The 72,089-nt window shown below is 37.1% G+C and overlaps 5 protein-coding genes and 1 long non-coding RNA gene across 6 annotated transcripts; 2 read left to right on the forward strand and 4 right to left on the reverse strand.

Annotated features, from left to right (window-relative positions):
• Window positions 1–25,056: 25,056 nt before the first annotated feature.
• On the reverse strand, window positions 25,057–26,047 carry LOC110882977 (leucine-rich repeat extensin-like protein 3). Its single transcript, XM_022130848.1, has 2 exons — window positions 25,732–26,047; window positions 25,057–25,562 (listed from the first exon to the last, which is right to left on the reverse strand). The coding sequence occupies exons 1-2, from the start codon at window positions 26,045–26,047 to the stop codon at window positions 25,057–25,059; spliced, it is 822 nt and encodes a 273-aa protein (XP_021986540.1).
• Window positions 26,048–27,072: 1,025 nt separating this feature from the next.
• On the reverse strand, window positions 27,073–41,895 carry LOC110886134 (rac-like GTP-binding protein ARAC3). Its single transcript, XM_035986392.1, is given in 7 exon segments — window positions 27,073–27,411; window positions 27,957–28,022; window positions 28,130–28,194; window positions 28,369–28,432; window positions 28,862–28,902; window positions 28,905–28,970; window positions 41,643–41,895. Coding segments are annotated over 7 exon segments (660 nt in total). The 3' UTR covers window positions 27,073–27,306.
• Window positions 41,896–42,567: 672 nt separating this feature from the next.
• LOC110883057 lies at window positions 42,568–44,123 on the forward strand. The gene is made up of 3 exons (XR_002560339.1): window positions 42,568–42,695; window positions 43,207–43,272; window positions 43,896–44,123. It is a non-coding gene; the product is annotated as an uncharacterized LOC110883057 (long non-coding RNA).
• Window positions 44,124–64,067: 19,944 nt separating this feature from the next.
• Window positions 64,068–64,645, reverse strand: LOC110886133 (ribosomal protein S14, mitochondrial). The gene has a single exon (XM_022133892.2). The coding sequence runs from the start codon at window positions 64,559–64,561 to the stop codon at window positions 64,259–64,261; it is 303 nt and encodes a 100-aa protein (XP_021989584.1). The 5' UTR covers window positions 64,562–64,645; the 3' UTR covers window positions 64,068–64,258.
• Window positions 64,646–66,190: 1,545 nt separating this feature from the next.
• Window positions 66,191–68,424, forward strand: LOC110883056 (remorin-like). The gene is made up of 6 exons (XM_022130918.2): window positions 66,191–66,286; window positions 66,454–66,554; window positions 66,711–66,905; window positions 67,457–67,718; window positions 67,921–68,002; window positions 68,084–68,424. Exons 1-6 carry the CDS (start codon window positions 66,261–66,263, stop codon window positions 68,276–68,278), a joined length of 861 nt encoding a protein of 286 aa, XP_021986610.1. The 5' UTR covers window positions 66,191–66,260; the 3' UTR covers window positions 68,279–68,424.
• An 899-nt stretch (window positions 68,425–69,323) lies between these two features.
• On the reverse strand, window positions 69,324–70,048 carry LOC110886132 (nodulin-related protein 1). Its single transcript, XM_022133891.2, has one exon. It carries the CDS (start codon window positions 69,968–69,970, stop codon window positions 69,509–69,511), a length of 462 nt encoding a protein of 153 aa, XP_021989583.1. The 5' UTR covers window positions 69,971–70,048; the 3' UTR covers window positions 69,324–69,508.
• Window positions 70,049–72,089: the final 2,041 nt, after the last annotated feature.

Here is a 72,089-nt window from a genome sequence, read left to right on the forward strand (position 1 = left end):
AAAATCACACCAAGCCAAAAGCAAAATCACCGGCTCAAACTCAAAAGAAGCCGAATCGGAAGAAAAACAAGAATGTAAACTTTGTGAAATCGACGGGAACGGACAAAATTGAAACGTTTGAAAATAAATCTAACTTAGATTTTGTCAAGAAAGTTACTGTTCTGAAAAGAAATGAACAAACCAGTTCAAAGCCTAGTACCTCGGGTTCACAAAGTTCATCATCATCGGCTAGACAATCACATGATACTTCGGGGTTTGTTGAACGAAGATCATGTTTTGAGTGTGGAACAATTGGACATATAATTCGAAATTGTCCATATCTTCATAAACAAAAAGGAAAAGTTGATGTTCCCCATGACCAAACTGACCGTAAGCGATCTGTTTCTGCAAAACAAGATCCCCGACTTGTAAAAGAAAGGGAAATGAAACAGAGACGCCAACAGGTCAAGAAAATTGAAAAGGTAATTAAAACCGATGTGGTTAACAAAACAGCTGTTTCTGTAAAACCAGACAATTCAAAAACTTCAGACAACAATGAAGTTAAAATTTTAAAGAATGACACTGGTAAAACAAAACAGACTTGGAAACCAAAAACGGTTACTGAATCAGGGGGAACATCACAATTTACCAATCATCAAAGACAAGAAGTTATTGTTATTGATGAAAATGGAAGACCCAAGACCACAATGGCTTGGGTCCCCATCTCCAACTAATCATTTGAGTTCATGTGCAGGGTGTTCCAGGAGGAACTGTCAGTAGTCATTGGATTGTTGATAGTGGGGCATCCAGGCACATGACAGGCGACATGAAGCTTCTCTACGACGTCAAAACTATTAGAAGAGGTTATGTTGCTTTTGCTGGAGATAAGGGTGGTTATATTACGGGTGAAGGAATGATATCCAACGGGATTGTCAGCTTTGACAAGATCAACTTTGTGCAACAACTTGATCACAATCTTCTTAGTGTTTCTAAAATTTGTGACAAGCAATTCTCAGTACACTTTGATGCTAATGGATGTTATGTGCTGAAACCCGGCTTCAAAATTCCAAAGGAATGGATTCTCTTGTCAGCTCCAAGGATAAACGATTTGTACGTCCTTGATATGAGCCAAGCTATTACTACGTCTGCACAAGCAACTTGTTTCGTTTCCAAAGCCACAGAAAAAGACTCTATCTCTTGGCACAGACGGATGGGCCACATTCACTTACGCAAAATGAATCATTTGGTTTCAAATGAATTGGTGAATGGTGTTCCTCTCAAAAATTTCCATCTTCAAGACGTCTGTGTTTCGTGCCAGAAGGGAAAACAAACGAAGAAGAAGCACCCTACAAAGAAGATCAACACGGTGGCAGTTCCTCTTGAGCGTTTGCACATGGATTTGTTCGGTCCTGTCAAGCACAAAAGTATTCGGAATGATCAATATTGCCTCGTGATTACTGATGATTATTCAAGATTTTCTTGGGTGGCGTTCATGGCACACAAGAGTGAAACCTTTGGTATTATCAAAAACTTGATCATTCAGATTGAGAATTTGTATAAGTTGAAGGTTAGGCAGATACGTAGCGACAATGGTACTGAATTTAAAAATCATGCCATGGCGGAGTTTTGCACTTCAAAGGGTATTCTTCATGAGTTTAGTGCAGCTTATACTCCTCAACAGAATGGCTTCGCTGAACGTAAGAACCGCACATTGATCGAGACTGCTAGGACAATGTTGGTAGAGTCGCAGTTGCCCATTCCATTCTGGACTGAAGCTGTAGCCTCTGCATGTTACACATTGAACCGAGTCCTTACAGTCAAAAGGCACAATAAGACCTGCTTTGAGCTTCTTCAAAAACGGAAACCAGATTTGTCTTATCTTGAACCGTTTGGAGCTCCATGTACAATCATCGATCCTAATGGAAAGTTTGGGGCAAAAGCAATTGATGGATACTTTCTTGGGTATGCCACCCCTAACTTACGTGTCTGGAATCTAGAGACTAAAAGGGTCGAGGAATGGTCTGAGGTCAGAGTACAAAGGCACACCTTGCCAGTCAAATGTCCTGGTCAACCTTGGATGTTTGAGTACGATGACTTTTTCAATTCGATCAATGTTGAAGCCGTTGAAGAAAGTGCTGCGGCAAGGATGTTTTTCGAGAGTGACAATGCAACAGTTTCACCGGTGGTTCGTCCAATTCTTGTCAATCAAGAACCATCTTCGGTGAACAATAATACTCTCGACAATGAGGATTTTCACGATGCTGCTGAATTGAACGAATCTTCAGAGGATGATGAATTTCTAGATGCAGATCAAGAAGCTCCAAAAGCAGTTCATGGTACTTCAGAGGGTACTCCTCCAGTGGATGATATTATTTTTGGTTCTACTAATGATGTCTTGTGTAGGAATTTCGAGCGCATTATGCAGGATAAATTCGAGATGAGTGCTATGGGGGAAATGACCTTCTTTTTGGGCCTACAAGTACAACAAACTGAGTCTGGGATATTCATCCATCAGACTAAATATGTTGGTGACATCTTGAGCCGGTTCCAGATGTCTGATGCAATGCCCATTGGTACCCCATTGCCAAAAAATCACGGAATTACTCCAGACTTGAAGGGTGAAGCTGTTAGCCCCTCATATTACCGCGCAATGATCGGATCTCTTATGTACCTCACAGCATCAAGGCCAGACATAATGTACCCAACGTGCCTGCTTGCCAGATATCAAGTCAACCCGAAGGCCTCACATCTTGCAGCTGTAAAAAGGATTTTTCGTTATTTGAAGGGTTACCCTGACACCGGTCTATGGTACCCTAGGGATAATAACTTTGAATTGGTTGCTTTCAGTGATTCTGATTTTGGTGGATGCAAAATCGACGGCAAATCCACAACGGCTGGATGTCAGTTTTTAGGAAATCGCCTAGTCACATGGCAGTGCAAGAAGCAGACTTGTGTCGCTACATCAACATGCGAAGCTGAATACATTGCTGCCTCAAGTTGTTGCTCCCAAGTTCTGTGGATCCAACAACAATTGCGGGACTACGGTTTTGAATTCCTAACTACTCCTATTTACGTTGATAATTCTGCTGCCTTACAGATCACTAGAAATCCTGTGCAGCACTCAAAGACCAAACACATCGAAATCAAATATCACTTCATACGTGATTGCTTTGAGAAAAGGCTAATCGATGTTGTTAAGGTCCACACCGATGACCAACGTGCCGACCTTTTTACCAAAGCATTTGACAAATTAAGATTTGACTTTTTATTATTGGTAAACGGCATTAAGGTCAAGCAAGAGTAAACCAACATCAGAAAATCATTTTTGTAAATATCTTGTGTGTTTTAAATTTATCTTAGTTTATTGATTTTAGGGGGAGTAAATCCAAAAATCTGAAAACAAAAATCTGAAAATCCAAAAACATCAAAAAAATTTCAAAAACACAAAAACAATAGAAAAAACAAAAATGAGTTTCCTGGCGAGCAAAAGAGAAAATGATAGTACATCAGTGGTCTATCCAAACCTCTTTAAACCTTAAATGAAAAACGATAAGCAGCTCTATATAAGATGTATCGGTAGGCTCACAATCATTTTAAAGTGTGCAGGGTGATATAAACTTAAATCGACTGAAGATCAGGTGGGAACCATTCATTGGCATATGGTCTTAGTACCGAAATTTCGTTTGATAGATTGCCGAGGTTCTGAGATATTCGGTCTTTATGCTGCTTATCATCTGAGTATCATGGTTGTATCTTTTACCGAAAAATAACGGGGACGCAAGTCTAGATCTTCCATGATACTATACATACGTGTACATATCTCATACTGCATACGACCTCAATAAGTGATAAACAATCACATGTCCAAACAAATAAGTGATACAATATCACATTTATCCGGGAGTCAAGTTCGTCTCTCTGCTGTACGAAAGTACTGACCTGTTCACGGACTTGCTCCTGTGCCCTCATGCATATGAAAATCAAGTTCCTCATCAATAAGTGATTCTATCACATAGGGCTTGTTTTCAAATCAAAATAAGTGAGAATCTCACATCATATACGGTCAAACAGATGATAATCGGTATACTCACCGGTAAGATGAACCCTCGTGCATACCTTGATACGGGAATGTGTCGTGATGTGGATGAACACCGGTCGGTAAGTATAAATCATACCTTAACGTATCCCCTCGCCATGATTACATCTGATAAGTTGAGCTTAAGTGGACAACAATACCGATAATTGTTATAGGATGCTTATCTTAATGTTAACTAATTGAACAACAAGAGCGTTTTGGCATGACCGTACACTGATATGATTCTCTTACCCTCGAAACTCGCAAAAAGAATGTCTGTATATATTTATTTACTGCTTTCAGTCTTTACATTTGAAATATTCAAAAATACCAAAAAGATTTTAGGTGTGTTTTAATATAAACTTTATAAAAGCCAAAAAGATTTTATTTCTTCTTTATTTTCGATCGTACGATGTTGGATCTCGAGTCTTCGTTACCTGAAACCTGTCTGAAAACCGAATTGACTAAATCTTCATAAACGGTCGAAATTTGCAAGTTTTGAAAGTTAGAAACTAAAATTGACAAATTTATTAAACTTTCAAACTGTCGGACGGTGTTTGATTGCAACATGGTCATACGTGTGTCATTTGTTTATGTTAACTATATTCCAAGCAGTTGTTCTCATTACGCGTTTAGATTTCTTGCATGTGCAGATTCTAAAGGCAAGGAGAACATAGTCGATGACAAGCTTCGGAATGAAGACACGACGTGAAGGCACTCAAAAGATAAAGATGATCGAGTTGCCGCTGACCATCATCAACACCACAAGGATCTCAAGCTGTAAAGATCAAGTCATTCACGAGCATAACTCAAGGGGGAGCTTATGTTAAGGGGGAGTTTGTCAACACACTTCCTACATGATACGGGTAGTTTGTTGATACACTTTCTACTTTCAAGACGTGAAGACTTTGAAGATCCTCCGACATTGAAGACTTGAAAGGACATGAGAGTCTTGAAGACACGAAGATCAAAGATGATCAAGATCGAGACAAAGCTACAGCCAAGGGGGAGTTTGTTGGTGCACTTGTGTCTGTAGTTTGTCTGTATTCGGTCATGATGTAAAACGATGTCCTTGTTAGTCCTGTAAGTTTGACCAAGTCAACCATCCTCCTGGTTTGACTTGGACAAACAGTTTGAATATGGTTGTAATTGTCTGTCTCGAAGGATGAGACATCGAAGGATGATTTAGATCCTTCGATATGCTCGAAAGTTATTCTTCGATAGATGCAGATGGACCTCGAAGGATATGCCATCCTTCGAGGTATATGTGTATCCTTCGATAGCTGGATGCTCGATAGATCATCTATCGAGCAGTCAACATGATCCTTCGGACAGACATTCTGTGCTGGGTATATATACCCATGCAGTGTGTTCTTTTCATTCAGATGAGCAGAGACAGAAAGATAGACTCGAGAGATAGAGAGACACTTCTGTCAAGAACACACACACTTAGAGAGTTTGCAAAACTGATTTGTAAACATTGAGCTTGTAACCGAACCTTTCATACGTATTAATACAAGTGGTGTTAATCGGTGAACATTGTGTGTCTTGTGTTTATGCTTGTTTCAACTCGGTTTGCACTCTAGCTTGGATTCCGCACTTGCTAGTGTGTTTCACATAACAAGGTTAAGGTTTGACCTCATCCTCCGAGGGACCTACAGATATCCCACATTTTGTATCGTTAGTTAGTAAGAAAACATTATAAATAAAAGAAGCAAATTTAAAATTAGTAAGAAAACATTTTAAAAAGGAAACCATATGTAACCTTATTCGTATTCTAAATTTGGATATCCGAGGAAAGTGTATCTAAAAAATGAAATAGGTTTATTGTATAGTTATAGAAAAATAAACAAAAATATAATAATGAATAAATAACAAAAACAAAAAAGTAAGAACACTTGGAGAACAACGGAGGTGGGTTTTTGATTTTTTTTTCATCAACTAAAAAGTTAAAAAAAAAACAAAAATAATATATATATATATATATATATATATATATATATATATATATATAACAAAATCATTGTTTGTGTTTTTTGTTCATTGCGTTTTACGCATCTGGATTTTCGAATTTTTTTTTCTTCAAAAGTATTATAATAGTATAGTCATTTTAAAGATAAAAAAAACGCTCCTTTTTACAGTGCAATTTTTATTAAAAAATAATGTCGTATGAAAGTGTTATTAACGTTTTAAAAACAAGGAGAATTGGATGAGTGAGAAACTATTTGCTTGGATGGACTAGAATACCATTAAACAAACCCACGCATCTCCTTATTTTGTTCAATTTCACCCATTTAATCTAGCCATTTATTTTAAATCTAATAGATAGGATTGCTTCCTAACCTTCCTACTAAAAACTATCTTCCTAGTATATTCTAACCATAAAAATGAATTAACATACCAACTGTAGTATATTGAATTTAATAAATATTTGGTTTAATATTGTAAAGTTACATAAAATAAAACAAATATATAATATGTATATAACCAAAAATGAAAAGCTTGGAAAACAAGGAAAGAGTAAGTACTACACTCATATATACTCACCTAGTATGTGTATACATTCAATATCTCCTCTGCCGTTGGATCACTCACACATCCATTCAACAAACATCATTACTCTGCCATTAGATCATTCAAACAACATTTATGAGAGCCCCCTATTCAGTCACCAATCGTCTATACGTTAAACGGTTTCGATTTACCAATCGCCAAACTACGAGTCGGACCTAACACATGCAGTTACTAGTAGGGTTGTAATCGAACCAAACGTACGGTGAACAGTTTGTGAACCAGTCGGCGGTAAGTTCGTTTGTATTCGTTCGTTTTATTAAACAAACGAACACAAATAAGAAATTTTGTTATGAACGAACATGAACAGAGGTCGCGTTCATTCATTTATGTTCATGAGCAATCAATAATGTGATCGTTTGTGTTCAATGATCGTTTGTGTTCGACAATTCATTAGTGTTTTTCGTTTTTATATTTTATTTAAATACTTCAAAATTTCGACAAATAAAGTATTAAAAAGTGGTAGTGTATTATGTTCATAAATACTTGTTTGTATTCGTTTGTTTCGTGCTCGTTTGTGTTCATCAACGTCCGTTTTCGTGCGTTGCCTAAAATTAAAAACGAACACGCACAAGTTCAATTCCTTACCAAACAAACACGAACATAAAATCTCGTTCGGTAAGTGTGGTAAGTGTTCATGAACAGTTCGTGAACACGTATATTTCTTAACAAACGAACACGAACAAGAGCTTATTTGTGTTCGTTCGGTTCATTTGCATCCCTTAGTTGCTAGTGTGGTTAAAGTGACACTTCTTCAATCCCTTTTTTTATATTTATGGTCAAAATACCCAAAAGGAAATAACGCAGAAAAATATATGCGCTAAAATATAGTCCTAATATAGTTACTAATAACAGAAAATTGGTGGAAAGGTTTAATAGAACATATAACACCTTGTAATAATATTGTATAGAATTAGGCATCGATTCAGCAGATATCTTGTACATATTTATTCGCATGAAATATAAAATTCACTTCTCACCAATCGTCTACACGTTCGCTTCTCCAAAGGTTTCGTCATAGTTCATACGCAGGTAAACTGTTGTTATACATATTATAACAAAACTTAATTCTTTAGAAATACTATACATATTGTTTGGTTATTTAGATTCTCTTCATTAGTTATTATGCTTCAAAAAGTTTTATGTTATAGTTTATATCTGATTTATGTATATCTAGACATGTATTATGAGTGTATAAACTGGTAAATTGGTTAGTTCAACTATAGCTAGTATTTTTTACCTCAATCGACGATGAGAATTTGGCTGGTATATGTTCGCTTCATTATGGTACCGGCATTCGGTATAGCAACCAAAAGAGATAAAATAGATGTTGGTACCAATATGAAACCTTGACATAAACCCAAGCGATGCAATAGAGACGTTTATTATAATAGCTCATGATACAAAAAAATATCATTGGTGTATTAATTTTGAATAACGAGTGCCGATAGGTGTTATTGTAAATCCAAGCGATGCCGGTTACAATAACACATATCGGCAAGTGGCGAATCTAGAAGAAAAGCTCTAGGGTCTCCTTTTTTTTACCTATGGGTATCCTAATATTTGTTCAGAGGTATCCTAAGATATGGATTCCTATGATTTAATCATAATTATTAGATCCCAAAACCCTGTTTTGCTTACTACCTAAGGTTATAGGGATAGTGTTTCATCTGTTTTTACTCTTTGGTATTTATGAAGATTTTTGTTTTACCATCTTCTACTGCATAATATGCAAGTTGGCTTACAAACATTGAGTACATAACCTTAATATCTTCAGCATTTTGCAGAGTAATGAAGAATACCAAACATAAGTATTCATTAATGAGATCAAGTCTTTGTGGCAGTGTTTCCACAGCAAAGTCATCTGAAAAGTTTTCGGTTGGGCGGAAACATGCACATGATAAAAGTCCAGCAATGAAGCGCATAACTCATCTTGCGGAAACAACACCACCTGTCACAGAAAACTCATCTCGAAACACTCTGGTTGATAAAATTCCAGTAATTCATGATCCGGATATATGGATTTCTATAATTTGCAATGGAACACCTTAAATGAAGAAGACTTTCTGGATTTTGTGAATTTACAAAGCATGCAAATGAAGAGGTCAGCTGCTGAGTTGAAGTTGAAGCTGAAAGGAAAGCTAAGTAAGGTTGATGAAAGTCCAGCAGTTATAATAATTTAGATTTCTATAATTTGCAATTTAGCACCTTAACGGAAGAATAAGACTTTCTGGATTTACAAAGCATGCAAATGAAGAGGTCGTTGAAGCTGAAAGGAAATATGAAGATACAGTTTCCTATTTTCAAATGGATATAAAGACTCTATTATCCCTACAATTTTCAAATCATCCAAAATAATAAAACACAATTTATAATTTGGTCCTATTGATATAAAAAAAAACCACCTTTTTTTACAATAATATTACCCCATTAACGATATTAATGAACATAACTAATTGTAAGGGGTTAATGTCTAATCAACACTGCTATCAATTGATTAAAAATTTATATGTTCCAGATTTGTTTTCATCATTTGTAAAGAAAAAAACTATCATGACGTGATGTGTTTTTTTACTATATATTTGCTATTTTCGGCAATAAGAGCTAAAACAAAGTTCTTGTGGTTAAACTTGCACCTAGACTTTACTCAGTTTATTGTAAATAGGCTATGGTTTCATTTGTTTTAATTAATACACTTAGATCTATTCTAAATATTAAAACGTTTAGGGTTTTAAAAGTTTCATATGTATTTTTTGTATTCATAACGTGCTAGATATAAGTGTTGTGTGGTATGGTGATGCAGAAATCACTACGAACAAGTAAAAAAAGAGTTGTATTGCGGCCCAAGTGGGTATGACTTTTACTATCATGCTGTGATGTTTTTTTACTAACTTTGTAAGGAACGACCTAACACGGGAGTGTGGTTAAAGTGACACCCCCTTCCCTTCTTTTTATATAGAAAATATAGTGTAATTAGAACATTGAGAAGCTAAGCTTTCTAAGACAATCAATAATAATAGATCCACTAAGGTTGAAGATGATAGTGAAATGGTGTTTATGCCAAAAAGAAAAGAAAAGGTTTCGACACTAGATGTATAAAAACACACGATTTTTTTTTATATTTTTTTTGGTTAGTATGTACAAAGAAAGAAAGAAAGAAAGAAAGAAAGAAAGAAAGAAAGTAAGAAGGGGGGTTGAGATTGATGAAGGTTAAGGTTAAGGGGTCGAAATAAAAAACTTACTAGGGTTGAGATATCTTGTTGTTTGTTGATGTATGTTACTAGGGTTGACAATGCTAGATAGAAAACCCTAAAAATTTGAGAAAATCCTAGAAAATTCAACCTCGACCTTTTTTTTTTGAAAAAAATAACACATGTAATATACACGTTTTTAAGAATTTTGAGCCAAAAAAATCAAAAAAGCGCCGAGTGGATGTTTTTAAAAAAAATAAACAAGTTTCAGCAACTTTCATCACTAACATGTGTTAGACAAAAAAAGTGCTGAAACTTGTTTATTTTCTTAAAAAAGAACCACTCGGCGCTTTTTTGATTTTTTTGGCTCAAAACTCTTAAAAACATGTATATTACATGTGTTATTTTTTTCAAAAAAAAAAAAAAGTCGGGAGGTTAGGTTTTCTAGGTTCTCTCAAATTTTTAGGGTTTTCTACCTAGCCCTACCCGATGTATATATATTATATATATTTTCGACCCACCCCAAAACCACGAAGGCCCCGCCCCCATCATCACGGTCTGGATTCATACGCAGGTACTCGATGATGTTTGATTGCTTTTATTATTTATTTTCTTGTACGAATTACTCACATACACACACACACCGATTGGATCTGTAATCTGGATTACAATCTTAGAACGAACTAACCCTAGGTGTGGTGTAGAAAATTTATACTACATTCAGATTGTCGTCTTAATATAAGTTTGGGTTGCGATTTGTGTATTGGGAAGCACTATAATTTACAAACAAACAAACAAACATGCGTGTAAGTAAAAGAAAAATTAGGGTTTCAATCCCCCCCAAAACCCGGCCTGAAAGGGACAGTGTCTTTTTTACTCTTCAGTGTATTATGATTTATGAAACTGCAGAACCTTATTTTCTTCAGGAGCGATTAAGAATACCAAATGCTTCCATTCGTTACTGATGAATTTCCACCAGTTAATAATCTGGATGAGTATATGGCGTTCCATAATTTGGAATTTAGCACCTTAACGAAAAAAGAGTTTCGGCATTTTGTGAATCTACAAAGAATGCAACTGATGATGATGAGTATGGAAGGGTTGGAGCAGCAGCAGCATATAGTTAAGTTTGATGAATGTCCACCAGTTAATAATCTGGATGAGTATATGGCTTTCTATCATTTGGAATTTAGCACCTTAAAGAAACAAGAGTTTCAGGATTTTGTGAAATTACAAGCCATGCAACTGAGGATGAGGAGGAGGTCAGCTGAGCGGAAAGGATTAATGCTAGGTGGTGGTAAGGTTGTTGATGAAGAAGATAGGTTGGATCGTTTCAAGCGCCCCCCAAAGTCCAAGAAGAAGGTTTCTTTCAGGAGCCCTGAGGTGGCTGATGTTTTCATCTTTGGTTCTTCACAAGAGTGCAGCACCTTGTGAGCGAGCGAGCGAGCCTCGTTTACTTATATTTAAATATATATATATATATGGGATTATTATGCTAACTTAACTTTGTTCTACAACTTGGTGAAATCGTATTTGTCGTTGGTTTTTTTCATTGCATTGTTCTTGATTATTAGCTTATATGAGTAATTAATTACACAAAGGTCATTCATTGCTAACATCTTTTGTTTGTACCCCCCCCCCCCCCACTATTTATAAGAGTTCAATTTATATATATATGGTTAGTGGTGTGAAAAATATGATCCCAAAAGTGAAATTTCTTCAACTATAATCCCTGGTGTTTTCTTTAAAAAGATGAGGTTCCATTACAATTTACAGATGCACTTTAGGGAACATTCAAACCCCACCTTTGACTTCTTTTTTTAACCTAAACTAACACATCATGGAAGTGGTCGAACACAACATGATAAATGCCCATAATGACCCAAAGTATGATATTTTGGTCTAGTTTGCCAGCCCAAACATAAAATAGTTCCGATGATACATGAACAATCTTGTTAAAGAAAATTTCTTTGAATATATAGGTTAACGTGGAAATGGTAGCTATTTACAATTTTTATGACCTACGAAACTTGTATTTGATCTTTTCGATAGCCGGTTTTATTAGGCCTTAAGCACTTTCTAACGAGTAACGACTCTGAATGCCAAAGCTTGAGCTTTAAGTTGATCGGTCAATGAGCCTTCATGATACATTTGCAAGAGCAACTCAGAGAAAACACACACATATATATAGTGTTATTTAATAATCGATCGCGGAATTGCCGTGATTTTTAATCATTATAATTGTTATTGTATGTTTATTTTTCCCTAGTATGTTTTTTTAACTATCTTACGATAGTATTCGGATCGTTAAACGGAAACAATTTGCGGGCGGATCTTCCTACACGACGCAACGCCATATAGGAGTCAGGAAGCGAAACGAGCTGGACGCGCTGCACTTTGATACGTGATACGAGGCTTGGGCCCATTCCGAAATCCTAGCTATAAATACAACTTCTACACTTCCACTAAATTCTAACTCCACTTTCTCTCTCTACCTTCCTACTTTCTCTCTCTCTCACCTCTCTCCCTTCTCTCTAGAAACCGATGGCCGACCAGGGTGGTGTAGGTGGCGGCGGCGGTGGCCGTTCGGTGTGTGCACGACCCTACCGCCCTAATTTTAGCATTCTAAATCTCGTGGTGGTGTTGGTTTTTGCAAATTCGAAACGATGAAGACGCCAAAACAAACTCCGGCGAAGTTCAAGCCAAATTCTGGCGAGCTACTTTTCATTTTTTTTGCTTCCATGTGTAGGTCCCTCTCGGAGGATCGAGAACAAACCTATACCTTGTTATACCAACCCACTAGCGAGTGCGGAATCCAAGTTAGTAGGCAAACCGGGATGATACAAGTATAAACACAATCACACAAAGATTCACCGATTAACACTAGTCGTATTAATGCAAATGAAGGTTTCGGTTACAAGCACAATGTTTACAAATCTAACATGTAAACTCTCAAGTGTGTGTGTGTGAGTTCCGACAGAATGCTCTCAAAGAAACTCTCTATCTCTCGGTGCAAATGGCAGAACTAACTCACACTCAACACATGCATGGGTATATATACCCAGCTCAGCAGGTCTGCTCGAAGGATTCGACAGATGGTCCGAAGGATCATCTGTCGACCACATGTTACACGAAAGATCAGCATGGACCTCGAAGGATCATCCTTCGAGGTCTAATGGTCGAACCATATCTTTCGAGCATCTCGAAGGATCAGTTGTATCCTTCGAGGCTATCCTTCGATCCAGACAAACATCTTTCTAACTGTTGACTAAGTCAAACCGGAGGATGGTTGACTTTGTCAACTTACAGGACTGACATGGACATCGTTTACATACAGACCGAATACAGACAAAGTACAGACACAAGTGCACCAACAAACTCCCCCTTGGCTGTAGCTTTGTCTTTGATCTCTAAGCTTTGTCTTGTTCTTCTAAAAGTGTAGACTCGTCTTGAACTTCGACGGTCTTTGGTCTTCGAGTTACCAAAACTCTGATGTCCTTTCAAGTCTTCAATGTCGGTGGATCTTCAAAGTCTTCACGTCTTGAAAGCAGAGAGTGTATCAACAAACTACCCGTATCATGTAGGAAGTGTGTTGACAAACTCCCCCTTAACATAAGCTCCCCCTTGAGTTATGCTCGTGAAAAGACTTTATCTTTATGAAGTGAGATCCTTGTGGTGTTGATGATGGCCAACGGCAACTCGATCATTTTCATCACTTGACCGCCTTCTCGTCGTGTCTTCATTCCAAAGCTTGTCATCGACCATGTTCTCCTAGCCTTTAGAATCTGCACATGCAAGAAATCTAAACGCGTAATGAGAACAACTGCTTGGAACATAGTATAAGCAAATGACACACGAATGACCATGTCACAATCAAACACCGTCCGACAGTTTGAAAGTTTAATAAATTTATCAATTTTAAATTCTAACTTTCAAAATCTGCAAATTCTTGACCGTTTATGAAGATTTAGTCAATTCGGTTTTCGTTCAGGTTTCAGGTAACGAAGACTTGAGCTCCAACATCGTACGATCGAAAATAAAGCAGAAATAAAATCTTTTTGGCTTTTATAAAGTTTATGTTAAAACAAGCCTAAAATCTTTTTGGTATTTTTGAAATTAAAAGACGACAATTTAAAATCCTTTGAGTGTTATCAAACGACATCACCGCTAATGTCGTGCTGATATGCACCAAACGACGTAACTGTTTAAAAGAAAAACAATAAAAGTTAAGCAGTAAATAAATATATATACAGACATTCTTTTTGCGAGTTTCGAGGGTAAGAGAATCATATCAGTGTACGGTCATGCCAAAACACTCTTGTTGTTCAGTTAGTTAACATTAAGATAAGCATCCTATAACAATTATCGGTATTGTTGTCCACTTAAACTCAACTTATCAGATGTAATCATGTTTAGAGGATACGTTAATGTATGAATTATACTTACCGACCGGTGTTCATCCACATCATGACACATTCCCGTATCAAGGTATGCACGAGAGTTCATCTTACCGGTGAGTATACCGATTATCATCTGTTTGACCGTATAAATTGTGAGATACTCACTTATTTTGTTTGAAAACAAGCCCTTTGTGATATAATCACTTATTGATGAGGAACTTGATTTTCGTATGCATGAGGGCACAGGTGCAAGTCCGTGAACAGGTCAGTACTTCCGTACAGCAGAGAGACGAACTTGACACCCGGATAAATGTGATATTTTATCACTTATTTGAATTGGACATGTGATTGTTTATCACTTATTGAGGTCGAATGCAGTATGCAGTATGTAATATGTACACGTATGTATAGTATCATGGAAGATCTAGACTTGCGTCCCCGTTATTTTTCGGTAAAAGATACAACCATGATACCCAGATGATAAGCAGCATAAAGACCGAATATCTCAGAACCTCGGCAATCTATCAAACGAAATTTCGGTACTAAGACCATATGCCAATGAATGGTTCCCACCTGGTCTTCAGTCGATTAAGATTTATATCACCCTGCACACTTTAAAATGATTGTGAGCCTACCGATACATCTTATATAGAGCTGCTTATCGTTTTGCATTTAAAGTTTAAAGAGGTTAGGATAGACCACTGATGTACTATCATTTTCTCTTTTGCTCGCCAGGAAACTCATTTTTGTTTTTCTATTGTTTTTGTGTTTTTGAAATTTTTCGATGTTTTTGGATTTTCAGATTTTGGATTTACTCCCCCTAAAATCAATAAACTTAGACAAATTGAAAAACACAAAGATATTTACAAAAATGATTTTCCGATGTTGGTTTTACTCTTGCTTGACCTTAATGCCGTTTACCAATAATAAAAAGTCAAATCTTGATTTGTCAAATGCTTTGGTAAATAAGTCGGCACGTTGGTCATCGGTGTGGACCTTAACAACATCGATTAGCCTTTTCTCAAAGCAATCACGTATGAAGTGATATTTGATTTCGATGTGTTTGGTCTTTGAATGCTGCACAGGATTTCTAGTGATATCTAAAGCAGCAGAATTATCAACGTAAATAGGAGTAGTTAGGAATTCAAAACCGTAGTCCCGCATCTGTTGTTGGATCCAAAGAACTTGGGAGCAACAACTTGAGGCAGCAATGTATTCAGCTTCGCATGTTGATGTAGCTACACACGTCTGCTTCTTGCACTGCCATGTGACTAGGCGATTTCCTAAGAACTGACATCCAGCCGTTGTCGACTTGCTGTCGATTTTGCATCCGCCAAAATCAGAATCACTGAAAGCTACCAATTCAAAGTTATTATCCCTAGGGTACCACAGACCGGTGTCAGGGTACGCCTTCAAATAACGAAAAATCCTTTTAACAGCAGCAAGATGTGAGGCCTTCGGGTTAACTTGATATCTGGCAAGCAGGCACGTTGGGTACATTATGTCTGGCCTTGATGCTGTGAGGTACATAAGAGATCCGATCATAGCGCGATAGATTGAAGGGCTAACAGCTTCTCCCTTCAAGTCTGGAGTAATTCCGTGATTAGTTGGCAATGGGGTACCAATGGGCGTTGCATCAGACATCTGGAACCGGCTCAAGATGTCACCAACATATTTAGTCTGATGGATGAATATCCCAGACTCCGTTTGTTGTACTTGTAGGCCCAAGAAGAAAGTCATTTCCCCCATAGCACTCATCTCGAATTTATCCTGCATAATGCGCTCGAATTCCCTACACAAGACATCATTAGTAGAACCAAAAATAATATCATCAACGTATACCTGTACCAGAAGAAGATCTCCATCTTGTTCCTTGATGAAAAGAGTACAGTCGATAAGACCTCTACGAAAACCGTTCTCCAGCAGATAGTGTGATAAGGTTGCATACCAAGCTCGTGGTGCTTGATGAAGACCATAAAGAGCTTTGTTGAGCAACCAAACCCGATCGGGATGGAGAGGATCTTCAAAACCTGGAGGCTGTTCGACGTACACCTCTTCTTCAACCACACCATGTAAAAATGCACTTTTCACGTCCATCTGATAAACCTTGAATCCTTTGAAGGACGCATAGGCTAGAAAGATTCGAATTGCTTCGAGACGTGCAACAGGTGCATATACTTCGTTGTAGTCGATCCCTTCAATCTGACGAAAACCTTGAACGACTAAACGAGCTTTGTTTCGGATAACAACTCCGCGGTCATCCTTTTTGCATTTGAAAACCCAACGGGTACCAATCTTCTTGTATCCAGCAGGTTTCTCTACTAGTTTCCAGACACCCAGCTTCTGGAATTGTTGCAGTTCTTCCTGCATTGCGTCAACCCAAGCATTATCTTTCAAGGCTTCTTTCCACGTTCTTGGTTCTTCTTGTGAGACATAACACGCGAAGGACCAGTCGTTTTGTTGCCCGGATTCTCGAATGGCTGCATACAAGCCTGCATTGTTGTTGTTTCGCAACATGTTTCTTGTTTGTACGCCACTTTGCACATTTCCAATGATGTTTTGTTGAGGATGGGTATTATGAATCCTTGTTTCTGGATTATCTGGAACTGGAACATTTATACCCAGATTGTTGAGGTTAAGATCAACAACCAATTCAAGACCCGGAATTGACGAAGAAGATGATGCAGTAGTCTCAGCTGTTCTATGTGTATCCACTGGAGGAGTACCCTCTGAAGTACCATGAACTGCTGTTGTAGGAGCTTCTTGATCTGCATCTAGAAATTCATCATCCTCTGAAGATTCGTTCAATTCGTTTGCATCATGAAAATCCTCATTGTTGAGAGTATTGTTGTTCACCGAAGAAGATAGTTCTTGATTCACAAGAATCGGACGAACCACCGGTGAAACTGTTGCATTGTCACTCTCGAAAAACATCCTAGCCGCAGCATTTTCTTCAACGGCTTCAACATTGATCGAATTGAAAAAGTCATCGTACTCAAACATCCAAGGTTGACCCGGATTTTTGACTGGCAAAGTGTGTCTTTGTACTCTGACCTCAGACCATTCCTCGACCCTTTTAGTCTCTAGATTCCAGACTCGTAAGTTAGGGGTGGCATACCCAAGAAAGTATCCATCAATTGCTCTTGCCCCAAACTTTCCATTAGGATCGATGATTGTGCAAGGAGCTCCAAACGGTTCGAGATAAGACAAATCTGGTTTCCGTTTTTGAAGAAGCTCGAAGCAGGTCTTGTTGTGCCTTTTGACTGTAAGAACTCTGTTCAATGTGTAGCATGCAGAGGCCACAGCTTCAGTCCAGAATGGAATGGGTAGCTGCGACTCTACCAACATTGTCCTAGCAGTCTCGATCAATGTGCGGTTCTTACGTTCAGCGACACCATTTTGTTGAGGAGTATAAGCTGCACTAAACTCATGAAGAATGCCCTTTGAAGTGCAGAACTCCGTCATGGAATGATTCTTAAATTCAGTACCATTGTCGCTGCGTATCCGCCTAACCTTCAACTTATACAAATTCTCAATCTGAATGATCAAGTTTTTGATAATGCCAAAGGTTTCACTCTTGTGTGCCATGAACGCAACCCAAGAAAATCTTGAATAATCATCAGTAACCACGAGGCAGTATTGATCACCCCGAATACTCTTGTGCTTGACAGGACCGAACAAATCCATGTGCAAACGTTCAAGAGGAACTGCCACTGTGTTGATCTTCTTTGTAGGGTGCTTCTTCTTTGTTTGCTTTCCTTTCTGGCACGAAACACAGATGTCTTGAAGATGGAAATTTTTGAGAGGTACACCATTCACCAATTCATTTGAAACCAAATGATTCATTTTGCGTAAGTGAATGTGACCCATTCGTCTGTGCCAAGAGATAGTGTCTTTTTCTGTGGCTTTGGAAACGAAACAAGTTGCTTGTGCAGACGTAGTAATAGCCTGGCTCATGTCAAGGACGTACAAGTCATTTATCCTTGGAGCCGACAAGAGAATCCATTCTTTTGGAATTTTGAAGCCGGGTTTCAGCACATAACATCCATTAGCATCAAAGTGTACTGAAAATTTCTTGTCACAAATTTGAGAAACACTAAGAAGATTGTGATCAAGTTGTTGCACAAAATTGATCTTGTCAAAGCTGACAATCCCGTTAGATATCATTCCTTCACCCGTTATATATCCACCTTTATCTCCAGCAAAAGCAACATAACCTCCTCTAATAGATTTAACGTCATAGAGAAGCTTCATGTCGCCCGTCATGTGCCTGGATGCCCCACTATCAACAATCCAATGACTACTGATAGTTCCTCCTGAAGCACCCTGCACATGAACTCAAATGAATTAGTTGGAGATGGGGACCCAAGCCATTGTGGTCTTGGGTCTTCCATTTTCATCAATGACAATAACTTCTTGTCTTTGATGGTTGGTGAATTGTGATGGTCCCCCTGATTCAGTAACCGATTTAGGTTTCCAAGTCTGTTTGGTTTCACCAGTGTTCTTCTTTAAAATTTTAACTTCTTGATGATTTGAAGTTTTAGAATTGTCTGGTTTTACAACAACAGATTGTTTTTGAACCGCATCGGTTTTAATCGCTTTTTCTATCTTTTTGACCTGTTGACGTTTCTGTTTCTTTTCCCTTTCTTTTACAAGGCGGGGATCTTGTTTTGTGGAAACAGTTTGCTTACGGTCAGTTTTGCCACGGGGATCATCAACCTTTCCTTTCTGCTTATGAAGATATGGGCAGTTTCTAATAATGTGCCCAATAGTTCCACACTCAAAACATGATCTTCGTTCCACAAACCCCGAAGTATCATGTGATCGTCTAGCCGATGATGTTGAACTTTGTGAACCCGAGGTACTAGGTTTTGAACTGCTTGGTTCATTTCTTTTCTCGACAATAGCTTTCTTGACAAAATCTAAGTTAGATTGATTTTCAAACTTTTCAATTTTGTCTGTTCCCGTCGATTTCACAAAGTTAACATTCTTCTTCTTCTTTTGGTTCGGCTTCTTGTTAGCTTGAGCCGGTGCTTTACCTTTGGGTTTGGTGTGATTTTGCTGTGTTGGCACTGTTGGTAATTTCTTGTTGCCAAATTGTTTTCGAATTTCAGCCTTTGGAATAGGAGGACACTGTGTAACTGTAACTTTAGGTCCTGCCTTTCCCAAGAACTTACTCGTCGAATTCTCAAAGACTTTGCAGATTAAGGATTGATTAACGTTCTTAATGGGAAAATCTTTGTCTGAGTAAATTTTATCATCACCAACTAGAGTGTACAGCAAATTCACACTCTCCGGCTCTCCTACAGATGAGGACTCAGTTGCAACAGTCTTAGCGGATTTGACAGGGGGATCACATAGAATGTGATTCTCAAGAGGTATGTCCTCATTTTTGACTACCGCATCAGACTTTGCTGGGACAGTATCATCAGATTCATCATCAGACGAATCAGCATCCTCAATCACAACTGGAGGATCTTGATTCTGTTCAGCACTCACAAATGTATCTGCTGACACATCTGAATCTGAGGATACTTCCTTTTGGTATCCGAGTCCTGCAGCAAACTCCTTAACATCTAGAGGCACAGAAGGTTCAAAGAAAACCCTGTCCTCTTCATCAGGCATGGCGTCATAATTATGTCTCACTGGTGGTGGACACTTCTTGTACCCTATGCATGTGACATCTCTCTTTTCCTTCTGAACGTCAATGATGTGATCTAACACATAGCTAGAACTCAAATAACTGTCTAGCTTGAGTCGGATCGCATCACTTTCGGTTTTCACACAAGCCATCTCTTTTTGCATTGTTTCAAGACGAGAGATATACAAATTAATGTCCGTCTGTTTTCTTGAAACCATTTTTGTCAATTCAGTTTTATCTTTCTTTAATGTTTCAATCATTGACTTAAATTCTTTTTCATGGTTTTCATGAAACATGTTGGCTTCTGTGCATTTTGAGAGATCCACAGTCAATTTCTGATTGTGGATGAATGTCACATCATATTTCTCTTGCAAAGCCTCATGCTTGCTTTGCAAGTCACACCAATCAGCACTCAAGGAACTATGTTTGTCTTGCAAGTCAAACAAACTAGCTTGTAAAGCATCATGTTTGGCTTGCAACTCAGACATGTTTCCTTCCAAATCAGCACACCTAGCATGCAATCTATCACATTCATCACAGTTAATAGCAGTGGGTTCATCGACACATACCTGACTTGATGAACCGTCGACATTAGCCATAAAGGCTGAATGGAGAGAAGAAGAAGAGTAAGCAGCCTGATCCACCAGAATAGATCTTCTTTGAGTTTCTGCTACAGCTTCCTCCAAAAGTTCATCAATATCTGCATCGATTGCTGCATTCGATGTCTCACCCACATAATCATCACCAGAATTGGATGATTCTTCATCAGCACTCCTGCTATAACCAGAAGAGTCTTCATCTTCAGACGATTCACCACCACTGGCAGAAGATTCTCTACCCCTGGTGTGAACCAACTCTTTCACAATTTGAGCAAAACATGCTGTTTCATCAGGAGCATCACCACCCAACTGGATTGACCAGTCACAACCTTCATCCACCTGAACTGCAAGTGCTCGGTTGGTTTGGTTATTTGCAGGCACCAATGAACGCTCAGTGTTTCTGTTCTGATTCTGCTGGTTGCCTCGGTTTCTGAAGGGATTTTGATTCCCGTGCTGTGCTGGCTTTGTACATTCCCTTTTAAAGTGGCCCCGTTCACCACAGTTGAAGCACTTAACAGCTTGTTTATCGAATCCATACTTGGTGTCTCGCTTACTTTCCAAGCTGGTTCTGCCAGTACTTTCCATCCAATCCTTTGCTCTTCTCACTGCACTCGCAAAGGCCCACTTGATATCCATCAAGTCCATCTCTTCCTTATCAATCTGCCTGTAATCTTCTTGTGTCAGATTAATGTTGCCAATCTGACCTTCTATTAACCCACAGTACGCGCTCACTATAGTGTTAAGCAGCTCCATGTGTTCCTTAGCTACTTCTACACTGATTTTAGAAAAACTTGACGTGTCGAGCTGAACGGTACTGGACTTTGATTGTTGACCTGCAGATGATGTTCCTCCATAACACGCATATTGTGGTTGTTGAGCAGGAGGAGGAGGAGGAGGTGGTTGTATTGGATTTCCATACAGATCTGTGGTTGGAGGCGGCTTCACAGCAACTTGCACTGGATTGCCATACATATCCGTGCTTGTGACAAACGCCGTTTGAAGTGGAGCATGTGAACCGGCTTTTGCAGATGAAGAAGTGGAGGTGCCATAATACATCTCTGGATTCTGTGGCACTGCAACTCTCTTTGCCTTCAACGTTTCTTCCTGATCCTTGTTCTCCAGAAGCTGCACGAAATCGTTGATATTTGTAGTTCTCAACGTTCCGTTGTACTTCAAGATTTCCAGGAAGTTATTCCATTGAGGAGGCAATGCATCGGCAAACTTCTTTACCACCTCTGTTGGAGTCGTTGTGACTTCAAAGTTGGTCAGCTCAGTAAGTAGATGATAGAAACGGCTTGTCATATCTCCCAAGGACTCCTTATCCATACATGTGAAGCCATCGAATTCTTTCTTCAGTAGATCTCGTCGTAGTTGACGTGTGGCTTCATTACCTACTCCTCTCGTCTTCAATGCATCCCACAGCTTCTTCGTAGTCTTGAAACTGACGAACTGATGATAAATATCCTTGCTCAGTGCTTGAGTGAGAATAGCGTATGCTTTCTTTTCTAAGTCATACGTCTTCTTTTGATCATCAGGAAGATCGGCAAATGTAGCTGTCGAAGAAGCAGCAACCTCGATAGTTTGATCGAATTCCGTAATGAACCGCAACCACAACTCTGTATTTTGACCAAGAATGTATGTATGAAAACGATCAACCCATCCTGGATATTCATGAAGATGCATCAACTTTGGAGGCCTGTTCAAACTTCCGGTTTCACTTTCGCTTAGTAGAAGACTTTGAATACTCGGAGTTTGATTTGAAACAAACGCCCATTGACCAGCTGGAGTGGCATTTGTTTGTGAGGATGTAGAAACTGGAGATTCGGCCCATGATGGAGATTGACTGGTATTCATGTATTTTCCACTGTCTGGAGCCGGACTTCCCCACCAACTCGGATTCATGATAGATGAGCAAAATAAATGCTAGGTAAGAATGATCCGAAAGATACACAGCCGAAGGATCCTGGTCGAAGGATCTGAAATCACAGAAACTTGTTAACAATAAACAGATCACAATCGAAAGATATAATCTTGTTCGAAGGATCAACAGTACTCGAAGGATTACTGTTGACTCTCGAACAATGATCTCGAAAGACTCAAGAACACGAAGGATTCCCTTTTGAAAGATCCTTATCTTTCGTGTTAAATCCTTATCTTTCGATCAACAGATCTCGAAAGATTCACCAATACGAAGGATCCTAATCTTTCGGACACTAGTCTTTCGAAAAGATTCCTCTGTCGAAGGATATGTTTCAGACTTCGAAGGATGGGTCGAAGGATATAAATCTTTCGAGCCCTCCTTGATCGAAAGATATCGAAGGATGATCTTTCGATGTCGAAAGATATCTTTCGAGAGGCTCTGACACAACTGACTTTGATGTGATAGGTTGGTGAAAAGGTGATGGGTTGGTGTACCAACTTTCGGCAGAATGGATGGTTCTGCAACAACTTTTCACTAAACTTTTTGACTTTCAAAAATTTTACCAAAATAGGCAAACCATATCCTCAAGTCCAGTTCACCGGAATGATAACCGGAATATGGCCGGAAAAATCAAAGTTTCACAAACACGATTTTTATGTTACCCAAACCGACCCCGAACACTCCCGATAGGTTTAGAACACGTTTTTCAGTATAAACAAGCAAGAAAACCACCAAAAACGGGTGCTAAACCAAGTGTTCAAACACACCAAACACTTGAACAAACCCGGTTTTAAACAAGGTAAAGAGCCAAGCTCTGATACCACTTGTAGGTCCCTCTCGGAGGATCGAGAACAAACCTATACCTTGTTATACCAACCCACTAGCGAGTGCGGAATCCAAGTTAGTAGGCAAACCGGGATGATACAAGTATAAACACAATCACACAAAGATTCACCGATTAACACTAGTCGTATTAATGCAAATGAAGGTTTCGGTTACAAGCACAATGTTTACAAATCTAACATGTAAACTCTCAAGTGTGTGTGTGTGAGTTCCGACAGAATGCTCTCAAAGAAACTCTCTATCTCTCGGTGCAAATGGCAGAACTAACTCACACTCAACACATGCATGGGTATATATACCCAGCTCAGCAGGTCTGCTCGAAGGATTCGACAGATGGTCCGAAGGATCATCTGTCGACCACATGTTACACGAAAGATCAGCATGGACCTCGAAGGATCATCCTTCGAGGTCTAATGGTCGAACCATATCTTTCGAGCATCTCGAAGGATCAGTTGTATCCTTCGAGGCTATCCTTCGATCCAGACAAACATCTTTCTAACTGTTGACTAAGTCAAACCGGAGGATGGTTGACTTTGTCAACTTACAGGACTGACATGGACATCGTTTACATACAGACCGAATACAGACAAAGTACAGACACAAGTGCACCAACACCATGTACCTTTAGATCAGAGCTTTTGGGACTCCCACATGCATTTTCATGAAGATCCATACTCCGGCATAGGGATGGGATCGGTACACTACACATACCCATACCTGTACCGGTACTGAAAATACCGGTATCGAATTTGAACAAATATGGGTGCTGAAAAAGTACCAAATATTTTGGTACGGTCTGGTACAGGTATCGATACCGCTATTTTGGTATGGTACACGTTTTGGTATCACTTTACTTTTATTTATTTTTTTAGCACTCAAACAAGTACCAAATAGGTAAAATTGTTGGAAATACCAATACCAACGGGTACCAAATAGATAAAATTGGTACGATTACCATAAAAACCGTAATACGAACAAAATCATAACATAAAAAAACTCTGGAATTTTATATAAAATTAGTACCAATCCCATTTTTACCTTTGAATAACGATATCAATAAATTGTGTACCGATACATGTACTAAATACCCAAAATTGGTACTGGTATGGGTACGGGTATTGGAAAAAATTTCTCATCCCTACTCCGGCAAAGTTTCGACGACTTCATTTTTATTCAAACTTAGATCAGCCATTGTAGGTGAGTTTTATGTATAGAATGTATTTTGATAAACTCCGGCAAAACTCCGACCACTTTGTTTTATATTGTGTGTTGTTTCTTTGCGCGAGATTGGCTCTCGTGATGGTATTTGGGACGATTTGGTAACTTGGACTATTCCGGAAACTTGGTCAAAGTTCGGGTCAACACGATCAACGACAGTCAACGGGTCATACCGGATCAACACGCTTGACGAGAGAGTGTGTCTGTCAACATATGGATTGAAACCCTAGAAGCCAAAGACCCTGTTAGATCAAGATAGGGTTTTAGATTGGGCATACATTGGAGGCACATAGATGTACATGCGTTCTACACTTTATGTTTATGTTTTATGTTTTATGTCTTAGAAATTATCTACTGAGATATGAAGCTTGAAAACGTCTTGCTCGACCACAACTATATGCCCATGGTGGCTAATTTCGGGTTATCAAGGCGGAGAAACATCGGTGCCAATCAGTCCCGATGTGTTGTTTCTTTGCGCGCATAATGTATCGGTTGCCATGATTCAGTACTACTTTCATACGGAAGACTCCATGATGAAGCTGCAGATTCATAAACAGTCGGAGATGGAGGCGGATTTCCAAACGGAGGCGGAGGCGGACTTCCCAGACCACCACTAGGCTAACTACTAACAGGCTGCGAACCTACCGATGCCTGTGGACTACCAACAAGCACCGGACCTCCCTGACCACCACCAGGTGGCTGTTCACTACCAACAAGCACCGGAGGCGGCGGTTGACTACCAACAAGCAATAGAGGCGGCGGTTGACTACCAACAAGCACCAGAGGCGGCGGTTGACTACCAGCAAGCACCGAAGGCGGCGGTTGACTACCGACAAGCACCGGAGGCGGCGGTTGACTACCAGCAAGCAACAGAGGCGGCGGTTGACTACCGACAAGCACCGGAGGCAGCGGTTGACTACCAACAAGCACCGGAGGCAGCGGTTGACTACCAACAAGCACCGGAGGCGGCGGTTGACTACCAACAAGCAACGGAGGCGGCCGTTCACTACCAACAAGCAACGGAGGCGGCCGTTCACTACCAACAAGCACCGAAGGCTGCCGTTCACTACCAGCAGGCGGCGCACCTCCTCCATTACCTTGTCTCAACCTCATAATCAAATACCCTATGACAAATATAAGGAAAACAACACATACGAGAATAGCCCCCAATATTCCGACGGTCAGAATAGAAAGTAGTGACTGATGAGGTGGTGTGTTGTTGAAGATGGCCGGTGGCGAGTGGTTGAAGATGGGTGATGGTGTGTGTTTAAAGTTGGGTGGAGCTGGTGGTACTGTTTGATTGAAGTGGGGTGGTGACGGCGGCGTTTGGTTGAAGATGGGTGGAGGTGGTGGGGGCGGCGTGTGGTTGAAGTGGGGTGGTGACGGCGGCGTTTGGTTGAAGATGGGTGGAGGTGGTGGGTGGTTGAAGTGGGGTGGTGATGGTGGTGGGTGATTGAAGTGGGGTGGTGACGGCGGCGTGTGGTTGAGGATGGTTAATTACATTAGTTTGGTTAGCTAATTTACCAAGAAAAGAATATTGTGGAACCATTGGCAAAGATTTATTGTGGTCAGGAGGAGATGCCACGGCTCCCACCGATTTTTCGCACATATTGTTTATTTCACTGAATTTTTTTAATTATTTTAATGAAAAATATTTTATTTTTAAGAGTCTGACCCCACTGATTTGAATTATGAGAGTCTAGCCTCCGCTGATTTTTTTTCGTTCAAGCTCCGCCACTGTATGGAACACCGCACCGGCATACGCGATATCCCGATGAACTCTTGTACGTCCTAGAATTACGCTTGACATCTAACACAAGTTCTATCAAGTAAGTTTTCAGTTTTGTTTTATCGTATGCGTTTTATGATTGTACGACAGTTTATCGCATTCAGTAATCAAACCTTTTTGCCATTGTATAATTTTCAAATTAACGGCTTCGATTTCGAAGAGGATGAAGACCCGTTCTGTGTTTTTCTACGTTTAGAGTCAAATTAATCATTTTATTTACTACCCACTTTATAGATATGAATGTGTTATTATTAATATAACTAGTGGGAAACCCGTGCGTTGCCGCGGAGTCGACGACAACAAGGGGCGTGAACATACCACCAACTTACCATCAACACTTACCATGTACAATACCCTTAACATAGATTACCATATTGGTCTATTTCTACAAAAAGGTTGCAAAAAATGAAATTTAATAGTAACCAATTTTGGCCCAACAACGAGGTATGTTCCACTATACCTTGTAAATCATTCATGCCCTAAAAACCTAACACAAACATAAAAAACGAACTGGCCCATCAAAAAACCCAGTATGTAATACCCGTTATGCCCCTCATAAAATTTGAAAACAAGCCCAGTTTTGTACATTTTAAGAAACACAAACTCAAAACTCCTTTCACATTTCAATTTCATATCTAATTATTTTCCTACAGGGTCCACTGAAAGCAGTCTCTCTATTCCTACAGGATAGAGGTAAGGTTGTCTACACCTTACCCTCCTCAGACTCTATCTTAGCTTTGTTATTGGTGGGATTCACTGAGTATGATGATGAAAATTAAACAATAACTATGAAAAAAAAGGTTGTAATAGAACAAGGTAACTGCCATTAAACAAATAAGAATTAGGGTTACAAAAACCACACCAAATTAATTTCAACCCAAACAGAGCAAACTACAAATACCAAAAATACCCTCAACAATATACATATGAGCTTACAAACACCTCCAGTCTATTTCATATTCAGCACAACACAACTTGTTTTCATGAGACAGAAAAAAGCAAAAGTGAGCAATTTATCAAATACTTTAGAAAGGTAATTAGCACCTCATGCTAGATTTTTCACTTTTTTGAGGCCAAAATCACAATATGTAGCACCCCTTTTGACCCTTTCGCTTCTTTTTCTTCTTTTGCTTTGGTGGCTGCAGAACCACACTAATGGCTGCATCAAAAACAGCCTTCACATTCTGCAGAAACAATCGTAAAGTTTCAGTAAAAAATGAAGTTTCTTTTTTAGTCGAAACACTTGATCTTTTCTAAGGATGTAAACAAGCTAAGCTACTCGTGAGCTACTCAAGATCGGCTCGCTAAAAGCTCGAGTAAGCTCGCAAGCCTAAACGAGCCTTAGCTTCACTTATCGGGATCGAGTAGGCTCGCAAGCCTAAATAAGCTTACTATTACATTATTATCTTTTAATATATTAAATACATCTATCTATATAGTGATAATTAGTACATATAAAATTATGATAAGATAACTAAATAATATATATATATATATAATATTTAAAAACATAAATGTATATAAAAAATAATAAAAGAGCTAAGGTCAAGCTTGAAAAACTATGCATGAGCCAGGCTAGAGCTCAAGCTCTTGTAAGTTAAATGAGTCGATCTCAAGCTTAGGTTGGCTCAGCTCCTTTACCCCTTAATCTTCACTTAAAATATGATGACCATATTACAATCAATTGTACAAATATTTGTCTTTTCAAAACCAGCACTTGAAATGTCACCTGCTGTGTTTTTGAGCTACACTCAATGTAAGCAGGAGCACCGATTAGCTTCCTCAACTCCTCTCCCTGTCGAAATTAAAGAAAAGATATCCATTTTATAAAAAGAATGAAACTTTATGTATAAAAAACAAACTTGGTGAAAAAGGATATAGAAAACAAGCAATAGGGGCAACCTGAGCCGTTGTAATTGGAACTGCACCGGGATGGTCCGTTAAAAACTGCTTATCATCATGAAGATCTACAAGAAACAATTTTTAATCGCCATTTCCATATTTATACTCAAATAGTGACCACAAAAAAAAATTATTATAAATTTATTAAAAGCATTTGATAAGTGTAAAGACGGGTCAATAATAGTATCAGATGATTTAGTTGCAAGTAATTGCGTCTACATATGAATATAAAAACTAACCTAGCTTTGTTCCAACAAGGATTATTGGAACTCCGGGTGCGTAATGGCTCAATTCAGGAATCCACTGCACAATGCAACAAACACCAAGTAAATGAGACAAACAGGGACACATGCACATTCACATCTTAGCTATCCTCTCGATACAAACGGGCCCCACAAATGATGATGTTATAAACGAATAGCATATGAGTTTTTTATGGGTCGAATTTGTTTCAGATATAAAATAGACAACGAAAGTAATCTAGATTGATTATTTACTAATTTAGAGGTGGCAATTTCGACCCCTTTACTTATGAATAGGTCAATTCGGGTTGTATTATAACACAAACGAGTCAAATCAAGAAATTATCTACGAGGGGTTAAAACTTGAAAGTTACCATTTTACTCAAAGATTTACACCATTAGTATAACTGTTACCATGATCATAAATTGTAAGAATATTTAGTTATAAAACAATTAAAATGACGCGGATAAAAGCGAAAGACCAAATTACCTTTTTAGAGATATTTTCATAGCTGGCCTTGCTAATTAGTGAAACGCGAGTATAAAAACATCTGCACCACGATAACTCAGATGTCTCAATCTGTTGTAATCTTCCTGTCCTGTTCCAAACAAAAATAAACAAACATTTATAATCAACCAAAACAAATCAGACAAGACACGTAAATCCAATCTACTGATAAAGGATAGCAAGTACTATTTCATGAGAAATCTAAGTCATTGTTCCTGCAATAACTACTCATCATTTACAAAATTTTAAAATCAACTAACATTTAAAGAAAATTCCTGTAACTTATCCCAAAATCTTGAGAATTCAACATGTTTTCAAGAAACATAGCAAGAATTTGATGAACATAACCAAAAGAAACAAAAATGCAACTTTTAACCTCTCTAGTTCATACCATGAAAAATCACCAACAAAATAGAAATTAAACTTTTTTACCAGTTGACCACTCAATCGTTGAGTCGTTGACCATTCAATCCTGGTCCTCTTCTGGAGCAGCAAGATTGAGATCAATCATATCCGAACACGATGGAGCCGCGTGACCCATGGCCGCATAATGATCCATCGACCCGTTAATAAAATGAGACCGTTTGTGACCACCTAAAGCTTGCCCCGATTTAAACATCCTGAAACAAATCGGGCATTCGTGCCCTTTGATCTTTTTCACCTTCGTTTTCTTATCGTGTTTCGCCTTTCGAGTATGTGCAAAGTCACCTTCTAAACTGTTTTCGCCACTGTCGTGTTTTGACCCGACCATATTGTTCTTTTTGTGACACGGTCTATGCCCGCCAAGCTCTTGAAATGACGTAAAAACCTTGTTGCAGTTCAAGCATCCGTACTTATTTCGTTTCTTATTCGGCCCCTCGCGTTCTAGTTCAAGAGTATACGAATCATCATCGTCGCAAACTCTTTTTTTCAAATACGCGAATTCTCTAAACAAATTCCTTCTTATTTCGAGCTTCTGTTCGTAAGTCAGTTCTTGTGTTTTATTCAACTTCTTGTTCGGGTCACCATATCGAAGCAATTCCTCAACCGAAATTTCGGGTCACCATATCGAAGCAATTCCTCAACCGAAATGTCCGATTCCACTTTTCTAGCAGTAAGATTCTCGAATTGAACACTATCGGCATCCAAACCGCCACTTGATTTCTTACTGATTCTTTCAACCGAAGACGATTTCGTCTCGAGAACAGCAGAATTGTCCGACGATTCGACAACCGAATTCAAACCCAAAAAAATAAAATAAAATCAGATTAAATATAAAAATTCATTGGTGATGAATAAAGATAAAACAAAACCCTAATAGTGATGATTAACCAGAATATATAGTTTCATAAACACAAACAGATAAACAAAAACAAAATTCAACTGGCAAATGATAAAAACTAAAATAACCAATACATCAGTGGATTATATCATTATAAGAAAGGTGATTCTTACATAAGCCGGTTTTGATCATAAAATACTCCATAGAGCCTCCGATTCAGCTGATACGACTCCAATCTTCAGGTACCAGTCCAGAAACTTCATTGAATTACAACGAGAATGGTAAATTAGAGAGCTAAAGACCTCAGATCTGCCCCCGGCTGGTAAATTAGAAGGGTCGAAAGATTTATCAGCGTTTCGGTTCTTTTGGGTTTACTACCAGGCCACGCCCGACATACTACTATTCTACATCCCGTTTTCTCAAGTTAAGTTGAGAAAATTTGCAGTTTTTTGCAAAATCATGTTAGCAGAAACAAACGGGCAATTGAAGAAGGATCCTTTACCACAATATTCATCTGCCCGAATCCTAATAATTCCTTAACTGACTTGCGACAGAACCCTAAAGCCATCGCGTTGTTGGGGCTTCTCTTTGTCCACAACCTACCACCGCCATCATCTGAACACCATCATCACCGACCCGGCGTCATCTCAGGAGGACTTATGCAAACGGACAGGGCTTTTGAATTCAAGAATCTGATGATTGTATTGAAAGAGGAACGATTGAGTTGAAGAAACTGATAGATAATCTCATTGAATGAGAAGGGAACCGGCGTAGAGAGATGAGATTGATTAATCTGTGTATCTATTTTATGTGAGAAGGGTAACAAATGGTAAAAAATTAGGATTTTAAGTTAACCTTTCATATGCCATCTTAAAAAATTGAATGAAATTAATAGTATATAGATATTAATATTATATAAGTAATCCAACCTAAGTAGTTCTTTCTATTGCAGAACAATATTTTAATAATTTAAATCTTTGTTTTTGTAAATTTTTATAATTCCGTAACGGAGTTTATTTGTCTTATAAAATTAAAAAAAAAAAAAAAAGATTTTTCATACTGAACCACATCGGATATCGGAAACACATGAGTCACCACAAAAAATAAAAATAAAAATAAAATCTATAAAACTAATATTTGACTAATCTGACGTTAGGTTATCTCCACTTCATGGAAAAGACGTTGAGGTACTGAATTTAAAACAACTTATGGTACTGAATTTAAAACAACTTATGTGCACAAATTTTGTTTTTCTCTACCTAGTTGGAGATTTAAAATTTATAATTACGTGACATTTATATTATTGTTATATCGTTATATTGAACTGTTTTGGAATTTGAATGTGAAATCCGATTATAAATACTGAATGTGAAATCCTACTCGCTTCTAAACATATTACGTGGAAATATGTATTAATATCGTTTACATCGAAATACGAACTTATATTGACACATCCATAAAAATAAGTATGTGAGAAAATAGTGTTTTTCTTTTTAATTTACGTCAAAACGTATACCTACATAAAACGTATATAAAAATAAACTTGAAAACCTATTATATTTGACCTAACTCGTTTACATCAACACATAGATAAACTGAAAATGTACATTAAAAAAAAACATGAACACGTATTATATCTTATTAGACTCGTTTACGCCAACGCATACCAACTAAAAACGTACCTGAAAAAAAACCCTAAAAATGTATTTCATTTGACCCGACTCGATTCCGAATTTTTTTCTTATGTGAAACGTGAATTTATACCGTTTAGTTCGAAACACCATTTTTTTACTAGCGCGTACATAACAATAAGCACATGAGAAAATAACTCTTTTTAGTTAAAGAATATAAATACATGGTTTAAAGTTGAAATGTTAGAAACTCAAGGGGGAGTGAAAATGATGTTTTATAAAGTTTTTAGAAGGTCAGGAGTTAAATATTAATTTTGAAAGTGTAAGGAGTGATTTGGTCGGTAAAGATAAATATAATATAGTTATAGTGAATATGCATATTTAAACAAAAAAAGATCAACAAGGTTCAAGAAAAACATAAGTGGCTAAGGAGCATCCCATAACTGAACAAGTCATCTGAACTTTGCAATGAAGTGTCTGTAAACAGCTCAGTCGCAGACTGCAATTAAAATTCTCCGGAAGCATACAGCTAATGCAGAAGAACTTCAGCTAAGACTTAGAAGAAGATATCTGACGACTGAATTTAAAGATCAGACGAGTTGAAACATTTTAAACAATGAGAAAATTATCAGACGAAGAAGAAATGCTTCAAGAGACTTCAATAAACATTAGTAGACTTCAGTAAACATAAGTAGACATCAGTTGTTGAACTAAGGTTAAAACCAGCAATTGGAATATGAGATTCTTGAAGAATAAACTATCAGTACTTCTAGAGCCTCCCTGATGGAAGACTCTGAGTGTAAGCCTTAGAGAGGACGGGGTGGTGCGTGAAAGTATCACGGCCACCATCCATCACTCGTTACATCGGCCGCCGGTCATAACATTAACGCGTTAATGTGCAACGAAATCATATTTCCGTTATTTTCTTCACGCGTTATGGTTTGGTTTTGTGAGTGGATTTGTTGGTTGGGGGGAAATTGTTGGGTGTGGTGATGAGTGATGACCACCCCCACTAAAAATGGTTGTGAGTGATGGAAAAATGGTCGATGACATGACGAAACTTGATTGGTGCTTGTGAGTGATAAATTCTATCACTAGTGAACCACCCCCTTCCCCTTATAGAAGCAAAAAAGTCAACGCAAGTGAACAATTTGTGCTCGAACTCCAAAGGGATAAAGAGCAAAGTGTCAACTAGGATAATTAAACATATAGTTTATTTATCCCACATGCTTAAATATTTATCCTATAAACAACAATACAACCGAATGTAGAAGATAACTGATTTGAAAAGAGCATTTCAACCAGTTCAAAATCTTTTCTCTCATCCATCAAACACCTGGAACACATTATGTTCCACCTAGGTAGAATTTTTGTGTACATTTAATTATTCTTTGTAAATCTTAGAAAAATGAATAATAACATAAAAATTGTATATCTCCAAGACTTGCATGTATTAATTTCAATTTCCACATAAAACAAATATGTTGAAATACTGCTTTATTCATCAGTTGATGAATCTAGGACCAACAATATTTAAGTTTTTTAACAATGCATATTGTGAAACTAGCCTAATAGCAAACATATAGGAGAAGATATAGAGAGAAATAGATCTGATATCTCATTGATAGGTGAGTCTAATATAAGAAATGTAATAACTCTCAAAAAGATCCCGCACAATCCGTAAACAAAACCCCGGACACATGCCAACGAAAATCGAAAACGACAAGACAGTCTTAGACCGTCGTGTGGCGCGAAGATGACCGGATTCTCCGGATGCCACGTGTGACCACATGGAGGTCTAGGTCGATGATAGTACTGACCTAGCCCTGGAGCCTTCTCGCATGTCGTGACAAGGATTTTTGAGTTGGTCGTGTGGCATGACGATGCATGTTTTTAGCTATATATACAGCAGTTCAAGGGCTTTCAAACTGCACAAATGAATTTGAAAAATTTAATTTCTATACTCCTCGAATCTCTGTTCCCGAGTGTCTGTCACGAACTCGTGTACGAAACCCTAATCACTGAAACAATACCATGTCTGATTGATCTAAAACCCTAGCAACGAAGAGCTGAAGTTCTACCTGAATAAGTTGATATTTTATACGTTGCGGCTTTGATCTTGTGATTATCGTTGAAGTTTGATTTGGTTTCTTACACTAATACGTGTTACATTGTGTGTTTATTTAGGAACCAGGACTTAAACCCAGGAGGCCTAAAAAGCCTAAATTTTGCAATGTGAGTGATTCTCTTTTATCAAATGCTTTCAAAACCCCGAGGGTCTGTTTGGTATGGGGTAATGGAATGGGGCAGGGAATGGAATCGACGATGGAATGGACAAATGAATGAAATGAATCAATAAAATTCCATGGTCTTGTTTGGTTACCATGCGGGAATGGAATGAATCATTACCTTGTGTTGTTTGGTAGGCAACAAAAGATGAAGGAATAAAATCGGCAATGGGTGGCGGCGGCGGTGGTGTTGGGTGGTGGCGGTGGTAGTCGTGTCTTGCCCTTTGTTGTTGTTGACGACAAACCGCAAAAAAAGAAGGTAATTACTTAATGGTATTTTGATTCTTCCGTTCGAGTTATGATTAGCTTAAGTTATGTATGCAGCATTGTCTTAGATGGTGCATACCAACGTATATAATTCTTAATTCTATTAACCCAGACAACTTGAATTGCTCTTTGAATCCGTGGTTTAAGGTTGACATTCATGCAACTTGTTCGTAGTTATGGCATCGTTACTTATTGAGGATCAAGTAACATCTTTGAAGTTTCAATAGTTTGAGAGTTATACAATCGCACCTTATTCTATCGTGATTGAGCACAAATCATCAAAAATTGAGAAGCGTACGGAGGAGACGACGTGTGTGGAACGGGGGAGGAAGATGATTTGGGCGTTTCAATCGTTGTGTGTGACTCTAGTTACATGCGCAGTGACAAGGCGGCGGTTATAATTGACTTTAACAACCACGATTTCAACTCTGATCAAATGGTGGTGAACTGTTTGGAACACGGTCAGACTTAGTGGGATCATAATAATATATAATCTCAACTCACTCTTATTGGCCAATAATAATCCCAACTCATTTAATCACCAATAATAATCCGAACTTTTCACTTTTGTTTGTAAAATACTCCCAGTTAAAAAAACACTAACTAGGTTAAAAAAATTGCTGGCGTGGCAGGTGACGTGGCATGCCACATCAGCAAATTTGCTGATGTGGCAGTTGATGTGGCATTTTTTTATGACGTGGCAGCTGACGTGACTGTCTACGTGGCATTTTTTATGACGTGGCAGGTCACATCAGCAATTTTTTAACCTAGTTAGTGTTTTTTTAACTGTGAGTATTTTACAAACAAAAGTGAATAGTTCGGATTATTATTGGTGATTAAATGAGTTGGGATTATTATTGGCCAATAACAGTGAGTTGGGATTATTTAAATCCAATTTGCCTATATAATTTAATGCATCATAGGCTCATAGCTATAAATCACATGTATTATGGTGGGTTAATTAGCTTTATAAAAAGACACGTCAAATTTCAATATGATGAACCAATTTAGTATTCTGAAAATACCATTAGAATATAAATTGATTCATTCATAGTTATAAAAGTATACAATGGTACATCTTATAAAATTTACAAATAAATATTGTGTTCTAATAAATTCATAAAGAAGGATGAGGTTTAACCTGTCATCATAGGTTTGAAAACATGACCGATTGTGAGTACTTGTACATCAAAATCACATCCGAGATTTTATCGAATGTCTAATGCACTCTTATAAACAAGTGATATATTTAAAGGTTTCAAGGGAATGGTAATCCACTTACACATTACGCATGGAGAAGATAGTGATGGCAGTGTGACGGGTTCAAGACAGGTAATGGTATTCCAATCTCATACCAACATGTAAAATTGTGTTGGATACCCGGTCTTATACTCCTCGATACCCGATTACAGATCATTACTCACTGGGTATTGGTATACATATTAGTTTGGGTCCCGAGTATATTTCTACGATTTTAATTTTCATATTAGTTATTACTCAAGGAAATTAGAACTAAAAAAAGTATCACAGGTTATCATATTACTCACTCTATTATCACCAAGGACAATTCAGATCGATAAGATAAATGAGCCGAGCCTGAGCCCACCCTGACACGGGTCGTTTAGAGCTCTAAACTAGAGTGATGCTTTTCAGAAAACGGCTCGTTTTGACCTCGCTCACAACCCAACCCATCGTAATTTTATACGAATTCGTGTCTCACTAATATCATCGAACCGAATTTTTTAATATAGATATCGAGATCAAGATTAGGCCTGTAAACGTACCAAACGAACACGAACATAGGCATGTTCGTGTGCGTTTGTTTAACTTTAACCGAACACGAACATATAATCGAACACATTATTTTATTCGTGTTCGATCATTAAGAAATCGGGCATGTTCGTGTTCGTTTATGTCCGTCCGGTTAAAGCCTAAACGAGCAATTCACGAACATTAAAAAATTGCTGAACCTATTTGAATAAACTTAAACAAACATAAATTAGCATGATTGAACAAAGATAAATAAACACAAAATGAATATAACTGAACAAATATAAAGAAGCACAATTTAACATTAGTGAACAAAAACAAACAAGTCTAATATAATACATTTCATCCGAAACACATATAAATTAGGATTCATAGATGCTAAAATTAAGTGATCAGTTACGATCTAAGAAAAAAATTAAAATTTCATTTTTTTACTAGAAAACTCAATTAGTAATTAGTTTATTTATATAAGCAGTTAGAAAACCTAACATTCATATAAATATAACTATTTATATATTTACTAAAATTTAAACGAACGTTCGTGAACATAAATGAATAAACATTCACGGACATTAATAAACGAACACAAGGTGTGTTCATGTTCATTTATTACATAAACAAACTCATCACCGAACAAATTCACAAACAACTCATAAACATTTGATTTGTTTACAAGCTTAATCAAAATATTCTATGCTAAATAGTGTCTTTTTTTTTCTTTTGAGCGGCAAACATGCTAAATAGTTTTTTGTAGTACGTTTAAATTATACCAAACCCAACGTGAAGAATTATCCAACGGACGGCCAAGATCAAAACGACAAAACAAGCTCAAAATCTTGTAATCCCTCAGTCAAGAGTGTGTATCATCCCTTTTCTCAAAATCTTGTAATCCCTCAGTCAAGAGTATATTTCTCAAAATCTGCCTGGATCGGCGTGCGAAAAAGGTCTGCTCCTTTGGCAGCCGACACACACTCTTCCAGGCTTCTCTCCTGTGCACAGCAGCCCTTCGCCCACACTTTCAGTGGTAAACTTCTAGCAATATAAAAAACATAATTAACCAAACTCCAACTTGTCTTGAAAGTTTAGACCCACATTTTTTTTTTTGAGTAAACTGCCATTTTGGTCCCTGTGTTTTGGTCAATTTTGCCACTTTAGTCTAAAACTCAAACTTTTTGCATCTGGGTCCCTGTGGTTTCAGTTTTATTGCCATTTTGGTCCAAAAATGAAGTCAGGTCATATTTGTCTTATAAAATCCTGTTATTTTGTCATTTTCCGCAGGGGCAAAATGATCATTTCTTTTTTTTTTTTAATAAATACCATATTTTATAAGACAAATATGACCTGATTTGCCCCCTGAGGAAAATGACAAAATTGCAGGATTTTATAAGACAAGTATGACCTGATTTCATTTTTGGACCAAAATGGCAATAAAACTGAAACCACAGGGACCCAGATGCAAAAGGTTTGAGTTTTGGACTAAAGTGGCAAAAGTAACCAAACCTCAGGGACCAAAATGGCAGTTTACTCTTTTTTTTAAAGTAAGCTGAGCTATTTATATTTATTATGATATGCAAACATAAAATGAACATGTGATATGTGTTTACGTTTAAATTAAACTTCTCTGCCATACTTTGTTTTCATAGAGATACAAAAGGTAATTTCTCTTTATAGTGGATTTAGAACTTTAAATTCATTAGAAACAAGAAATGAATATTTGTAGGTAAATTATCATGTTTATAGTAACTTCTTATGTGAATCAATATGGTTCATTAATATCATTGAAAACTTGTCTCTTCAACTAATTAAGTAATCTTTATATTACATTTTGTTGATGTTAGTCTTTTTTTAACACACACCTCTAAAATCTACTCCTAAAAAGCATCTATTGCATGCTTTGTAGGATTTGAACTCACACCAATTGGATGGACACAAATAAGTAGTGTCACTAAGCCAAGAGGTCATCAACGTTGATCTCACTCTTACTAATAAACCTTATTTCTTGGATGCTAAGTTTCTCATTTTTCATTGAAATGAGAATTGTATGGCATTCCACTATGTGTTTTGTTGATTAAAATCCGCCACTCCATGTAATAAGTGTGATCATAATTCATATAAACTTAAGTTACATTAGTGTACGTAATTCTTTTTTTGTTTTACCGGGTTTCCTTTCCACATTTGGTAGTTTCTTTTATAAATTGTATATAACGAGTTGACACTAACCCGCGCGTTGCGGCGGGATATTGATTCAAAACATTCTTTTCTTGTTGCTTTACCCCTAGCCAACCAAACATTGACAACGACGAAATCCTATGCTAGTGTAGGGTCTATACTATAACCTTAAACAAATCATATTTGAACACGGATACCTATGACTTCGAATTTTGAACACGTATACCAATCGTGTTTGGGGTATACCTGTTTGTGGCCTTATGTGGTTAAAGTTACCCATTAACATGTCTAATTCCCAAAACACAATAATAAACTTACCTCAAACTGACTTAAAATATTAAATATTTGCGGTTAACAACTCCGGCATACTAAATGGGTGCAAGTAACCATGAGGGTATCACCTAATAATAAACCCACGTCATTTTTAAAACTAATGTGATCCTTCACATATACAATTAACCAAAATCATCAATCAAAAGAATGATACAGATTATTAGTAAATAATAGATCTCATCATCACCTTCATATCTTTCTTCTCTGGACCTTTTCTTTGCTGGTTCTTTGGTGGGTCCAACGATGAGCATATCAATGTGCCATTTTTAAGTTTTCCAATGTTTCTGATGATAGTCATTTCCTTGTCTTCGTCAATAGCCAAGGATAAAACGTGAATAAAAAAAAGATGGAAAACCGTCGTAAAAGCTTTACTTTTGTCTTCAACCACATGGACATCCACTTCAAAACCACACTATCCAGTAAATTACGGATTAATAGCAGTAAGAAGAAATGTGGATGAAAGTCCACCAAAGAATCCTCTAATTTCGACAAACTTCAACAAAAAAGTCCATCAACATGAAACTAAACACAAATTTACCGAGCGGGTAGATAATTCCTTAACAATATCGCCACAAATCGGAGTTTTACATACCGCAGAGTACTACCGTAAACGATCACTGATAACCGTCGTTCCCACAATCTCTTTCCTCGTTGTAAACGACCCAAGAGGAGATTATGCACCCTTTCACAATCGCCATGTCATCTCGCATTTAATTTAAGTTACGTGGGTTTACCAATAAACACATCTATGTATATTTCATTATTTCTTAAGTTCATCAACAAATAAGCAAAATTGTTTGGTAGAGAAATCAGGAGAGAAAAGTGTAAGAATAATACATCAATCCCTATTTATAACTTATCTAAATCTTGCTAAATGTTTGTACCGTTTCATATTGGCATAACTAACATATACGTCTTAAAGCTTTGGCTATTTACATTCGTCACTTAATGATACATACACATATTTAATAATGCATGACACACACATTCTAAGCGACACACTCTTTAAATGGCATAACTGCCATTCTAACCGACACACCTTTTAACTAACATAGGTGTTCTAAAGCAACACACCTTTTAATAATGCATACAAATATATTTATCGCATACGTTAACCAGTGTGTATTGTTTGTCGCTTAATTGGTATATGAATGCCAATACTAAATGAGAGGGGTTCCGTCTATATGAAACAAAAAACACCTGTTCAAACCATTGTCTTTTCACTTCTCAAAGTTTAAAATAACTGAAGCGATATATCAATCTGTTGTATATTGCAGTTTTGTGATTTTTGAAGCGTTCATGCATATACCATCACAATGTTTCATATATGGGTTCTTTTTTCCTTTCTTTTCAATTAAACATGCTTTTTTTTTCTTTTAAAAGTAAATGATCGTGGATGATTTAAAAGTAAATGGTATTTGAAGCATGCAAAGGGGTATGTGTATTAAATAAAAAGGAAGGGATATGTGTAAACAAATGATAGAAGGGGTATGTGTATTAAATAAAGGGGTGTGTGTTAATTAAAGTGGTATGTGTTTTAAATAAATTAGGGGTACATGTTGCTTTTTGTATAAAAGTATAATTAAGAAAATGAAAAATCCTAAATTGTATATAATTAAGAAAATGACAAATCCTATAACACTAATCTCATATTCATAAAAAAGAGTTGGTGCTATATTAAGTGTGTGGACAAGTTAAACAAATTCTTTTGAAAATTACAATATATGATGCCATATTATAATTACCTTTAATTGTATCGGTTAGCTAGCTAGCTTCGGCTCAAGGTTGAGATTAAACAAACCCGCTTGGCTTAAGACTAGTAACAAGCTAAAATTTGAGTTCAAATTTTGGCTTGGAAAAAACTCACGGCTAGACGAGCTGACTCTTATATTTTCAAAATTTTAAATGGTAACTTTTTTTTACATATGAACATGGATATGTCGATTGACCAATATTATCAAAACTTTGAATTGTATTCTTTTATATATGGACATGTCGATTGACCAGTGATTTAAAGACACTGATTGAACGGATGATAGCAAACAAGGCATGTGAGTATTTTCTTATATATTTTTAGCTTCTTAAATGATTTACTTAACTTAAGTGAGCTACGTTGACTAAAAATTATAAAGCTAACCTGATTCAACTTAAAAATTATTCGAACTAATCTTGAATGAACAATTTAAATAACTTTCGAACCCCAAATGTTTGCATCTATCTACACATTTTATTTATATAAGAAAGCCATACCTACCCAACATAATCTCTTGCCACATTTAGAGGATAATGAACAATTTAAATAACTTTCGAACCCCAAATGTTTGCATCTATCTACACATTTCATTTATATAAGAAAGCCATACCTACCCAACATAATCTCTTGCCACATTTAGAGGATAATATGATACATACCTCCCCCTAATTAATTAATATATATAATATGGTAGTTGTTTTTGGCCCCTCTTGTATATAACTAGTAAATCACCCCGTGTGACGCGTCGGGTTCAAATGTAAAGTAATTTGTATTTGTGTAGTAAAGACCTGAACCATTTCTAAACAAAAATTACGTCAAAACGTCCATAAACTGAATATGTACATAAAAATAACTATGGAAACGTATTATACATGGCTCGACTTTTTTGCGAAAGAAATTTATGTCGAATACCAACCTGATCTTATATCGATACGTACATAAAAATAAGTTAAAAAATATGTTTTTTAACTTAAAATGACACTAAGTAAGCCGAATTTATAAAGTCTAATGAAAACATATTATATTTGACCCGACTTGTTTGAAAACTAAATTTATGCTAAAACATAGATTAACTGAAAACGTAAAAAATGGAAAAACAGATTATAGCTGAGTCTACTATTTTCAAAGAAACATAATCAACTTGAGTTTATACCGATATGTACATAAATATAAACACGTAAAAAATTATATTTTTTAAAAAAGTTGAAGGGTTGTAATTGCTAATACTAAATTTTGAAGGATAAAGGGTAAAATTAAAAAAAAGTTGAAGGGTTGTAATTGCTAATACTACCGACAAGCAGCGGAGGCGGCGGTTGACTACCGACAAGCAACAGAGGCGGCGGTTGACTACCGACAAGCACCGGAGGCGGCGGTTGACTACCAACAAGCACCGGAGGCGGCGGTTGACTACCAACAAGCAACAGAGGCGGCCGTTCACTACCAACAAGCAACGGAGGCGGCCGTTCACTACCAACAAGCACCGGAGGCTGCCGTTCACTACCAGCAGGCGGCGCACCTCCTCCATTACCTTGTCTCAACCTCATAATCAAATACCCTACGACAAATATAAGGAAAACAACACATACGAGAATATCCCCCAATATTCCGACGGTCAGAATAGAAAGTAGTGACTGATGAGGTGGTGTGTTGTTGAAGATGGCCGGTGGCGAGTGGTTGAAGATGGGTGATGGTGTGTGTTTAAAGTTGGGTGGAGCTGGTGGTACTGTTTGATTGAAGTGGGGTGGTGATTGTGGTGGGTGGTTGAAGTGGGGTGGTGACGGCGGCGTGTGGTTGAAGTGGGGTGGTGACGGCGGCGTTTGGTTGAAGATGGGTGGAGGTGGTGGGTGGTTGAAGTGGGGTGGTGATGGTGGTGGGTGATTGAAGTGGGGTGGTGACGGCGGCGTGCGGTTGAGGATGGTTGGCGGTGGGTGGTGGAAGTGAGGTGGAGGTGGAGGTGGAGTGTGCTGTAACACCCCGAAAATATAAAACTTTAAATTAGAATTGTAAAGTATAAATAAACGAGAATTTACTAACTAGGAATTTTAACCTAGTTAGTTAAAACTCTAGAAATAACCTAAAGTAGGGTTAAAAGCAACTTAAATAAATGTTGATCAAAGTGGAGGGGCTTAAGTTGTAAAGATTGAAACTTAATTTTAATTAAGTTAATAAAACAAACCAAACACCCCCAAAAGGGAGTGTCTGGTCGAACAAGCACACCAGGGGCGACTCCCCCACTCTTCCAAAACCCTCAAACTTCATTAAACTTGCAAATTGAAGGTTTAATCCAAGTTGGAATCGAAATTAAAGTATGGAATACTGATCCTCATCACAAGAGGATTACAAGGTATGTAAAATTTCATGAAAACCCTCAACTTAAATTTCTCATGTAATTGGGAAAATCTGAATTGTTAGTTGCATGTGTGTCTTATGATGATCTAGGAGCAACTATAGTGTTTAGGGACAAACCCTAGGCAAATACAAGTTGAAATCATGTTAAATTCTAGTGAAGATTATGAACACCATTGTAGGTGATTAAAGGGTTATGTGTAAATTGATGAACACTAGGATATTGGGTGTTGTTCTAGTGTAATTTGACAATCTTGAAGTAATTTCAGAAATTCAGAAGTTAATAACCATGTAAAAGGTTGAATTGTGTGAAATTAGGGCTAAGAGATAAACTAGAGATTTGATGTTTAATCTTATAAAAATCTGCCCATTAAGTGTTTGTTGAAATGCCTCTATGAAGGCTTAAAAACTGAAATTTCCAAGTTAAACGCATAATCAAGATGTTTTGGTGTATTATGCGAATTATGATTTAAAGAGAGTTCTAAACGTATCATATATGAACTCTATAGGAAAGGATCCCGGAACGTCGAGTGGACAAGCCGGTGGTGATTTGCGGTTGAAGGGCGTACACTAAGGTATGTAACTTGACCCGTTACCTTAAATAGATTTTGATTATTATTAAATGCGAAATTGGATTTTAGAATGAGGGTTGTTTTGAGTTAAAGCAATAATGTTGCAATAGTGAATAAAAGGTCAAAATTTGATTAGAACTCGTTGGTAGTCGTAATAAAGGAGGATTCCTTAGACTAGCCAAACCGGTCGAATAATGAAATAAAGCACGAATAGTGCTACATAACGTGATTGATTGGTCATTTGTTATCATTTGATAATTGACACATAAAAATATGAGAAATTTAGAATGTTGGTTTGATCGAATGAAAGATTTGAAAAAAATTGTGTGGGTGAGGTAAACAAACAAAACAGTCCAAAACATGTGTTTGCAGGGCCTACCGTAAGTTACGGTACCACCGTAACTTACGGTGGAGGTTAAAAGCTTACGGTGGAACTCTTCTGAGTTACGGTGATCATTGTTGAAAATCAACTACCGTAACTTACGGTGGGACCGTAAGTTACGGTAGAACCTGACACAAATTATACATTTTGTATAATTGTAACTATTTGAATTCACTTTGATTCTAGTTCAATTATGGAGTATTTCTAAGCATTCTAATACAAATGTTTTATGCAAACATTTCAGTTTAGGTACTCAAGGATTACGGATGACGATCAAGCAAACTTTTGAAGAACCGAACACATATTTTTGAAGCTTCCGCATAATTTAACTCGTTTTGAACAATGTTACGATGTAAAGTGTTTGCTAAACATCTAAATGAAATTATTAAATTAGTTAGTAGAAAACTAATGTTGATACTTTAGTACTATACTTTTGGATCTTATTATATAAAATGATCGTAGAATTTACATATATCGTATATTTACATTTAATAAAATATGGGTGTTACATGTGCCGGCGGAGAAACATGATTACGGCAAATACAGCGTGCAGATACCAAAAACCCTAGGGTTTTTCACGTAAAATGAACACTCAATGTCTGAGTGACAAGTGTTTTGTGAGTTGATATTTGAAAGATACCAAAAACCCTAGGGTTTTTCACGTAAAATGAACACTCAATGTCTGAGTGACAAGTGTTTTGTGAGTTGATATTTGAAAGATCAGAGTAATGATTCTTTTTGACAGATGGGTAAGCAATCCAATTGTGACAACTGGAAAATAACCGGCAATTCCGTACAATCTAATCACTATGTTTATTTACATAATCTCATGCATTTAGCGTAATTTAATTACGCAACTGTGTCGTATACTGGATAACAGTGTTAGGACAAGAAAACAAAGCTAAAACATATGTTGGTTTTCGTCGTAATGCGAAACCAAACAAATAATGTCCTAAAAGTGTGGTAAAAAGTGTTGCGTGCACTATTCACGGTTACACTATTCATGCCAGCAAACCGTGAAATCAGACCGAAACACTGAAAAACGACACTCAGATAACATAACTAAGACCATTTTTATAAGAAAACACTATTATGAAAACATATCTTGCAAAGATACAAGACTTTCCGGAATAACACCCTTATTACTAAAATGTCCGTTTCGGCTAAAATATAACATTTTTAACGCGTCTGAATCCGTATTATAGCATTTCCGGGACTCTGAAATTATGACAATTGATGAAAAACACGCTAAAACATTTTAAGGATATCAGTGGGATGTCCAAAATCATAAGCTTCCTATATTACATCGCTTTGCATTAAACTAGTTCGTTAGCGAACCGACGAACTAGCAAGCGATATTTTCGCCGCAAAACAACCAAACGAAGAAACTAGCGGACTAGTTAAGCTTAATTTGGAATTCGAAATCACTTCATACATCATTTGGTTGCGGGATAACAACTTGCGGCAAACCTTCGTCGGTACGAAATGAAAGTGCCGTTAACTGGCCGACGCCTAAACGGAAAGCATTTAAGGTATCAAAATACACCTTACACTAGTCTAGCGAACTAGTTAACCATATTTTGGTGTCGTAAGCACCCTAAATTAACGTCATAGCATCGATGGTAAATTAAAACCATAACTCCCGGTATTATATTATACCTTCCATATATCACCCGGTATCGAACCGACGAGCGAACTAGTGGCATTATTGCCATTTAAAATCAGTACCCACTGAACTAATAGACTAGTTAGGCTTTATTTAAAATTCTAAACTACCATTAAACCCTAACTACCTTAATTAAACTAATGGCTAAAATATCTAGCAAATTAACAAATATTATCACATACTTATTAAGTTGATAAAAAAATACACATAATCTTTCCCCCTTGCCTTTGACGGTTCAAGTGGGTCCCCATGGACACCACTTACTTGCTTGAATGGAAATTATGATTGATGGAGTATGGTTTTAAGATTTGGTGTTGAAAAAAAAAACTAGTACTTGAAGATCATACATCGTAACATCACCATTCCCATAAATATCTTCCTTCCAAGAAATCAAGAACAAGCTTTTCTTTCCCCTTAAATTTTCGGCAGCCACTTTACACCCTAAACCCATAAAAAAATCCATAATTACCCTAATTTACTCATGTTCTAGCCATAAAAAAATCACTTATACATGGATGAAGCATGGATGATCATTAGGAGCTTGGTTGGAGCTTAAATCTCTTCTTAATATTCTTATCTTGGCTTGTGCAAAGTTGTAAGACTTCTAATCACCATTTTTAAGCTTCTTATTACTAGTAATTCATAGAAGTACAAGTTGATCGTCTTGGAATCAAAGAAAAGTTTCACTTAAAACCCTAAACCAAAACTTAACAACTTACTAGTCACGAAGTGTTATGTGTTTATTATGTGCCTTAGGGTTGTATGAGTTGTATGGTCTTGTTAATCTTGGTTAAAATATGTTGTTTAACCTAGGATTTATGATAATCATATGTTGTATGCTTAGTGTAGTAAACTAGATTAGTGATGATCTTGATGGATTAGTCTAAAAAAAAATTTGATTTAAACCCTTAAAGGTTTAAATCAAGAAAGATCATCACCCTTAACTTCATGAGCTTTATATATATAAGTTTTTAAACTTGAAAGATTAAGGGTTTAAGGGACTAAACATTGTCATTTAGAACTAATAAATGTGATTTTTAAATAAAACAAGTGATTTAACATATGATTATGAAAATCACGCTTAAAAAGTCTTGAACTCCAAGACATAAAAGTCTTGGAATTTTTAAGAAGTTTAATACTTATAAGTGCTCATGAGTTAAGGGAATAAATGGTAGTAATTGGTTACTTGATGTTGAAAATTGTTAAGATTGGTAGGATGACGATTTGGAAAATTGATTGTGATTATGATTTAAACGAGTTTTTATAACGTGGGAAACGTCATAGTTTTAGGGGAAACTATGGCGAATTTTTCTAAAAATCTAATCGCGATTAAAGAGGGGATTAAAGGGTGATTAACAATGTTAAACGCGATTAGTGGTCATAAACGTCATTTTGGAAACTCTAATGAGGATATTTAAGTCTTAAAAATTTAATAAGTTTATGGACTAAAACTTACTCTTTTACAAAAATAAATGGTTAAAAGTGTAACCATATATGTATATATAATTTTTGGTAAAAATTATATATTTTTGGAAACTTGTCAAGTGCATGTAATATGTGCTATATGTGGATGTATTAGATATCTATAGGGTGACCAAAATAAATACACATACATGTTCCTACGTTGTCCAAGAAATGCTATTAAATCGGACAATTAAATAAAATGGCCGAAATGGAAATACATAACACTTGATGACGACAATTTGGGTGTATCGACACCGTAAACAAGTTACTACAAAGTCGAGTCTAAAATAACATATTTTGGACGTCTAAACGAGCACATATGTAAGTGACCTATAACAAGAATCCGGAAAGTCGAAAACTATAAAAATTAACAAGTATTTTTCATAGTAAAAATGAACTTATTTAAAGTTTGCTACTTGGTAACATTTTGGTAAAAATTGCAAGATTATGTTAACGGACTCATAAAGTTAGAATTGGGCCTATCAAAGTTAGTAATGGGCTAGGCCCAAATTCCTTAATACATGGGCTAGGGCCCAATGGCAATATAACATGGGCTCGGCCCAATAACAATAAAACATGGGTTAGGCCCAATAACATAGATAACATGGGCTCGACCCAATGACATGGGCTCGGCCCAATGACATGAGCAAAGGCTCAATGGCATGCATGCACTGCACGAGGACGTGTGAAGAACGAAGTCGATCACACATAAGTCAATACACATAGAATACATGTTAACACTTATGAATTCAATACGAATAGAATACATGTATACGCATAACAATCGAGCGAGTAAACTATCAACGCTCTAAAATACAAAGTTGTTCCAAAAATGACAAACGAGAACATAATAAAGAATTCAAGATGAACAACTTGTACAGGGTCTGAAAGACCTAGTGTCTAACGAAATTAGTACACATGTAGGTTATTGACACGTACGGACGCTCACTTCGATATCATAATACACGGAACGCAAACTTGTGAGTTCATGTCCCTCCTTTCACTGATTTCAATGTTTTGTTTTCAAAAACATCGAGGGGAAATACATGCTAAAACTATTGGTATGTTAGTTACGGAGTAGAAGATAACATGATCAATGTACATAAGTAGGATGATAACATTAGTAACCATTAATCACATAGTGACCAAGGTGCAAAAGGTGTAGATCTATTGGGCTTGAGGCACGCCCCACTCCTGGTTGGTATACCCTGGAGTGCTTTTGTGATCCCAAATGATGACAAAGTGTTCTCGGTTTGGTTATTTGCTTATGGTACATTATGTCAGGGGGCTCGCTACCCACTGATAGATCCTTAACAGACTCCACGAATGAATCAGAACATACCATGATTTCAAGATAACATTTATGAGATTTCACATGATAACAAATACTGCATGAACTCGCTCAACTTTTTGTTGACTTTTTAAAACTACATGTATTTCAGGAAACAGGTCTTGAGCCGGTGATTCACTATGGGATTCGGGAAAACAAATGACAACGATGGCCACTTTAGGAGGGTTTGTCCTTTATATCCCAACTTCGTATCGGTATATAGGGGACAAAACCTCACTATGTTTTATGTCAAAAACTATCTTTTGTTATGTGTAAATAACTTAGAACTATGCTATGTCAAACGTTGTTGAAAACTATATATCTATGGCATCGTTGTTGGTTCATGTTGTTAATACATTTGGATGCAATGATTACCTTTCTTACGTCACACACAATACGCTTCCGCTACTAGCAGGGTGTGACAGATTGGTATCAGAGCTCCGATTGTAGTGAACCGGGGACAAACTTTTATAAAGTTTGGTCTACAATCACCAAGGGCTCTCACATGAAAACAAAGTTGATAACATTACAAAGATGATTTCAAAAAGTATGACAAAATGACAAAAGGTTTTCATTGTGTCACTATAACATGAGGATCTATCACGCGGGCTCAATCATAAGTAACTGATATGGTTCAATACATGTTTAGTCTATAAGGAATAGACTTGAAAACACTAAGGCTTACATGTGAAACATGAGAACAAAAATAACATGAGATTTAGTGATTATATATATAATGTATTTATATATGTGTTGTACGGAATATTTGCCAAGAATGAAAATACCTTCGACTATGAATTCTATTTTTACACTTGACTCACGTGATGAGAATGATGACCTCGCGTCTATTACGAAGCTTATGGCGGTCGTGGTCCCTAAGCGAGACCCTAAAGCATTGATCATGTGGAAGATGGTTGTTTTCCCTCGGATGGTATATGTCCGGCTTCGGTAGTGACGACGAGGCGGAGGTGGCGGCCTTGGACAACAACTCTACTAGTGGGACGAGGTCCCTGAGGCTCATACTAATAGTGATTGATGACACTCTCGTCCAGAAAAGGAAGATGAAGTACTCATCTTAAAGTTGCCCCTCCAGATGCTATTGTTACGGCTTCTCTATATTTCTATTCTATCTTACGTTGTGCCCTTTCACGAGTAATGACAAGGGGCATTGGTACGTGGACCAACACGAAGGTCCCTTCTATGTTGAAGGTATGTAGACAATAGACTCCTCAATCTGACTGTTCGTCTGCTTTGAACAAGAGACACTGGGGTAACCATGCAAGGCAATTTATTATTACGGGGGCCCACGTAATAACAACTTGTAGTGCATGGGAATCCTAGTGGGCTCTGCAGGTCAAACCAAGAGATCACTATCCATTCGAAGTTCTTAAGTTGTTCAAATTTCTATCTAGTAGAACACTAACCGGAATGGTTACTATAACATTCTACGATACAGGAAGACTACACGTATTGTTTGCACTTAACATTCGATATATAACACGAGTCGTCTGAGACTAGTCATCGAAAGCAAACAAAACTCGTTAGCCACTCATGGAGGATTTTTCCTCAACATTCTCGAAATTCTTGTACAATTGGTTCTTTGGTGTCTATGACACCTTACCTTATCTTATTATCGGAGATGATTACATTAAACTTCGTTGTTTGATATTTGTTTTATTCCAAGGGATACTATGGCATGAGCCAAGCTACAACCCTTTCATTTTATTATTTGACATCTATGGAAATTATAACAATCTTGTCGAAGCTCATGGAGCTCAAGGAGTATCAACGTATTCGTCACACGGGCTAGTGCGGCGAAGGATTTTTCCTACTTTGGGCGATCGAGATCCATGAAGTATGGGATACACGTTGTAAAAATTGGAGACGACCGTTTGGTTTCTCCTTCTCACCGAATTACTTCTTTTCCCATTTAGGCACATGGCTAATACACTCAAGAGGTACTATGCATTTTGGAATGCATTTATTCATGTATATCATTGTTCAAACATACCAGAGCAACGTTTTCTTGAGGTTTCCATGACCAATCACCTTCTTAATTCTTAGGCGCATGATAGGCTATACTGTCCAAATAAAAGCCTAGACCCAATGATACTATGTATCGGAAACAACGTGGCATCGACAAGAAAATATACGCCTAGAAGAGGGCCAGTTAATCAGCGCCCTACTATTAAAGTTGAACTAGAGGTCATATGGAACAACATGAGGTTGTCGAGTCGACACTAGTGCTGGTACTGATGGTACCGGTAGTTCAAGTGGTTCAAATCCCGATGGGACGAGAATAAGTGGCAATGCCACACTTGGAGATTCAATCACACCAGATTTTAATCCTAAGGCTTTTCCGGATTATAAGCCGTGAGACCTCATTGATACGAGAGGTGCGGTAAGTTATGTCCGCTAAATAAAGACAATGAAGTCAGTTAATCATGCTAGTAAATGTACTCCTAAGTAAACGATTTGATAAATGAATAGTCATCTATTGAGGGAGACAATAACTCGGTGGAATCTCCAAGTGCAAACTATAGGGAGTAATAAAACAAAGAGGTGATTGTGGGAAGAACTCAAAGATCTTACGCGAGAATAGTATTGTTCGCTAGTAGTAAATTCCATGGTTGGGAACCGCACTCTAGAACTCGATTATGATTAGAGCGAACGTAGCTGGTTACCCGGTGCCTCTATGATCTCTAAAAGATTGTTGCATACTAGATAACACCCGAATTCAAATGCACTGGGCGCTACATTTGGAGTTTAGCCATGAGATACGAAGCTGACATCAAAATGTATGCTAATAACTTGCCAAAAATTATGAGTGAGAAAAGTGAAACTCTCATCATGAGGGCACTTGTAAAAGTGACAAGAGTAGCAGTGTGGTGAGACTTGGCACAAAACATGAACTAATGAGTTAGCTATATTTAAGAATGAAAGAGGTGGTTTTTACTGTGGCAAGGAGGTCACTACGAGCATGGATGGTTAAGGATTAATCAAGCTAGTGAGTAAACAACTCTAGGGGTATGCTCTACTCTACAACCATCAGGTATCAATTCCTTGGATACCAACGTCGGCTTAACTTAGTTTCTTTAGATACTAAGCATATACACGAATTAGAGTCATGTAGGTTAAACATGTCTTGCTCTATCAAGTTAGCTAATGAGGAATTAGCGAAGTCATGTGAAGTCATTAAGGGTCACCGATACGTTCCTACCAACCGACCCATTGCATTCGTGTTGTTTAACATCGGTGTCGGTATTAGCTTCATCCCCATAAAATTCAAAGTATGCTTGGCCGAGTCAAGTAAACAAGACGTCCTCCCATTCAATAGGATTGACCAATGGTAAATTAGTCAAGTCAGGAAAGACATCAAAGGATGCACACTCGAACTTGGGGCACGAAAATTCAGTAACGACTTTTCGCTCATTCAATTAGGTTGTTACGACTTAACTTCTGGCATAGATAGGTTGGCCGACAACCGAGCAGAAGTAGTTGTGCTGCGAAAACTATTAGGTTGTTCACGGAGAGAAACACGACACATGGCTGCTGACCAACAACTGTATGAAGGATCGGAAGAGTCTGAGAACAGGAAGCATCGCCTTTCTTGTCCATGTGGTCGACAAGAAGGCCGAGTAGCGCAAGGTGGAGGACATCCCTGTGGTAAGGGAATACCCTGAAGTCTTTCCAGAAGACTTGCCGGGACTACCTCCGCAGCGACAAGTCGAATTCAGTATCGATCTTGTGCCAGGAGCTGCACCGGTGGCGAAAGCTTCATATAGACTCGCACCCTCGGAGATGCAGGAGTTATATACTTAGCTTCAGGAACTTCTTGACAAGGGATTCATTAGACCGAGTTTCTCGCCTTGGGGAGATCCGGTATTATTTGTCAAGAAGAAGGATGGAACCTTACGGATATGCATCGATTACAGAGGACTAAACAAGTTAACAATAAAAAAGATCGGTATCCCTTACCAAAGATCGACGACTTGTTCGATCAGTTACAAGGTTCCAGTTTTTATTCCAAGATTGATCTAAGATGTGGATATCATCAACTGAGAATTCAAGAAGAAAGCATTCCTAAGACGACGTTTAGGACTCGCTAGGGCATTATGAGTTCCTTGCTATGCCATTCGGCTTAACAAACGTTCCCGTCGTGTTCATGGATTTGATGAACCGAGTATGTGAGCCATATCTCGACAAGTTCGTGATTGTATTCATTGATGGCATTTTGATATACTCGTGGACTGAGGCGGAACACGAACAACACTTGAGAACTATTCTGGAGTTGCTTAAGAAAGAACAATGGTATGCCAAGTTCTCTTAATGCAAATTTTGGATTCGCGAAGTACAAATTCTCGGTCACGTTGTGAATGAGAATGGAATACATGTGGGCCCAGCTAAGACAGAAGCCATAAAGAACTGAAACGCTCCGGAGACCCCAACGGAAGTAAGACAATTTCTAGGCTTAGCGGGATACTATCGTAGATTCATTGAGAATTTCTCTAAAATTGCACAACCGCTAACCTCGCTCACTCAAAAGGATAGAAAGTTCGATTGGGGTGAAAAACAAGAAACGACATTCCAATTACTTAAAGATAAACTATGCCAAGCGCCAGTCTTATCACTCCCTGACGGTACCGATGACTTCGTGGTGTACTGTGATACAGCACATCAAGTCTTGGGCTGCTTGTTAATGAAACGTGAAAAAGTCATCGCGTACGCGTCGCGACAGTTAAGAGTTCATGAAAAGAACTATACCACTCATGACCTGGAATTAGGCGCAGTGGTATTTGCTTTAAAGATTTGGCGCCATTATCTTTATGGTACTAAGTGTACCATATTCACAGACCATAAAAGCCTTCAACATATATTCGATCAAAAGGAATTAAACATGCGCCAACGACGATGGGTTGAATTGTTGAAGGACTATGACTGTGAAATCAAGTAAAATCCGGGCAAAGCAAATGTTGCGGCGGATGCTTTGAGCCAGAATAAGCGAGTCAAAACTTTACGAGTATGAGCTTTAGAGTTAACCATTCAGATGAACTTCACTACTCGTGTGCACGATGCACAACTAGAAGCTCTAAAGCCGGAGAACATTCAAGCAGAATCCTTGTGAGGATTAGAGAAACAACAGGAAGAGATCAAAGATGGCACAAGGTACTTCATGGGAAGAATCTGGATTCCTTACTTTGGCGGATTGCGAGACTTAGTGTTGGATGAAGCATATAAGTCAAAATATTCAATACATCCAGGATCCAATAAAATGTATCAAGACTTAAAAGAATACTATTGGTGGCCTAATCTCAAGAGAGATATTGCGACCTATGTTGGGAAACGCCTAACTTTTTCAAAGGTCCAGGCTGAATATCAAAAGCCGCCTGGCTTAATACAACGACCCGAGAATCCCGTTTGGAAATGGGAACATATATCAATGGATTTCATTACAAAACTCCCACGGACCTCTTGAGGTCATGACATGATTTGGGTTATCGTTGATCAATTAACCAAGTGTGCTCACTTATTACCGATTCGTGAGAAAGACAGTACAGAGTAGTTATCGGAGCTATATCTCAAAGAGATTGTGGCACTTTATGGAGTGCATGTTTCAATAATCTCTGACAGGGATGGCCGCTTTGTGTCGCGGATATGGCAATCATTTCAAGCCTCTTTTGGATCTCGATAAGATCTAATCACGGCGTTTCATCCGTAAACCGATGGACAAAGCGAACGACCCATCCAAACGTTGGAGGACACGCTTCGCGCTTGTGTGATGGACTTGGGCGGAAACTGGGATACTCATTTACCGCTGGTGGAGTTTTCCTATAATAATAGTTATCACACAAGCATCAAAGCCGCCCCATACGAAGCACTATACGGACGGAAGTGCTGATCACCGCTGTGTTGGGTGGAAGTCGGAGACAAACAACTCATTGGCCTTGAACTAGTCCAAGAGACTACGTACAAGATAGCAGAGATACGAGACTGTATCAAAGCGGCTCGTGACAGACAAAAGAGCCACGCGGACAGAAGACGTAAACCATTAGTCTTCGAGGTCAGAGACAAAGTATTACTAAAAGTCTCACCTTAGAAAGGTGTAGCTGGATTCGGGAAGCGAGGAAAACAAAACCCGAGATACAATGAACCTTTTGAAAATTCTGGCAAAAGATGGTACAGTCGCTTACAAGTTGAAATTTCCAGAGGAACTCAATAGCATACAAGACACATTTCATGTGTCGAATCTTAAGAAAAATCCAACCAATGAAAACAGTTGTCATCCCAGCGGATGAAATACATATTGATGACAAGCACCAGTTTACAGAAGAACCTGTTGAGGTTATGGACTGGAAAGTCCACGGGACAAGACGATGCCGAATCAAACTGGTTAAAGTCCGCTGGAATTCACGTCATGAACCCGAGTATACCTAGGGATGTGAAGATCAAATCAAGACAAAGTACCCCCACCTGTTCAAGAAGAGTCCTTTAAAGGATAACTCAACTTGAATTTCGGGGCGAAATTCTTTTTAACAGGGGGAGAATGTGACAACTGGAAAATAACCGGCAATTCCGTACAATCTAATCACTATGTTTATTTACATAATCTCATGCATTTAGCGTAATTTAATTACGCAACTGTGTCGTATACTGGATAACAGTGTTAGGACAAGAAAACAAAGCTAAAACATATGTTGGTTTTCGTCGTAATGCGAAACCAAACAAATAATGTCCTAAAAGTGTGGTAAAAAGTGTTGCGTGCACTATTCACGGTTACACTATTCATGCCAGCAAACCGTGAAATCAGACCGAAACACTGAAAAACGACACTCAGATAACATAACTAAGACCATTTTTATAAGAAAACACTATTATGAAAACATATCTTGCAAAGATACAAGACTTTCCGGAATAACACCCTTATTACTAAAATGTCCGTTTCGGCTAAAATATAACATTTTTAACGCGTCTGAATCCGTATTATAGCATTTCCGGGACTCTGAAATTATGACAATTGATGAAAAACACGCTAAAACATTTTAAGGATATCAGTGGGATGTCCAAAATCATAAGCTTCCTATATTACATCGCTTTGCATTAAACTAGTTCGTTAGCGAACCGACGAACTAGCAAGCGATATTTTCGCCGCAAAACAACCAAACGAAGAAACTAGCGGACTAGTTAAGCTTAATTTGGAATTCGAAATCACTTCATACATCATTTGGTTGCGGGATAACAACTTGCGGCAAACCTTCGTCGGTACGAAATGAAAGTGCCGTTAACTGGCCGACGCCTAAACGGAAAGCATTTAAGGTATCAAAATACACCTTACACTAGTCTAGCGAACTAGTTAACCATATTTTGGTGTCGTAAGCACCCTAAATTAACGTCATAGCATCGATGGTAAATTAAAACCATAACTCCCGGTATTATATTATACCTTCCATATATCACCCGGTATCGAACCGACGAGCGAACTAGTGGCATTATTGCCATTTAAAATCAGTACCCACTGAACTAATAGACTAGTTAGGCTTTATTTAAAATTCTAAACTACCATTAAACCCTAACTACCTTAATTAAACTAATGGCTAAAATATCTAGCAAATTAACAAATATTATCACATACTTATTAAGTTGATAAAAAAATACACATAATCTTTCCCCCTTGCCTTTGACGGTTCAAGTGGGTCCCCATGGACACCACTTACTTGCTTGAATGGAAATTATGATTGATGGAGTATGGTTTTAAGATTTGGTGTTGAAAAAAAAAAAACTAGTACTTGAAGATCATACATTGTAACATCACCATTCCCATAAATATCTTCCTTCCAAGAAATCAAGAACAAGCTTTTCTTTCCCCTTAAATTTTCGGCAGCCACTTTACACCCTAAACCCATAAAAAAATCCATAATTACCCTAATTTACTCATGTTCTAGCCATAAAAAAATCACTTATACATGGATGAAGCATGGATGATCATTAGGAGCTTGGTTGGAGCTTAAATCTCTTCTTAATATTCTTATCTTGGCTTGTGCAAAGTTGTAAGACTTCTAATCACCATTTTTAAGCTTCTTATTACTAGTAATTCATAGAAGTACAAGTTGATCGTCTTGGAATCAAAGAAAAGTTTCACTTAAAACCCTAAACCAAAACTTAACAACTTACTAGTCACGAAGTGTTATGTGTTTATTATGTGCCTTAGGGTTGTATGAGTTGTATGGTCTTGTTAATCTTGGTTAAAATATGTTGTTTAACCTAGGATTTATGATAATCATATGTTGTATGCTTAGTGTAGTAAACTAGATTAGTGATGATCTTGATGGATTAGTCTAAAAAAAAATTTGATTTAAACCCTTAAAGGTTTAAATCAAGAAAGATCATCACCCTTAACTTCATGAGCTTTATATATATAAGTTTTTAAACTTGAAAGATTAAGGGTTTAAGGGACTAAACATTGTCATTTAGAACTAATAAATGTGATTTTTAAATAAAACAAGTGATTTAACATATGATTATGAAAATCACGCTTAAAAAGTCTTGAACTCCAAGACATAAAAGTCTTGGAATTTTTAAGAAGTTTAATACTTATAAGTGCTCATGAGTTAAGGGAATAAATGGTAGTAATTGGTTACTTGATGTTGAAAATTGTTAAGATTGGTAGGATGACGATTTGGAAAATTGATTGTGATTATGATTTAAACGAGTTTTTATAACGTGGGAAACGTCATAGTTTTAGGGGAAACTATGGCGAATTTTTCTAAAAATCTAATCGCGATTAAAGAGGGGATTAAAGGGTGATTAACAATGTTAAACGCGATTAGTGGTCATAAACGTCATTTTGGAAACTCTAATGAGGATATTTAAGTCTTAAAAATTTAATAAGTTTATGGACTAAAACTTACTCTTTTACAAAAATAAATGGTTAAAAGTGTAACCATATATGTATATATAATTTTTGGTAAAAATTATATATTTTTGGAAACTTGTCAAGTGCATGTAATATGTGCTATATGTGGATGTATTAGATATCTATAGGGTGACCAAAATAAATACACATACATGTTCCTACGTTGTCCAAGAAATGCTATTAAATCGGACAATTAAATAAAATGGCCGAAATGGAAATACATAACACTTGATGACGACAATTTGGGTGTATCGACACCGTAAACAAGTTACTACAAAGTCGAGTCTAAAATAACATATTTTGGACGTCTAAACGAGCACATATGTAAGTGACCTATAACAAGAATCCGGAAAGTCGAAAACTATAAAAATTAACAAGTATTTTTCATAGTAAAAATGAACTTATTTAAAGTTTGCTACTTGGTAACATTTTGGTAAAAATTGCAAGATTATGTTAACGGACTCATAAAGTTAGAATTGGGCCTATCAAAGTTAGTAATGGGCTAGGCCCAAATTCCTTAATACATGGGCTAGGGCCCAATGGCAATATAACATGGGCTCGGCCCAATAACAATAAAACATGGGTTAGGCCCAATAACATAGATAACATGGGCTCGACCCAATGACATGGGCTCGGCCCAATGACATGAGCAAAGGCTCAATGGCAAGGACGTGTGAAGAACGAAGTCGATCACACATAAGTCAATACACATAGAATACATGTTAACACTTATGAATTCAATACGAATAGAATACATGTATACGCATAACAATCGAGCGAGTAAACTATCAACGCTCTAAAATACAAAGTTGTTCCAAAAATGACAAACGAGAACATAATAAAGAATTCAAGATGAACAACTTGTACAGGGTCTGAAAGACCTAGTGTCTAACGAAATTAGTACACATGTAGGTTATTGACACGTACGGACGCTCACTTCGATATCATAATACACGGAACGCAAACTTGTGAGTTCATGTCCCTCCTTTCACTGATTTCAATGTTTTGTTTTCAAAAACATCGAGGGGAAATACATGCTAAAACTATTGGTATGTTAGTTACGGAGTAGAAGATAACATGATCAATGTACATAAGTAGGATGATAACATTAGTAACCATTAATCACATAGTGACCAAGGTGCAAAAGGTGTAGATCTATTGGGCTTGAGGCACGCCCCACTCCTGGTTGGTATACCCTGGAGTGCTTTTGTGATCCCAAATGATGACAAAGTGTTCTCGGTTTGGTTATTTGCTTATGGTACATTATGTCAGGGGGCTCGCTACCCACTGATAGATCCTTAACAGACTCCACGAATGAATCAGAACATACCATGATTTCAAGATAACATTTATGAGATTTCACATGATAACAAATACTGCATGAACTCGCTCAACTTTTTGTTGACTTTTTAAAACTACATGTATTTCAGGAAACAGGTCTTGAGCCGGTGATTCACTATGGGATTCGGGAAAACAAATGACAACGATGGCCACTTTAGGAGGGTTTGTCCTTTATATCCCAACTTCGTATCGGTATATAGGGGACAAAACCTCACTATGTTTTATGTCAAAAACTATCTTTTGTTATGTGTAAATAACTTAGAACTATGCTATGTCAAACGTTGTTGAAAACTATATATCTATGGCATCGTTGTTGGTTCATGTTGTTAATACATTTGGATGCAATGATTACCTTTCTTACGTCACACACAATACGCTTCCGCTACTAGCAGGGTGTGACACCAATGGTTTAGGAGATATTGCAATTTTCATATATACACATACGATACTAATCCAATGGTTTAGGAGATAGTGCAATTTTCATGTATACGCATACGATACTATATACATGCAGTGAGTGAGTGTATATGAGGTTAGTATACTAGTTATTCTTTACTTGTTCTCCAATCTATTCATTTTTGTTTATATACAATTATTATTATTATTATTATTATTATTATTATTATTATTATTATTATTATTATTATTATTAGAGTTAATTGCCAAAATCGCCCCTGAGGTTTGGGCACGTTTGCCATTTTCGTCCAAAATGACACTTTTGTACCATTTTGCCCCCCACGTTTGTAACTTTTTGCCATTTTCATCCAAACCACTAACTTAGTTTATTTTTTCTGTTAAGTTGAAGGATATTTGGATGAAAATGGTAAATATAAACCACAGGGACGAAAATGGCAAATGTGCTCAAACTCTTTTTAATTTCTTTTATTTAGTTAATTTTGTCACATATATAATAAAAAAGAATATACATGCAATTTTTATATGAAAAAAAATAATAGTTTTGTCACATATTTATTTATAAATTTTCATCCATCCACTAACTAAGTTAACTTTTTTCTATTAAGGCGAAAGATGTTTTAAATTTTAAAAATTAATTTTTTTCTATTAATTTTATAAATTAATACAGGATTTTTATTTATTAAATTTCAAAAGAAATCTAAATACAATTATGAATATTTTTGTATTGTAAATTAGGTATAATATTCTTTTTAACGAGCACCGATACCATACTTCTTTGGTATTGGTACCAAACTGCACCATATCGGTACCAGTTCTCATTTTACATGTTATGGTGACCACTACTACAGAATGAAACATCAGACGCGGTCAACGTTTTTTTAGACACGGTAAAAAAAACCGTCATCAAAAAGTGAGATAAATGTTGTTCAAAATTTGTTTAAGAAACAACCAAACACCGTCTAAAGGGTTTTATAATGAACCAATTTAAAATGCTTGCATCTTCCGAGCCATCCTACTTCATTTGCTGGATAAAAACAAGTTTGAGTTTTAAGTTGATTTTTTAAAAATTTATTTATTATTTGTATCATGGTTATTTTAAAAAGTTTTAAGTTAATTTCTGTGTTAATTTATAAAATTTAAAACATTCTTCGCCTTAATAGAAAAAAATTAACTTAGTTAGTGGTTGGATGAAAATTTATAAAAAATATGTGACAAAACTATTATTTGTTTCCATATAAAAATTGCATGTATATTCTTTTTTATTATATATGTGACAAAATTAACTAAATAAAAGAAATTAAAAAGAGTTTGAGCACATTTGCCATTTTCGTCCCTGTGGTTTATATTTGCCATTTTCATCCAAATATCCTTCAACTTCACAGAAAAAATAAACTAAGTTAGTGGTTTGGATGAAAATGGCAAAAAGTTACAAACGTGGGGGGCAAAATGGTACAAAAGTGTCATTTTGGACGAAAATGGCAAATGTGCTCAAACCTCAGGGGCGATTTTGGCAATTAACTCTTATTATTATTATTATTCAACTTTTTAACAATTAAAGGATAATTGATGTGTTTAATAAATTTTATTTTATCTTCTCCGTTTAATATTTTGTATACCCTCCTGATCAAATAGATATTACAATCAACCTTATTTCTATGCACGATGTAAGAAATGCATACAATTACATTAGTTTGGTTAGCTAATTTACTAAGAAAAGAATATTGTGGAACCATTGGCGAAGCTTTATTGTGGCCAGGAGGAGATGCCACGGCTCTCACCGATTTTTCGCACATATTGTTTATTTCACTGAATTTTTTTAATTATTTTAATGAAAATTATTTTATTTTTAAGAGTCTGACCCCACTGATTTGAATTATGAGAGTCTAGCCTCCGCTGATTTTTTTTTCGTTCAAACTCCGCCACTGTATGGAACACCGCACCGGCATACGCGATATTCCGATGAACTATTGATTCGAAACCCGGGCCTCACCCCTTTTTTGTATTATTGGCTTCCTTAGCTTCTTGTTATCGGGTCGTTTTTTGTCTGTTTGAAATTAAAAGTTCCGTTTGCCATTCAAAACAAAAAAAGATAAACAACCCCTAAGCTATAAAAGGACCGTAATACCCTTAGGCTTAACTGGAAAAAAAGTAACATAGTTAGTATTAGGGGCCAAAACCATTATAAATTACAATCTTAAGGTCAGACATATCAAAAGATTCGTTTTGAGAATGAAAGAGTTAAATTAATTAAACCACATAGACCAAAATAGTAATTTACCCTTGACATCCCATGATTAACTACAAAACCTTGCCATTACCCAACCCCCACCCAACAATTACTTGTAATTGGTGCTCGTTATACATTTGGTTGGGTTTATATTGCTTGTGTTCGTTTATGTTCATTTAAGGTATTAATAAACAAACATAAACGTACAAGAAACCTTTCCTCCTTCATGAACCCCTCTTGAATTCCCTGCCATTCATTTGTTGGGTCAATCCTGATCATTTCCTCATTACAATGAAACCTTTCTGACCCATCCTATCATTACAATGTTAAATCAACTGAACAGAATGCATGGTCTGATGCCTTAGCCCCACTTGTCCACATGTTGTATAGCAAGTTGGATTTTTGAGCATCACATTAGCATAAAATAAATTTCCATATAGCATTTTCATTAGACTAAGGGGTATGGAGAGCCTCATCCCCAAGGGGATGGGCCGCCACGTCGGCGCCACATAGGAGTGGCTTGGAGGGGATGGACCTAGGGGGTGGGGGATGAACCCCTTTATGTATATATATGTATGTATGTATGTATGTATGTATGTATAGGTATATGTGAGAGAAGGAAGGAGAAGGGAGGCACGGCGAGTTCGGCTGTGGACTGCTGGAGACGACGGAAAATGATGGGGGGGGGGGGGGGGGGGACCGGCGCCGGGGCTCGCCGGGCCTTAGCCGGCCCCCATACCGTCTAGTCTTAGGAGTATAATTAATCGTCTAAATCATTATAAGATGACAGATTAAAAGCAGGTTATTTCATTTCTTGCCTCACATATCACCAACGCAATTTGAGTAAATGAATTGTGAATGAGAGGAGAACTCTATATTTAATTTAATCGGTGCTCAAGTGTGAGTTATCCGAAGATGGGTCTGGTCATGATGGGTTCGTGTCCAAAAGGGTCGTTTATTCTACAAATGGAAAAATAAAAGCTCATGTAGAAGAGCAAAATCAATCAAAAATCAAAATTCTGATTGAATCGTAGAACCCCTTGGGGAAGGTTCATTCCAGATGGGTTCACATGAATGATCGATTGAGTCATGCTGATCGATCTTCTGTCTCTATGTTCATAACCGCCCAAACCTATAAGCCTGTTCACCCATTCTGACCCGTTAAACTATTTTCCCCTACCCGTTCTGACTCGCTACTGTTGATTCTTGTTTATTCTTCGGCCCATAAAGACCCTTTAGAAACCTGCCTATTGCCCAAAGTAACCTAACACAGCATAATAAATGCCCATAACAACCCGAAGTTTGATATACGGGTCTAGTTTGCCAGCCTAACCAAGCTATAAAATAGTTTGATACGCGGATAATCTTGAAAAAAAAAACATTTGTTTGAATACATAGGCTGTACAATTTTTATGACCAAAGAAACTTGTATCTGATCATTTCGAGCCGGTTTATTAGGCCTTGTACTTTCTAACGACTCTGAATGCCAAAGCACGAGCTTTAACTTGATGGGTGATGGGTCAAGCCTACTTCTTGCCATTTGCGGGTTCAGTACTTTCAGTTAGGTACCGGTATTTTGATTTGATTTACCTTCGCATGCCGGTACCGTACCGAGCACTTTCGATTATTTGGTCAACATTCATAAAAAAGTTGCCATGACAAAAAAAAAAAAAAAAAAAAAAAAAGCTCTGATGATGTTATAAATCACAAACAATCTCAGCTACAGCATAATCATGGTCAGCTTACTAAAAAAACAGCATAATCATTCAAACGGGAAACTATGGATGAAAAAATATTAAAGCAGCATGAAAAAGATTAAGCATTAATTTAACACCCAAACCAAATTCGACCCTGTTTTATGTTAATTTGTTACACTTTGACCTTCAAATCTTCATTTGTGAACTTTGAGTCCACATGACAGACTCACTGTATGTTACAACAGTCAAAGGGAAGATTAGGCTTTGATTCTTTCATAAAGGTCCTCTGCCATTGAAATTAGTTTTAATGCAGCATAAGAATGTAAAAAACCTGTTAAGATTTTAGATACCAGAAGCTGCTATACTTTGACCCATTTAGTTTCAATTCAATACACTTAGACAAAGTTAAACTTTCATTTTTAATTTGCTATATATTGACCCGTTTCATTTTGGATCCCTACAGGCTACGTCTTGACGCATTTGATCCGTTTCATTTATGAATCACTACATTTATAGATCCAATTTAGACACAAACTTTTAGTTTGGCTCCATTCAAAATTTTATCATACTGATCTTGAGTAACTATCGAGCAGCTCGGCTTATCTACACCCTAGGCCAACCCCATGTAAGTTGCCTTCAGCTACTTGTATATTACAAGTTTGTTTAATACACCCTAGTTCGACTTGTTTGATAAAAGATCTTTTGTGTAAGAAGATAACTGATTTGCTTCTAAGCAAACAAACCCCATTTCCAGTTTGAAATAACCTAATTTCCAGATCAAATACTGATAGAATCAGATTGAACAAACACAATTCACATTTGAAGTTTCACAATAACAAAATATATCCACTATGATTCCTTGAACGTTCAACATACTCATAAACCAATTGTACCAAAATTCACCGAGTCATTACATTCACGTGAATCCAAAATCAAAATAACTTCAGCAACAAAACAGAATCTGATCCATAATTGTTCAAGCAGATCATGAAAACTAATCTTATTATTGAACCGAATCAACAATCCTACCACTATGCTTTCTTAAAACCGTTTAACAGACCTCGAGAAGCTAAATCACTAAACACAATACGTCAATACGCACAACATGAAACATCTGATAAACAGCATGAGATCGACCAGGTGAAGACGCACCGGTTCATGACTCGAGTAAACAAACTTATGTCGATAGAATCAGCTTTATCAAACACAATTTCATGTCCAAAACTGAATAGAATTACTCTAATTAGACACAATTCATATTCAAAATATCAAATAATCGTATCAATTCACTCTGATTCCATTATAAACCAATTGTACGTAAATTTCAACTCAAAATAACTAACAACGAAACAAAACAAAACCAGATCCAGCAACAATAATCGATCATAACATCAATAATCGTTCAACATAATGAAAACATTAAATGATTGTACCAAAATTCATCGAGTTATAACATTCATATAACTTTAAACAACGATAATCAATCATAATATCAGTAACCGTTAACCAGATCTGAAAACCTAACCTTATTCTCGAACCAAATCGCCGATAAAACTACCACGACGCCTTCTTAACACCTTGTAACAAGCCTCTGGAAGCCAAATCACGAAACACGATACGCGAAACACGAAACATCTTATAAACAGCATGAGCACGACCGGTGAAGACGCACCGGTTCATGACACGAGTGAACGAACTGTTGCGAGGCAACGCGGCTAACTTACAGCGGTGTTTCTCGCGCACGTCGTTAGGAAGATCGGTGTCTTTTGTGAACGCTTTGTAGAGCTTTCGCCTCAGTTCGAACTTCTCGGCGAGTAATCGGCGCTTTTGATCTTGTATGTTTCGCTTGTCTGACATTGTTGTTGAGGTTTTGGAGATGAGAGAGATGAAGATTTGCAGGTGGAGGTTGAAGATGATGAACGAAATTAGGGTTTGAATGAATTGGGGGAATATGAAGTAAGTTACAAGTATTGTCCCTGAAGTATTCGTTAACGTACATTTACGGTCTAATTTCTTTGATTTTCGACACATTTGGCACATATCATTTTGCTCACCTTGATAAATTAGGGATAAGGGATGGGATGGCAATCGAACCCGAACCTGATGGTAGGGGTGAGCAAATTAACCACCATAACCGATAACCGAACCATAACTGACATAACCGAACCACTAATAACCGATAACCAATATAACCAATGGTTATGGTTATAAAACTTTGTATAACCGCTCAATTGGTTATGGTTATGGTTATGAAGCTTTGGTTAACCGAATATAACCGAAACTGAACCGAAGTTGTGATGTTAACTTTATATAATAGATTTGTGTTTTACAAAACCCTATAGAGGGTTTTTACTAAGATAAAAGTATGTTAGTAACAAAATGATCTTAATGTAGATGTCATTTATTTTGATAAAGAACTAAGATGTTATGGTCATAATTGTTTTTGTTTGAGAATTACCTTATTAAAAAGAACTCTAAATCGGTAGTTTAACAAAAAAGTTTAGTCTTCATTATCTTATAAAATAGGCTCAAGCTAAGTTAAAATCGTGCCCAACCCTATTTATTTCAAACCTTGCTTGGTTACTTAACCGAAATTAACCATAACCGACTTCATAACCGATTAACCATAACCGAAGTTTGGTTATGGTTATGGTTACCAAAACTCTATAACCGAACTAGCGGTTATGGTTATGGTTAATAGTAAAAAAAGACCCATGCACACCCCTACCTGATGGGTAAATCCGAAATCCGACACATTTGCGATGGGAATTTCGAAAGCCGAGTTTCAGCATTATTGTTTATGATTTGATGTTGGGTTTTGTAGGCTTGATTTGGGTTTCAGTTTAGACCCGGTTACTTCAAGACATGTTTTATTAGTTTATGAAATTGAAGACATGGGAGGATGTGGACCGACCCTATATCTCTTGATTAGGGCTCGTTAAGTTTTCTTATTGAATAAGTTAGAAATCTTTGATGTAATCTCTATATAATCAAATCTTATACTTGTAATCTTGTGTGCCCATAAATAAAAAGTAAAACCCTAGTTGCAGCTTATGTGGACATAGATCTAACAACAAGACCGAACCACATAAAATACCTTGTGTTTGTTTGTCATTTTTTGCAGTTGATTGTTCGTGTGTTGATTGTTTGTGTGTATGTGTGTTTTCGGGTTTGAATTCCACTTTAACCTTAACATAAGAAAGATTATGGTCAAAACATGTATAATATACAAAGTGTAACAAGTTTTAGGTATAAAGTTTTAGAAGATTCTTACATCAAAATGTAAATGATTAGAATTATTACATAATAAAATAAGTTTACAAGTTGTATACATCAAATAAATAATAGAATCAATCAAAAGTGGGTCCAAATGGAAATTTGTTATTCCAAATAAATCCATTGAAAACCAATTGCATAAGGAAAGAATACTTTCTCCACACATTATCAAGAACCAAATACAAAGTATAGACCAAAACAAAACCTTGATTCTCCCTTTAATCTTTCATTTTCATCATTTTTTTTTTTGAGTAAATTTTACATCCCTACGTATTCAATCATGGAGAATTTTATCAAACAAATCAGGTGAATTATAAAATTTCAAACTCGTTATACTATATAGGTTATTGTACGTATGTATTATGCTTGTAAATCGTAATATACATATTCTTTTTTTCACGAGATATAATGTTTTAACCATTTTTTAAAATGTGATAAGTTGTCCGCACTCTTATTATTTACAATCGTTGTAGCATGAGAATTTTTCAAGTCGAGGAGGAAAACAAACCACAAACCTCGCGTGTAATTAGAGACCGTAAGGTTTCATCTCGAAGAACACGATCTCTCAAAAGAGGTAAAGCAACAAAATCCGAATTTATGAACACCTTATGTTTTCCTCTTCTATGTATGCGACGTATAAAAATATTTCAACTCGATATGTTACTATTTAGAACATGAATGTAATATCACAAACCGGTTGTCCCAAGTAACACGTTTTGGTAAATTGTAGATAGTCGGAAAGGCCAGACTTGGGGCCGAAGACAACTTTCTCCTGAAACAAGTCGTGCTGATAAGAAAATGGAAGGCGAGGACTTTCGAACCGCGGTTGCAGCCGCTGCATTCGCTATAACTTCTATTGAAAATAAAGAACAAGAAATAAAACAGGATCCTAACTCAAACTCAAAGTCCAGAAAATCTTTTTCAGGTAATATATCTTTTATTTATATTGAAATAAACACATTGATATTTCAAAATAATATGTATTAATAATTAACTATTATTTAATGGATACTTATACAATTTCATTACTGTGAAGTTTTGCCTTGTAAACGTTTATTTTGACATGAAGAACTATCTAATCTTTTTTTTCTATAAAATTATATAACACGAACCTAACACCAATTTAGTAATTTAGGGCTTAGGCTAAATGGGTTTGGGTTCGTTTCGGGTATGAACACTTTTAGCTAAGCGAGTTAAACATGTCACATTTGTTTAACCCACAAAAATTCATGTCATGTTCCGATTAATGTGTCTAACATGATTTTTGAGTTGGTGTTATGTTGGGGTTGGGGTCAAATTTGCGGTTCGTTATCGGGTTCGACCTGCTAACCTGTGGACATGACCCATTTAACACACATATTTATTTATAAAAAAGGATTATAAAAAAGTAAAGATAAGATATTATGGTTAATATTTTAACCCCGCTTGTAGAATCTTGTTAAGAGTGACTATATGTAAACCAAATGTGAAATGTAGAAATTATTGAGGAGTCACCAAGACCAAAAACTAATGAGGATCTCCCTGGCGAAGCTAATCAACTAAAGCCAACTGTCGTTAATTCGAAAACTGAAGAGAAAGTGTCAGAAAAACCTATCGGCTCAACATCATCCATCGAGAAAACTCCTAGTTTTAATGCAAACAACCAATCAAATGAGATAACTTGCCAAAAGGGACCCGAATTAAGACTCAGAGAATCAGACATTTGGGAGAAAACCCAGTTGGACAAAACCAAAGAACGGTATGTTTTATTTCCCTCTACCGGAAAAAGTTTATGTGTTAGAATTACTAAATTTGTTTATGATAAAATCAATTTGAAGGGTTTAGGATGTTTATATATTTCATTAAAGGTCAAGTTGACCTTTGTAAAGTCAACTTAACTTAGAATTAACTCAAAACAAATCATAGTGAAAAAGCTTACAATAATTAGTAAGTTTTAACAGGTTTATGAAAGTGAAAGCGAGAATATTCGAGTGGGAGAGCAAAAAGAAGTCGAAAGCGAAGAACAAGTTGATAAGAAAAGAGGTCTGATTTATGACTGTTTGAGTGTTTTCTATAACGTTACAAAATCTTTAGTTCTTGAAAGATTACCATTTAATGTTGCAGGGTAAAATAGAGGGGAAACGAGCTCGAGCATTGCAAGATTTCACGAGAAAGATGGAGACGATCGAAAAGATCTCCAAGGGAGCAAGATCAGAAAATGAGAAAAAACGGGAGCGTGAAGAAATTAGGGTTAAAGAGAAGGCGAATATAATCAGATCAACTGGAAAAATCCATAAACCAATGTTTTTATGTTGTTAACGTCACAGCGACGCTTACGCGTTACTAATATTAATTGTCATGTAAAATCTCAACATTGATGGATGGCATAAGTTTTAAAAGATTGATGTATACTTTTGGCCTTTTGGGTGTAAGTGAATTGCTTACAAATTTGTATTTATTGTGAAGGTGACACTTGCTTGAATTTTTAGGCAATTGTTTGATACAAAACCAAATTAACGTTGTCCCGACAATGGTCAGTTGATCACACACGTGGACATGGTATTTATGTGGTTTAAGTGTTTGAAAATAAAAAATTAAATTACTTGAAAATATAATGAGTTTAATTTGTAAATATCTATGAAATTACAATATTTAACAGTTTACTGTAACTTATCGTAATGTTACAAATGTATTTTTGTAGCATTGAAGGTATTGGATTTTGTTTCATGGATCTTCATGACTTCATCTTTTAGTTATTCTTAATGTCAAGATTTTGTGCCGTTAAAAGCAAATATCGATAAGGCTGGGACTCAGAGCCGGCTCTGGGCCCGGCAAACCCGTGCCGACGTCCGAGGCCCAAAATTTAAAAGGGCCCGAAAAATCTTTATAAGCTTCTATATATTTATTAAATTATATATTTAGCATATTTATCCATTTATCATGTAAAAAACTATTGGTGGTGTAGTGGTAAAAACCATCCCAAAATAACATAAAGGTCTCAAGTTTAAGTCTTTGCTCCACCACTAAGTTTTTATTTTTGTAGTTCATTTACCCTTTACCATAATTTTGGGCCCAATTCTTTTCGTCGCCCGAGGCCTAAATTTTTTCAAGAGTTTTCGGGGACAGCTCTGGGCTGGGTGGTCTGGTATAAAGAATGTAGAGGCTTTATAATGTCACGTCAGTGTCACGTATGCGCCACATAAGCGAGGGGCTTTATCATTAATCTGTACGGTGTGGGTCAATGCACTTTATAAGCCCTTTTTAAACAATATTAAAAAAAAAGAAAATCAAAAAGAGGAAAATTTTATTGGTGGGAATGAATGAGCCCCATACGAAAAAAAAAAAAAAATACATGTTACAAAACTACCAAAAGATCTTTACCAAGTATATATGTATAAAGAAACCATATCTTCATATTACAAACTTATGTAACATCATAATAACACATAAATATTACATGAACATATAACATGTAAATATAGTGTACAAGCCAAAAATATGAGAGACTTGTAAACTTGATTTATTTGCATAATAATATAACCCATATTTCTACTTAAAGAAACTTCCGGCAGCCTTGATAGCATCTCCGGCACCAATCCCACTTTCCGATTCATCCTTTCCACCTTTCTCCTCCACACCCGGCGGCGCTTCGGCTTTCTTCTCCTCGGTCACAAGCGGCGCCTCAGCGGGTGGTGTAGCACCAGTAGCACCGGACTTCTCATACTTGTGAAGGTAATCATCTGCCTGTTTTATATACTGTCCCACTCCCTGGCTCTCGTCAAACTTTCCGTACTCCTTAGCAGAGTCCAGAAGGTCCGCGGTGGCTCCGGCGACCTTCTGCTTGTCAATTTGGTCCGTTTTGTTGGTTGCAGCTGACTGAGCTGCCTCTGCCACCAGCTTGGCACTTGACAAGAGGTCGGTGCTCGTGTTCGACGGTTGATCCGTGTTGGTTTTCGTTTCGTCGTGGCCGCCGGTTGCTACGGTTTTGATGTTGCACATGAAGGAGTCCATGTTTTTTCCTGTGAGATATTATCAACGGGGATGTTAAGGTTGTGAATATGGTTATGAATTTAAGGTTGATTTAAGGTTGTTAAATAGTATAGGTGTTGACGGTTTTGCCCTTGGGAGACTATGTATTTGAGTGGTGGTGGGTGCTACACGGATGAGGGTATAATGGTCATTTGGTGAGGTTATATGTCGGCCACTTTGTGATCAATTAGTTTGTGGGCCCTTGTTTTGGACTTTTCCTTACGTGGCACTATGGTTTTAGAGCTTCTAACGGTTTTGAAAAGTGACTTGCATAGGTGTCCACGAGAAACTTGTTAAGAGGGTTCATAGGGCCAAAGTCACATTAGGCTACACGGTATGGGGCGTCGACCCACCCGTCTTCCTCCGGCGACGGCATCTACACCAACCCCCCCCCCCCCTCCCTCCCCGTCCTCACCATCCGAATATGAACGTTTGCGACAGACCAAAACATGTGGGGCCCCCCTCTTTCTTCTCGGCGCCGCTCCGTCACCCCATCCTGCCACCCTCGTCTTCTTTCTTCCCTCCGTCACCATACCGTTCAGCCTTATGGGATTTCCGGGTGTGTATGGGTCGGTTTGGTTTGTTTTTTACCATTAACTATAACAGCTAGTTTTGATTATGGGATTTTCATAACCATAACCGAACTTTGGTTACGGTTAAACGATTGTGAATTCGGTTATAGTTTGGTTTTGGTTATATCAGTTATTAACCAAAAACTCAACTAAAACGAACTTTCGGATAAAGTTCAAAACTTTTAAGCCAATGAGTGTACAATATAAAAAATTGAACGAACCATGTTAGACCCAGATTCGGTTTTTTTTTTTTTTTTATAAAACAATCAAGACTACACTTTTTGGTTAAACTATCAATGTGGGATCCCATTTAATAAGATATTTCTCAACAAAAAAAAAAATTTACTTAAGCCTTTGATTAGAAGTACAAATCTTTTATCTTAGTAAAAACATTTGCATGGTTAGTGTTTAAGAAGATCTATTATATAGACTTAACATTATAAGTTTTGTTCGGTTAAATTTCATAACCATAAGTCCATAACCACTGGTTATGTCGGTTATTGGTTAAATCAGTTCGATTATGTCAGTTATGTCAGTTATGATTCGATTATCGGTTATAGCGGTTAATTTGCTCACCCCTACATGAGAGAGAAGCAAATCTAATATGTATATATATCTAGTTATCATGTGTGGTAATAGTGTCATGTAGTTCATCTACTCTCTCTATCATAAGAGTGTGTGTAAAGGTGCACTAACCGCCAACCGGATTCAAACCCTGAAGAAACACTAAGTTAACCCGAGGGTTTAACTTGTGGGACTGGTCTCGTTCACGAAGGTTAATATTCTTTCTTTCCTCGCCTAACGATTGTTTGATTTTAATCCGGTCCTACAAAACAACACAACGTTGTAAGCTCGCTACAAGGAGAAGTTGGGGAGTTCTCCTTGTAACCACCCTCCGGCGTGAAAATAAGAACTTGTTTTGAGGATAATAAGTGTGTATTAAGTGAGAGAGAGCGATCCTTAAACCTGAAGGTGGACTTCTCTATTTATAGCCGAAGGATTAGAAAGGAGGGAGAAGCCAACTGGGCTTTAGCCAACTGTCATTCCTGGAGAATATCCATTTAGTCTCCTCTAGCAGGGCAGAATCATTAACCGGAATTACGGCTGATGTGGCACGATGTTACTCATTCCACCTCAGCACCTCTTAGTACTTCTTGTCGGGTTGTCGCTAGTCATTCTTTAAGGACTTGCGTGTAGGAGATTCCGTCTCGATGGTAGTGTGGTGTCTATTCTTGTCTTTTCGAGCCAAGAGCAAGCTTTGAACACGAGAATCCTGTTATACGGTTCATTAGGCCAAAGCCTGGGAAATACTCCCACGCTAAAGTCGGTATGTTTATAGATGAGAGTAACACGTATAACATGTATACGTAAATATAATATGTAGTAATAGTGTGTCATGTAGTTCACCTTTGGTCGTCCCATCCCCTTCATAAGCGTTCGTATGTGTGTCTTTATGGAACATGAAAAGGTGACTTGTGAGTTACAAACTTAACATATTTGGTGGGAAGGTGAAATAACCGTAGCCTACG

The sequence above is a fragment of the Helianthus annuus genome, chromosome 17, assembly GCF_002127325.2.
Source record: "Helianthus annuus cultivar XRQ/B chromosome 17, HanXRQr2.0-SUNRISE, whole genome shotgun sequence".
NCBI lineage: Eukaryota > Viridiplantae > Streptophyta > Magnoliopsida > Asterales > Asteraceae > Helianthus > Helianthus annuus.

Bases quoted from the DNA above. Each gene is read 5' to 3' on its own strand.
- LOC110886132 (XM_022133891.2), bottom strand. From the start codon at position 69,970: ATGGACTCCTTCATGTGCAACATCAAAACCGTAGCAACCGGCGGCCAC.
- LOC110882977 (XM_022130848.1), bottom strand. From the start codon at position 26,047: ATGTGCGAAAAATCGGTGGGAGCCGTGGCATCTCCTCCTGACCACAAT. The intron at 25,563-25,731 runs GTACCACCAGCT...TATTTGTCATAG, and splicing joins CACCCCACTTCAATCAAACA to GGTATTTGATTATGAGGTTG.
- LOC110886133 (XM_022133892.2), bottom strand. From the start codon at position 64,561: ATGTCAGACAAGCGAAACATACAAGATCAAAAGCGCCGATTACTCGCC.
- LOC110883056 (XM_022130918.2), top strand. From the start codon at position 66,261: ATGGAGAATTTTATCAAACAAATCAG. The intron at 66,287-66,453 runs GTGAATTATAAA...CAATCGTTGTAG, and splicing joins AATTTTATCAAACAAATCAG to CATGAGAATTTTTCAAGTCG. The intron at 66,906-67,456 runs GTAATATATCTT...TGTGAAATGTAG, and splicing joins GTCCAGAAAATCTTTTTCAG to AAATTATTGAGGAGTCACCA.